Source organism: Metopolophium dirhodum, chromosome 1, assembly GCF_019925205.1.
Source record: "Metopolophium dirhodum isolate CAU chromosome 1, ASM1992520v1, whole genome shotgun sequence".
NCBI classification, from domain to species: domain Eukaryota; kingdom Metazoa; phylum Arthropoda; class Insecta; order Hemiptera; family Aphididae; genus Metopolophium; species Metopolophium dirhodum.
Window position 1 is genome coordinate 110340220 of NC_083560.1, and position 63954 is coordinate 110404173.

A 63954-nucleotide genomic window follows, 5' to 3' on the forward strand; every position below is an offset into this window, starting at 1 on the left:
GTGATTCACTAAGCATGCTTACCCCCTTTTTTCTTTAATACAATGGTTATTAAAAATCTGATTTTTGAAATTTAAATTTACCTAAAGAGTAAAGACTATATTTGTAAGATATTAATATTATTTTACTACTTAAGGAGTGTCCTGTGGATATACAAACTTCTTTTTTTCAAATGAGAATCCATCTTTTCTACTGTAAATTACTTATCAAATAAGTTTTCGTGCCAGAATAAAATTTGAACGAGCCGTTTTTGAGTTATTAACCAAAGATAATAGGTCAATGATAATGGGGGCTATGGTGATTTGAAAATATTAGTGATTTATAATTTACTATAATCTATCAACAATCAACATTAATCATTTGTATAAATGGTATAATAAATAATAGAATCAATATTACATCTATTTTATATAATAAATATTCAAGGGCACCCATAGGGGGGGTGGGATGGCCATGCCCCCCTCTTTTTTTACTAATGTTTGTATATTAAGTATTTAAATGTATATATATATATATGTATAATATACACCTAGCCCCACCCCCCGTCCGGTGAAAATTTCTGTGGTCGGTAAATTTATCCATATTAGGTATAAACATTTTAATAACTAATAATTATTCACTTGGATTTCGAACTAGGAACATTAACATTTTCGAGTTTAAAAAACAGAAAATTGTATCGCCACTCTTTATGATGTATTTTAGTACAAAAAATTTAAAAGTTTGAAAATGTGCTCTTAAGTAGGTATATATTTAAAAATTCTAAATTTTTAATTCATTATTAAATGAAAAATGAGGGATGAGTATGCTTGATGAATCACCCTGTACAATTCGTACATGTTATTTTGCATTATATTATATAATATTATTATAATCGCACGTAACGGCCACACATAATGGTCGTCGTTTGATAAGTCCGGTCACCTATACCTATACATTATATAATCAGCATCATAAAATATATATAACTATAACAATACAGGTACTTTACAGTTTACGCGTGTCATTATATATATTATATTATATGCATGCAACATTTTGTAAAGCCCAGCTGGAAGCGATACATATTATACTGCTGGCCGCACGCGAGTATATTAATAATAATATAATATAATATAATAATATATGATGTGCCCACCCCGAACCGACTTAGCACCGGCTATCACGGACGGCGACGAAAATACCCCGACTACCGTCTATATATAATATAATATACCTAATATTATGTGCCTACCTATATATATATATATATATATACGGACAGCACGAGAGAAGACGTGCAGAAGTCATTTATAATTTTGGCAGAACACTCTCGCCCGGAGGTATACCACCGAACAATAATGATAATAATATAATACCATAAAACTATATTATGCTATCGTATATTGTATATTATTATTATTATATAATGAACTATATAAGTCCTCGACACGCCGTCCGATACGCGTGGTCTGGTCCGGTCGCTTCTCAATTGTTGCGAGCACACCCCATCCCCCTCTCGACCATATTATCCTATCTGGTCAGTTTAATATTATTATTCGATTCGGTTTTTATTATTATGTGTCGTTGATGTCACCACACGCGATCTACTTTCCAGCCGCGAAATTGCGTCTGCGGTTATTTCCGTGGAGCGAATATATTATCGTCGCCGGAGCCGGACACAATGGACACAACGACAGCCGTTTTTAAGTTATATAAATAATAATATGGTCATTTTATTCCTATACCTAGGAAGCAACGACGGTTTTATTGTGATAATAATATACTCGCGGGCTACTCGCTGCCGTCCTTTATAATTTTTGTTAAGCTTATATTTTATTATAATACGTATTGTTATAAACTTTTATAGTATATATTTGATAAAAGGCAATGTATGTGTGTGTATGTGTGTGTGTGTGTGTGTGTGTGTGTGTGTGTGTGTGTGTGTGTGTGTGTGTGAGTGTGTAAGCGATCCACAGTCTAGAACTCATGGTTTTGAATTTGGTACATAAGTAATAATATAGGTACCCACGAATGTTCACCTCAAAATAATTTTGGTAAGGTTCAGTTAATTTTGCTATGGGTTTCTTTTCACGAAAAACAAAAAAATTTTTGTTTGTATAGCGTTGTCATTGGTTACAAAAAATCAGTGGTGCAACCAGAATTTTCTGAAGGGGGGGGGGGGGAGTCGAACTAAGAAAAAAATCTGGTACCTATAATCTATATAGCCATATTGGTACATACAATACATTTTACATGAAAATATCAATCAATGTTTAATAATATTTCAGAATTTGAGAAAATACATAATATACTTTTATTAATATTTTTGTAATAATTATTTTAAAAAAAGTAAAATAATTCATAGCGTTAAATCTAAACGACGATTCGAATTAGCTAGGTAACTTATTTATAATTACTACCCTATACTACCAACAGAGTACATCTATAGTACTGAATATCTGTCGTGTACAAATGATAATGACAAATTACATTTAAAATGTTTTACATAGATGTAGTATTATGGATATTGGATATTATAAAATATAAATTTATATTGATTGTATATTATATTATAGGTCGCAACACGCACACATTTGACAACGAACTGGTCGGTGCCCGGTGGGATTGTACTATAATATAAAAATATATTATTATTATTATTATGTATAACTCAGTATAAGTAACTACGTTTTTCGTCGTCGATAATAATAATGCAATGACATTATTAATTTTATATTTTATACCCGCTGAAATGGTCAAAAAAAGAATCTAAAAATACCACTGAAAAGTACCTGTAGATTTTAATATTCCATAGAATAATGTCATACAAAAATATCGAAAATGAAACGATTTTATTATAAAATAAATCTCAAAGTTTTTAAATTGACAGTAAGTTTCAAAACGGGATTAATACGGGACAGACTTATTGATAAACGGGACAAAATGTGTCCCGCATAACTTTTGACGGGACAACGGGACAAGAAAATTACGAAACATTTTTCTATTTAACACTATTTGTACCTATAATCAACTGTCATAAATGTTGTTATCTTAATACGAAACTATCACAAAATTATTATTTTTGTTGCCAATAACAGTTTGTGTAGAATTTTCTTATTCTAAATTAAATAAATTAAATAAATAAAAAAAGATTTCTTATATAGCCCATTTTAGGTATGTTCCAAGGGCGGGGGTTGGCCCGGACCAGGACCCCCCTGGTTGCGCCACTTCATTAAATACAACGTTTATGATTGGATATATTTTTAGACTGTTTTTTGTATTTGTTCAAAACAACCCAAAATATCTGTGCAGTTTACATTTAACCCAGTTTAAGGTGGATTAAATCCATGGGCATTTCATTTGTCACGGGTCATGCAGGATCAGCTAGTATTATATTATTATATACCTACGTATAAATCATTGGTGGAATGAGTAAAAGAAAGAGGCTTATTTAATTGTATAAAAAAACAATTGATGTTTTAAAAACATAAAAATAACTGATGTATGACTTATATTTATTTTTAACACTTTTCTTAAGTTTGGTTTCACGTCTGTCTGTGATCAAATCTTGCGCGCTCGATTTGAGGCACTTTTTGAAGATGAAAAATTCTGAAAATTGGTATAGACCTTGGTCTTGGATGACAATACAATAATCCGTTGTCATTTTGGGACATGGACCAAAAAAAAAAAAAAGGATTGTCCCCACGACGTCGCCGTAATATCTCTCGCAGATATTGAACTTTCTCTCTTCCCCAAAAATAACCGCAACCTCTTACGAAGCAAGTATAGGCGTGTCCTATCCATTATTATAATATCTATGGTAACAACGGTAATTATTACCAAATAACATTATACCGGTATTCTGATATAGGTACCGAAAACACCGGATACCGATATTCTTTAAACACTACAGTCAGCAGTGAAAATAAGAGCAACAGACTGTTCGTAACTTCATGTTCTTAATTATTTACTTTCAACTAAAAAGTAGAAAATAAAAAATAAAAAAAAAATTTTTAAAAACACACTTTTCCATAAAAACATTTAAAAAAAAATTTTAAAAATTGCACTAAAAAGACAAAAATAATTCTCTGTACTTAAAAATAATGAAAAATTTATTGATGAAAAATTTAAAAGTGTGTGGTGCATCATACAAAACATTAAAAGCCGAGCTAAGTCTCACATACACTTCTTTGTTCAATCCTGTTTATAAGATAGTGACTGGCAGTATATGTCAAGTATAAGAGCAAAATAATGAAAAATTTACTGATGAAAAATTTAAAAGCCAAGGAAAGTCTCACATACACTTCTTTGTTCAATCATGTTTATAAGATAGTGACTGGGAATATATGTCAAGTGTATGAGCACCACACACTTTTAAATTTTTCATCAATAAATTTTTCATTATTTTTAAGTACAGAGAATTATTTTTGTCTTTTTAGTGCAATTTTTAAAATTTTTTTTTTAAATGTTTTTATGGAAAAGTGTGTTTTTAAAAATTTTTTTTTTATTTTTTTTTTATTATAATACTAAATTAATTTTTTTTTGTATTACTATTACATAAAAAAAAACAAAATCATAATGATCGCAAAATGTTTTGTTTTTTGTTATGAATTTATGATGTATAAATTCGGTTTTAACTTACTAAATGACTGTAACGTCTGTACTTTAAGATAATAAGATTCATAACTGGTTCAAACCGTTTTTCCTTATATTCTCGTAATGAGGCAACAAGTAACAACCAACAATAATGGTACTGACATGGAACCACTTGTGAATAACTTTGAATTAGTATTCAAATATATTTAATATTTAAAATACATTTTTTTTTAAATTGTATTAAAACTGCCTACATCAAACCCCTTAAAAAGCAGGTGAGTGGCGTTCTCGAAGAGAACGGTACCTACATGCACACGCACGTATTATTTACTGGACGTAGGTACCAACGCATTTTCAATTCAATTTTATTTTTATTAATAAATAATATTAGAGTACATTTAAATTTTCCCAAACAAAATAGTAATAATATAATCCGTGCTCGTTTGTCGGTTTTTTTTTTATATTTTAATTTTGAAACAAATTATAATTTATAAGTATACATATTTAAACTGTTATATTGTATCTACATATATATATTACGTATAATATATACTATATAGCTCGCTTTAAAATATTAACGAAATAAAACGATAGAACACGAATTATTTATTAGTTTTTAAGTATGGTTAATACATCAATATACTGTGTAAAATAAAAATAACAAAACTGTATCGGAAATGCAAAACATAAATTTAGTAGCTACCTACATAACATAGTGCTACTAAAGAGGAGGCCAATTTTGATACATAAAATTTTAATGACATCTTTTAAAAAAAATTAAATAATATGTTTAAATATTAATTCAAAGTATCTTAACAGTCCCAAATAAGAACTATTAATGATTTCTGCATAAGTCATTAAATAATAACGTGATTATGTAGAAAAAAAAAATTTGCGTAAAAATGAACCACTATGTCCGGTAAAGTGTCGGTTAACGCTAACCGACTGATAACAGATTTTATTACTGGTGGAATTTGGCCGGTTAACTTTGACCGGACATTGTAAGAACGGCCCTTAAGCTATAGTCATTGTTACAAGAAACCAATTAATATATATTACACAATTAAAAATACAATATTTGTGTTGTCATAAGGTTTTTTTATTTTATTGAAATTATTAATACAATAAAAGTTATTATTGCATTAAAATTCGTTATTTTGATGTTTTTAAACTTGAATAATAAAATCTTATTTCGTATTGATGATTTAACCATAGATTATATTATATTATATCTATGATTTAATAAAAAATAAAACCAAATGGACAAGGCCACACAGAAAATAGTGTCAATTTTATCGTGTAAACATTTTATTGTTTCCTAACCATCTAGCGTCTATAATTTAAGACGCTAAGTTCTTTTTAGCACGAAACCATTATTCTATATTGTAGATTGTAATCTCGTAGGTAATATTGTTAATGAAGATGTCATTAAAGTTGCCTAGACAAAACCCCTTAAAAAGTGTTGAGTGGCGTTCTCTTGTAAGACAGGGATAAAAATACATGTGTAGCAGTTAAATATTACGTAGGTACATATTAATAATATAATAACGATAATAATTAATAATATATATCATTATAATGTACCTAGTATTATATATATATTTATACAAGTAACAAATTCAAAATATTAAAATGTATATTATATTATATTTATTATATTATATTTTATTGGCGTTTCCACAAAATATTCCATCCAGCCACTACATACCTCAATTTATCACTTTATATATTGATATATACCTACCTATACGTTATATTATATGAATAATAATTTAGTATTCGGAATACTTTGTTATTAAAATATATACCACTATATTATAAGATTAATATAAATCAAATGTAGGTACATTTTGATTATAAATCTTATAATTTAATCACTTTGTAAAAATAATTTTTAGTGAAAAAACTAATCTGATTAAACTGATTTTAAATACAGTTATATAAGTTTAGAACATTATTTAAATGAGCGTTTGAGTAAACTAATATTATTATTCAAAAAATGTAATAATTTGGTAAAAATGTGTAACACATTATTGTTTTTAATGGTATCTGTTAATGGTATCTGGTAATGAGATTACCAGTGTACCGTGATATATAATGACCCGAGAATCAACTCATTCATACCTAATAATGACCCGGGAATCAACTAATACATAAAATAGGTCTCGAGAATCAAATCACCTACTGCGTCGAGTTGCCCTATAAAACTTTGAGTACTGAAAATATATTAATACGATATTATTCTTATAAACCAATTTTAAATGTAACGGTTTTCAAAATATCATGATGTATTTAAAATTTAAATGAATAATATAATATTAATTATTAATTATTTACCTAGTAAACATTTTTTTTAAATCTATTGTAAATCTAATTGAATTTTTTTTATTCTGCAACGTTTTAGAACAGAAATATAAATTCAATCTACGACTTTGAGGGGTGTTTCTAGTAGAAAATTATATCTAGTTTGGGTACTTTAGGTCAAAATGAATCAGTAATTTCCAAAATCAAAATATCCCCGCAAAAATATTCCATGACAAAATATCCCGCGTAAATAAAAATTCAAAATTTTAACCTATTTTATAAAAGTTGTATACATATTAATACAATAAATTTATTATTTACATTTATGAAACACAAAAAAAAGAGCGGGTAAGTGGATTTCAATCTGCTGTACAGTAGGTTACAATTGGGTCAATGTATAATGAATTGTATTAAACTTGAATTCAATTATATAAATATCACTGTATAAGAAAAACGATTCTGAGCAGAGACGGTTAGTCAGTCTGGATTTTTTATATTGTTATTATTTATTATGTGTTAGAAATTAAAATCCCATTTTTAGGGGTTTTTCGTAATTTGTCGTAGTTTTTCCCGTGGCATTAAATTATTATTGAGAAAATCGAAAAATGTCCTTTTTAAAGTACCTACCATCTTGATCCAATTTGCTAAAATATAAGGTACTATACGTTGAAATCGACATATAGTAGAACCCTTTCTGGTAGACAAATTTAATAAAAGATAAAAATAAATAAAAATAAATAAACAACACTGTAAAACCACTAGCTTCCTAGCTCCACTCAGAATTTAAAACAATTAAAAAATGTTTAAATAAATATTAAAAATATTGGTGTACACTGAATTATCTGCCTTTAACTATAAGTAATTTATTGCCATTTTTGCGGTGGATAAATTCAAGCATTTTTTTCTTTTAAAATTATAAAATAGTTAATTAAATAATATAATTTAAGACTTTTAGCTAACACACATTGTAGGTAATGATATAAAATGTCAAACGACACACTATACCATTAATAAAATAACGAATAACAGACAATGAATTTAGATAGGTATAAATGCGATTATTGTTGTGCGCAGGAACTGATCCGGGAGGGGGGGGAGGGGGGTAGGGCCCCCCCAGACATATTTTTTTATGAATATAAAATATATTATATATTAAATAACAAATAAACAAAATCTGGATCCGTGCCTGGTTGTGCGATTATTAGGTACTTCTAATTTAATCGCAACTTTTATAATGAAGGTTAAATTTTGAATTAATATTTACGCGGGATATTTTGGCGGGAATATTTTGGTTTTAAAATATTTTGTCGTGGAACCATTATTTTTAATACCTTTAACAAGAACTTATGAAGAACCTTATACCCATTACATCTTCAAGATTTTTAACCAAGGAAAGATTTTTCTTTCAAAAATTATTGACAAAAACTAAAACAACAATTTAAAAACTCTAATGTCTATAAATTTTACCTCCTACTATGTGATCAAACGACAAAATATTCTAAAATTCACCCAAATGCAAAAACTACCACAAATCAAAAGAGTATACAGCGACAGTGCGGCATCATATCAATTGGGACGTCGGAAAACGGTACAGGGAAAACGTTTTTGTAGCGATATGTTTATATATAAACGCAATATATATATATATATATATATATATATACACGCAATACAGCTACAATATGCTATACCTATATAGTATATATTATGTGCTTGGAATTTTACGACCGTGGAATAAAAACATCGGACCGTTTTAAATCGGTCCGCGTTTATTAGCCGAATTATCCGCGTCACAGCCGGCGGCGGTGGCCCCGCGGCCCGGCTGACGGATCTCGGCGGAAAAACGCTAAATCAGTGCCCGCGCGGCACGAATCGGCCGAGGGGATCGGGATGATATTAGAATTATGTACGCGAGATAAAACTCTCGCGCGTTTTTCGACGCAGTGAGCGGCGGTTTTTTTTTCACAGTTTAATTTAAACGTCACGACGCTGCCGCTACAAATCAACCCCCGAGACCGACCGAGAGATAGTGTTGAAGAGGAGAGACGGAGACCGGCGGCGGAGAGAGATAGCGAGAGAGTGCGAGTAGAGCAGCGCAGTATAATATACATGTAGTCATCGTAATCGGCAAACGGCGTTCGTAGTCTTCGTCGTCGTCGTCGTATTCGTCGTAGTCGTGTAGTCGCAGTCGTCGTCGCACCGAAACGGATCCAATTACACGGTACGCTACATCCGATCGCGTTAAGCCTCTCGCTAGGCCCTCCACCGCTCCCGAGCCCCCCTCTACACCGCTGTTTATATATGCCCTCCAGTCGAACTCACCGCGCTCACTAGGCTTACGCGAGAGCTCCAGTCGTACACAGACACATGCGCGAGTCTAATATAATATGCACGTATATATTATGTATGTATATGTATGCTAGACGCCAGTATTATAATTGTACGCTTACACACACTTATATATACGACTCGAGTGCGATGTGTATGTTTCGACGCAGATTCATCCCTTTCGCCCCCAAGGGAAGGGTTTATAATATACCGCGCCACTTCTCTCGTCTACTAAAAAGCTCGCGTCGTAAACCCAACCCCAACCCCCGCCGCCGAGGTCTAGCCGACCGTTTCGCAGTCGCGTACGAAACGTATATGGTCACGTTTCTTCAAATCAACAACGACGTTAAATACAACTTAATAATTATATAATAAAAAAAACCCATCCTGCAACCTAATTGCTACGAAGGTACTGCATGACACGGAGTGCAGCCACCATTCGGTTGTATAGGATTATATACTGATCCAATTAGTTAAACACACTGCACGTCACACATAATATATTAATAAACAATATACTTATAATCAGGGTTGGGATTTTATAGCATTTACATATTTCTTATGAGATTCTTAAAAAATAGCAGACTAAGCTAAAAATGTGTTTCATGATACAGAGAACTCGGATTAAAAATTGTATTTTGCTCTTTTGGCATATTTTGCAATTTTTAGTTTTTAGTGCTTTTTTGGACTTTTTGAGACTTTTCTGCATTTTTACCTGTTTTTAAATCAAAATTGGTCATATTTTATGAATTTATATTTTAGTAAAAGTGTTCTTAGATTTTTGTCAATTGAATTATTACGATAATTTCGTATAGGTATTTGCTTCTAATTTTTTTTATCTGCTGATTTTGTTGGGTTATTTTTGTCGATTTCTACTCCAATTATTAATTGCCGATTATAAACGAACGAGCGTTGAATGCGCTGTATAGTCAATTCATTTAGATTATGATCAGCGAGTGACTAAATTATTTTAAATCTTAAGTAACTACCTATAATTATTTGTAAGTGATTAAAAAACTATTAATTAATAAATTTCATTGTTTTGCATATTTTGTTGTTTTTATTGTATATTTTTAGCACATATTTAGCAATATTTAAGGTAATATTAAAGCGCATATTTATGCAATTTGAAGTGCTATAAAATCTCAACCCTGCTTATAACATTTATGTACCTATTTATCCTTATAGGTCTGGTAGACTGGAACATTGTTTTCGGTTGATCACATTCTAATAGCGATTGCAAACTCTCCCGGGTCAACGATAACTTAAATTCACCGCAAGTATTTTTAAAATTAATATGTAGTTACCTAGTACCATTGATTATAAAACGTTTTTTGTTAGTTACTTATTTGCAATGATTGAGAAAAATACCTACCTAGGTAACGAGTTTGAGTACCAGAGTACCTAACTACTTTTACTTATTATAATATAATCTTTAAATAATCCTCTACATCCCTATTTTACGAGTCGTGTGGTACCTGTATAGCAATAATGAAATAAGTCGGAACTCCGTATTAATGTAAACGATTTTTATTAAAATAAATTACAATAATTAAACAGTCTAGCAGTAATTATGTTATTATATGGTATATGAATGAAATAGAGTTCCAATGATCAAATAAAATATTATAAATCTAAATAATAATGTTACTCGAATATTGTAAGTTACAGAATAATAAAATTATTTTAATTTCTATATGTGGGGCATAAATCCAAAACGTAGGTACGTATAAGGTATTATATTTTCAAAATTAGTTATATATTGATTCTTAAAAAAAAACTTTCTTATTTTGCTCTGTTAAAATCAATTCAAAATGCATTAATGACGTCAAGCCGCATTACAAACAAAACAAAAGTAACTATAAAAAAAATTATCTTTAACCTGCACATATATAGGTAATCATAACAATAATCCCTATAATTTATTAATCAGTTTGTAATGCACTAAATGCGGCCAATGAGGTCTATGTAGTCGCGAGGCCTGTTCTTTATAATAAAAAAAAAAATAATATTCGAAAATTTCTTTAAAGTGTGATTATGTACTTTTTAAAAACTTAAAATTACCAGAAATATTATTTTTTTATAAAAACAATAAAAATTTTAAGATATGGACTTGTTGTATTGATAATTTTATTAACTACCTAACTATTTATATTAACATACTTTTTTAATAATAAATAATTAGGTACCGATGACAATAATATTATTATTATTGCATTTCATACACAAATACACTATAAGTAGTTGAAATAATGCTTCGATTTTCAACTTCAGAATCTTTTCTAGTGGGAAAGTGTATCTAGTTGGTAATTTAAAGAATATTTCAGTGTTTTTCAAAAGCTACAAGGAAAACAAAAAAAAAAATTAAGGTAAAACAGAAATTTTTATGTACCTATAGGTAGGATACAAGTTTTTGATAAAATTGATTTTGATTGTTTGGTGCAACTCAGAAAAATAAACTGCTGATACAATATATTTTTTTAAATTATAAATTATTATCATTGGGTCGTTTTCAATAAATATTTATATTGATTTTAACCATGATTTTAATGCAATAAGCCATAAGGTCATAATGTCATATTACATTATGCGGCCATTATCGATGTGTTTTTCAAGAAATATTAATTTTTAATATGTTCACAATTTTATAAATAGATAAAAAAATATCAATACATTTTACAATTTGCTTTAATTATTTCGTTTTATGTTGCTACTGACAGTACCTATATACGTCCTACGATATTCAACATTCTGCGGCACTCAATAGATTTTTATACTGCATAATGATACTATATATTATCATATCACATATTGTTTTGCAAGTTTTTTTTTTATCGGTGAGAAAAATTGCCACTAAAATATAGCATTGGGAGGGGGGGAGGGAGGGCTTTAAAAAAAATGTGTACCCAGGGCCGCAAAATCCTAAATACGCCACTGGTATCTATAAATATTTCATTTTTCATTTGTCAAGTCTATCTGTTATAACTAAAGACCGGATTTATATGATTTTACATTTGGGTCTATGCAGTCTTATGAGAGTAAAAAATGTGGACGATTCGTTCAATTCTGAATGCGTGGAAAAAAGTTTTTTTTTTGCATATTTGAGAATATTTCATGGGTTAGAGAATATTTAACCCATTTAGCATATTTTGGAATATTTTGTAAATTGTGAGAAAAAATTTGTATTCATTTTTAATTTTAATATTACGGTACCCAGAAAAAATATTTTTGAACAAAAAAAAAATTTTAAATATTTACATATTATCATTTCCAACTCTTACTAAAGTGCAATAGTATTCCATAAGAATACGCAACTTTTAATACCTAATATAATACCTCATTATTAAAATAATATTGGAAAAAAAAATTTTTAAATGCATTTTAAAGCAAATAATGATGCTTATTGATTATTTTTGCATATTTTTGCACATTTTAGCATATTTTTTAAATTTTTAAAAGAATATAATGAAAATATTTGAAGGTTTTTCAGAGAATATTAGCATCATATTTTAGGTATTTTAAGAGATTATAAATCCGGTCTTTAGTTATAACATACCTACCTAGCGGCTAGCGCTTTTTAAACCACATAAATTAAGAATTTTCGACTGAAAGTATATTTAAGTACACTTTTACACTAAAGGTACATCCGTACATCGTAGATACCACATATTTTGCAATATTTTAAAATTGTTTCACTTACTGTAAAAAAGAAACCACTTGCGCTTCAATTCGGTAATCGTTATATTATAGTAATATACAACGATAATCCTAGGGAACGGCTTATCTATCATAGATATTAGATCTATAAACTAATGGACAGCGCATAGAGAGAGAAATCACCAGACGGGATCGTTAAGATAGAAAAGAGAGGTTTTGGCCGTTACAGTCATAGATAAGGTCATTATAAATAATTTATATTATCTTTATAGAATAAGAATGTTTATTATCTATGGTTACAGTGTGCCAAAACGTGTTTTTTCTCTCTTATACGCTCACTTGTTAAGTTTTCTCTCTCAGCTATGTCGTCTGGATTAATAACCAATGGCAGTGTGGGAAGCGCTGTCCGTTAGTTTATTATAGGGCTATGCTCTCAATATTACCACGAACTAAGATCTTAGTTCATGATATTACTCGATGGACCGCTGGCGCAGTATCGCTATCGTGTTATCTAACTTTCCCAAACTGATTTCACTGTTATCGACAATATTATTATTGATGATACAGTCTTGAATTTACGAACATTTTAAACCGTCATAAATTATTTAAATAGCATTATAATTTATATTTAAAAGCACAATAGGTAACGACTCGACTTTTGACATGGATCCAGGGAATTTCATGATGAATAAACAAGAAACTCCGGGCGACATTTGCAAATATAAGATTTGGTTTGATGACGAAACATAAAAGTGAGTAAATTATTTGTAAAATATAATTATTATATTATATAGGTTGTTTATTTGTTTCAGGTTTTTAATGTACCTATGTTTAATTGAAGATATTGATGTGAAACTGTAATGATTAGCTAATTCTAGAATGAAAATTTAGAAAAACGGAAAAACTCCTACCCAAAGTACTCAAATGCACATAGTACGAATGTGAACAACACAAATTAAATTGACTGAATTGGTTGACACTGAAAATCTGAGTGATTTCGACGACATTTTGGAAAAAATAAAATCTGAATAATTAAGTATAATACAAACATCTTATTTTGGAAGTACCAAAGTAATGCACATTGTGTTAATTTTGAGGTAGATATAATTTTAACTTTTCGTCAGTGATTTATTCATAATTTTTTTAAGGTGTACGCTCAGCAGTCAGCACATAGGCGTATATGGTGGGCTTTGGGGCCCTACACCCCGTCTCAAAAAAAAAGTCTAACCTAACCTAATTAGTTGTTATGGTTGATTACAATAATTAAAGTACAAAAGTAAAACTGTACAAAAAAAAGTATTTCGGTAAAATTTTCACCAAACTTTTTTTCCAGACTTTTTTTCAGATTATCGTTAATTGATATATTATCTAGCCCCTCGCAGATTATTATCCATATTTACATTTATGCATTATATGGAGTTAAACTTACTTTTTATTGTATAATTCTGTTCTGTGTGCTATTTATGAGGTAAAAAAAAAATGGATCTCTACAGTCTACATACTATACTTGTTAAAATGTTAACTGTTTTATTTTAAAACAATTGGTAATATGATAAAAATCTTAACGTTAAATCAACAAACTAGTGCTATAGGGTACACTGTGTACCCGCATATAAAAACACCACTGCTTTTTGTAGGTTATGAAGTATAACATTATTGGTATAGTGCATAGGTATTGCCAGATTTCATTGCAGGGTATGCAAAACAAAAACAGCTGCTCTTCCCTCCAAAAAAAATGCTGTAATAAAATCGTGAATTTTGTCATTAAAATATGTCTTTTATTTTCATAAAAATATTTATAGCATTTTAAATATGTCTTTAACTTTTTTAATATTAATTTTTGTTTTCAGAGTTAAAAATAAATGTTTAATACATAAATAATGTGCTTGATAAAAATTAAAGCCTAAAGGGCTGTGAAGAGGATATAAATGAGGCCTTTCATGGGGTTACCAAGTACTCCGTGTATACCCAATACGCATGCCTTTGGTAAGGTTTTTACTGTCACACTTGTATAGTTTTGTATAGTTGTTGTTTTTGTATCTATAAATTATTAAATAAGTTATAGAGTAGGTGCTGCAACAAAATATTTTTTATAAAATAAGATTACTTGTAGTCGATATTTTTCTACTTCTTCTATACAAAAAGTTGAAAATATACTTTTGATAGAAAAAAAAAACAAAAATAAAATACAGGACCTATCTATTTTTTTTTTTTTTATTGATCTTTAAAACAACTCGGCAGCAAAGGCCATTAGTTCACAATTCTTAATAACAATTTAGATAATAGGGTTCATAGATACAATTATATTTTGTTAATAAAATTAATTAATTTAAGAAATTTAAGTGTTTTTTTGTTCTGATCAGGTTGTGGTCCGAGAGTTAAGTCAAGGGTTTCGGTCAAGTTGAGGTCCATTTGCTCCTGGTCGTAAACATGACATTCAGTCAAGATGTGTTTGACGGTGAGATGTTGGCCGCAGAATTCACAGAAGGATGGTTCTTCATTGGACATGTAAGTCCTATTCTTAAACGATTTAAGAGGCCAACCTATCTATTTGTATCTGTTTTAATATAATATATTATAATAACAGGTATTTGTTTACAAATTATAATATTCAATTTAGGTAATTAGTTTAGTGTGATCTAGTCCCTAATGTATAATAGGTACGGTAGACTTTGATTGGCCATCATATTCACAAATAAATGTGTTTTTTCAGTTGTTTAAATATACAACAAAATAATAAAACATATATTTAATAAAACAATCTATTCTAATTTTATAAAATGATTAGTTACAAATATAAGTTTAATGATAGAGAAACACTAATATCCATCAACTGGTTAAGATAATTAATAATAATTGTTGTACATGTAATCATATGAAGTTATTAATTTAAATTGACCCATTGGTAATGGTAGAAGAGAGGTAAAACGATAACCAGGACAGGAGAGGTTTACCGATTCCATTGAGGACCTGGATTAGGGCATTGTGATTAACTGAATAAAATGCCTTATTAAAATCAGTGTAAATGGCATCTACCTGTATTTTCAAATTAAAAGATTGGTATACATAGTTGTTAAAGACTAAATTACAGGTAATGGTGGAACGACCAGGGCGAAATTTCTTTTTTTAATGATTCTATATTTATACCTGTACTTAAAATTAAATAAAAAATAAAAAAAATAATTTAAAATAAAGTGAAGAAACTATCTATTTTTGATTGTACTTAAGAATCTTCTTATTTAATTTACATATAGGCCTGAAATTAAAATATATTTTCATGGTATAGGTACAACTAATTTTTAAATTTTTTAAAATTTAATACATAATAATAATGTAAAGCCATATTAATGCTAAATTTATAGATTTCTCTTCTAAAATAGAATTATTGATCAGTACACTTGAATTTCTAGTTTGTTGAAACACTTGAAAACATGTAACATATATTCTTCTACATCGACATTTTGTCCATTTCGTTTCTGTCACCCTGATAAGTTAAAAAAATTAATTCATTCTATAAATTAATAAGTTTGAAATACCGTAAAAATGATAAGAATGTTCATAAAAGTGATTCATTTATCCAGTACATAGTGATTCTTATAAAAGGTCAATTTAACATTAGTAACATAACATTTGGTTTGAGATTTTCTTTTTTGATTTTAATAAACGATAAATTCTATAAACCAGTGATAACATTAAGCATAACTCAATGTAATATATTAAACAATATTAGAATCAATTATTAATATTTAATAACATAAATATCTCTTTTATTTGTCATAAAATGTTTATCTTTATTTATATATAATTAAACCAATTATTATCGTTTTTATTTTTGTTTCAGTTAGATCTAAAGTGCATACAAACATTGACTGCTGAAATAACATTAGATAATGCATTTGAAACAACTATAACAGTTTAATGACACAACATATTTGTAAATTAATTGGGTTGTAAGGACTTTTATTGCTCAATATGTAATATATTTATTCTAATAATTCATCAAAGAGAGATAACAATTTCAATGGATATGATTCGTCAGGCATAGTAATGGTTCAAAATCCAACAATCTAAAAATATTCCATTAAATGGTCCAATACTCCAAGAAAAATCGACTAAATTCAGGAAGCGTTATAATAAGACAGATTTGCAATGTTCTTTTTATTGGATTACCCTTTTTCACCAAAGTCACATCATTTTTGGAAAAGTAAGTGGAGAATCAGCAAGCGTTTCTGCTGTTTTGGAAAATTGGCTGGAGCACGTTTGGTTTAACTTGTGTAAAAATTATACAGATTGTAACATTTATAATGCTGATGAAAATTGATAATTTTTTCGTTTACACCGTCTCAAACATTACATTTTAAAATTGAAACTTGCAGTGGAGGTGAACTATCTAAAGAGCAATTCACAATTCTTGTGGCATCTAATATAAATGGTTCTGACAAAAAAAAAACTGCTGGTAATAGGAAAGTCTAAGACTGCGAAATGTTTTATAAATGTTAAATACTTTACTGTTGACTATAGAAGCAATTAAAAAGCATGGATTACCAAAGACATTTTTTCAAATTTGTTGAATGAATGAGATAAACAATTGGCAATGTAGAAACAGTATATTCTATTGACTGTAGACAATTGTTCAGCCTATCTTCTATACAAAATTTCGATTTTATAGTTTATTTATTTAATTTTTATTTTAAGTTGATTTTTCTCCCTCTAAACAAGAACTTTGTACTTCAGCCTATGGACCATGGTATTATCAAGACACTAAAATTATAATTTCGAAAACAGTTGGTACTCAAAATTATAAATCAAAAGGCACCAGGAAAAGAATCAAAAATGTCCGTATTGGATGCAATTTTAACGGTCTCAGATGCGTGGAATGCTGTTTCTACCACTACAATAAAGAACTGTATCCTTCAAATTGGGTTCCAGGCTGCGGTAAATGTCAAAGCAGAAAAATAATCAATAAACGAAAATTTGGACATAGTGCTTCCCTGAAGTAAACTTACAAAATATTGTTGAGGTTGACGCTGCTCTTATGATCAATAAAGAACCGAATGAAGAATAAATTGTAAATTATATTTTAAATGTAAATAAGGAGCTGACAATTAGACCAAAGAAATTGTATATTATAAGGCCCCATCTTTTTTGGAAGTGTATTTTTAATAGAGCTGGGCCGATACCAATACCCGATATGGTACTATCGGTTTATCGGGTATCAGGTTTTTTTTAAACCGATAATTAAACTGATATAATGCAGTCGCATATCAATTTGTATGTAATGGTGGTGCTTATACCGATAATGTTATTTTTTTACATATTATAATATAAACAATAAATAATTTGGTAAACATATCAAACACAATTTAAATTAAATTTTGTTTATTTAATTATTTTTCCTGCTTACCGCGGTTATGATTTTATTGATTAAGATAATATCCCAAAAATTATTAATTATTATAGTATCATTAAATTCAACTTTTAAACGTATAAATATTTTAATTTTTAATTAATAATGATTTAATATTTATTATTTAGTATAGTGATTTCAAGTTTGATTATTTTAATATTTATAATCTTCTATCACTATTATATTGTTTTATTTTTTTGTCCACTTATTCAACTAAAAAAATATTTAAAGTTATTAATTATTATTTATTAGCTATACACATACAGCTATACATTTATACTATTATATATTATACTATGTACATAGTACTATTACTGATTATTTTTCAAAAAAATTGTAAACATAATTAGGTTAAAATAATATATACATAATCCCGTATTAATACGTACTTATTATTCATAAATATATAATATAGACATGTGTGATAATACATTTGTAATACAAAAACTTTGTTAAATCAAGTTTTTTTATCATCCGGATATAACAGCCTGATTCAGAAGGTCCCTTAAAAATCGGTATAAGTAGATTCTACCGTATTAAAAAAAATATTCAATCTAATTTTGAGGAAGCAACTATTAACATACAGCATCAATGAAGAAGAACCTGCAGTAAATCCATGTTGCAACCCCAAAGAAAAGAGCATTTTTACCAACAAATATACCTGGGAACCCATGCAATTTTGTAATAGATGCCCTAAAATTTAAGTCCCAGATCATAGGGCCCGTATTTTAATTAAGGTTAAGTACTAGAATTAAATGTACATTTTTCTAATATACCTATAAAAAGACATAATAAAACGTACAATATTTTTAATTTGCGCGGAATAACTGCTTATTATGATTTAGTATATTTAAACAATCAATTTTAGATTTATTTGTAGATAAAGCTCAAATAGATGTAATTTATACAGATTTTGAAAAGGCATTCGATAGGGTTAACTATTCATTATTAATTTACAAACTAAAAATTATATGGGCTTAGAGATTCTTTACTTTCTTGGTTTAACTCATTTCTAACAAATTGTTTCCTAGTTATTAAATACAAACAATTTATATCTAATTCAATAAATGTATTATCAGGTGTTGCCCAAGGAGATCACTTATCTCCATTACTTTTTTCATTTTTCATTAACAATATTAATAAAGTTCTAAATTGCTTAAAATAAATAATAAAATAAATTATTTGCTGATGACAGTAAAATATTTAAAAAAATCAATTGTATTGATGTATTTTATTGGAACTTCAAGCCAACTTAGATAATTTATATAAATGGTGCATCAATAATGGAATGTCCTTAAATATTGATAAATGCTCCGTTATATCGTATTCTTTAAAATAAATACTATCTTTTTTAATTATGTTTTACATAATACAAATCTAACACGTAAATATATTATTAAAGATCTAGGAGTTTCATTTGACACAAAATTATCTTTTAGGAATCATGTGGATTTTATTCATAATAAAGCTTTTATGAAGCTGGGATTATAAAAACGTATGTGTTATGATTTCAACGATAGTTCAGCTTTAAAAATATTATATTATTCTCTAGTATATTGCACCCACTGGGATTTTTTTTAATGAACAAAAAATCAGTGTATAATAATGTAAATATGTGACAACTTATGTATGTATAACATAAATTTAATTTTGCACCCACTGAGCTGATTTTCTGCGGGCGTCCCTGGGCACTCAGATAGTATTTGTCAAAACCATAGTCTAATAATATTTAGAATAAAGCATATTATATACCAATTTCATGGATTAAGATCAATATTTGTGCTAATTACTGTCATTCACTGTAGTGGCATAATTGAGAATATTTCATGAGGGGGGGATATCAAAATAAATTTGTATGGCAAATTTCACATATTACCCTTATCATAATTGTATATCTTATCACATGATGTATACATAAAATGTATGTATTTGTTTTAAATTATTATTATTGTTATTATTAATTAATAAATTATATTTTTTTTAGTACCTAGACTCATTCAAATTTTTGATAATAACTAATATAACATAATAGCTACTGAATGAACTGCATAGATTGCAGTAATTTTTAAATACATTTTTAACTGGTGCCTATTTAATTTTGCATAATTTTAATTGTAATGCTAAAGTGTACAATATAGGTAAATGCATATTTTGTACGATCTTAAAACATTTAATTCCGGGCCTAAAAATGTTTGGTATTTTAAATAATTAAAAAATGTAATAATTACGTCAGGACCAGGCTTCTTTTCAAAAAATTCAATTAAGTATTATTAGTAGCAACTTTCCTTTTTTAAAATTATTGTCAACTTTTGAAATGTGTATTCAACAAAGAAATAACAGTCCGGAAAGAGAAACAGATTTTATTAATGATGTATCAACAACTCTAGAACGTTGCAATGAACAAATTTAACATAATAATAAGTTACGTATAAATAAATGTTCTTCAGCTACTAAAAAGCGTAAAACTAAAACACCAGAAGATAATATTGATGAACAAATTTTCAGGAAATCAAAAAAACCAATTGACCAATTTTTAAATATAGGTACATAACCTTTAAAACTAAACTAGGGACTCTAAAAATGCAGATACTATTTGTTTTTATTTTATTGTATGATTTTCATTTTGTTTTTAACTACAGATGTGTTCATTTTCTTTAGACATTGGCCAGAAAAAATAAAAAAAACACTTGTTTGACATTAGTTGTAAACTAAATTTAAAATAAACAATTTTTTAATAACTTACCATTGTTTATTAAAACCTAATAACACTATTCAATTGTACATGTTAGTAACTTCTACATTTAAAAACTTTATCAATTGATTTCGGAATAACCATTGTTGTAGCTTTAGATAATACGTGGCTAATTTCGACATAGTCCCATAATATAATTTTATCGATTATTGTCAAAACGGACAATGTCAAATCCAATTTTGTGATACTGCATCAGAGACAGTAGCTATTCTAACACAAGTAACATAATCATGACATTGGTAAAATATCTCAATTTTGTCAACATGTGATATTGCAATTTTTGCACCAAGCTACAGCTTATATAATATATCAATCATACAATAATAATAATAATAATAATACAATAAATGATTAAACATGTAAATATAATATAATTTTAACGCATTATTTAAATCGATCAATTTGTTATAACTCATAAGTATTTGAAACATGTTTATTACTTCCTAATTTATTACAATTTTAATATTACATTTTTTTATTCGTATCATACAACCACAATAAGACTAGCTAATATAAACAAATGGTGATAACTGATAAATCATAAATACATAAGTAAAATAAATAAGTACATAAATACAATTAACACCATTTGAAACAAAATAACTTTATAGTAACATAATTGTCAAAGTTAGTATCTACTTAGATATTGTGATTATTTTTAGTATGACAATAATAATAGGTATACAATATGTAATATGTATAATATATCAAACATAATGATTCAAGTCAAGTATCTATAATATATATTTATTAATATTAATATCTAAAATAACACATAATATAACATTACAATTTACAATTATGGCATTTGAACAACATTTGACACATGGAAACCAAAATTAAATTTAAATTTAAATCTCCTTCACATCTAAAATATTAAAAATTATACAGTTAAAGCTTGTAATTATAGAAGCATTTAAGTTGACCTGATTATACAATAGATATTTATATTTATTAAAGAATAATACTTTTTATTCACAAATACTTGTCTCAGCTTATTTGCGCGGTTAACTATAAACATATGATTAGACACGATCAAATTAATAAGCTCCTTATACTGACTTATTAAAGAATAATATTTAATAAATTATTTTAAATATATATATAAATGGTTGATAAATACGACACCAGGGACATTATACTATAGATTCCCATACCAAGAGTTGGGAAAAACTACTAATATCCCCACTAACTTTAAAGGAACATTACAAATATATGTAAACATATAAATATAAAAAAAAAAGAATAAACCTAATTACCTAATTAAAAACTAAAAAACAAAACCATAGAAAATAATTATACATTAAAATAAATTACATCAGACGATTTGAGGATTAACATAAATGTGTTTCTAATGATACATTTAGTACCTAATACATTGTAGGTATACTTATGTAACATGCATATACACATGTATAATAATAATAATAAATGTAAATTTAAAGACAATGTGTAAAACATACATACCAGATAATTGAAAAAAAATGTACTTAATAAATTACTTGAATTTTAATGTATGCGTCAAAATTTAAATAAAATGGTTGAAGGTGTGTATTTTGAAACATAATTTTTGTCATTACACTACAATGTACTTAAAAAAGCACGATACAAGCAATTAGTATGTAATTATATGCAAAATAATTGAAAAATTTTTTACTGAAATTATAAATATTTGAATTTTTTTATCGAAAAAGTGTAATAGGAGTAATAAGTGAAGAAAAGTAAGTTATATACAACATATATCCAATGATCAAGCTATCACATAAAAATAAATACGGGTAAAAAGTTAAGTATATAATGAACTAAAATTATAATGTTTTTAAAAACACTGGGGGGCTAAGTGTTAATCTCCTATCATCATTTTAAAACATCTTAAATGGAAACCTGGACTGTCTTCAATATGCACGTTAGCATGGATGATCATAAAATACATGGTTTTTAGTTTAAGAATGAAATACCACTAATAAAAACAATAGCTATGTATAATTAAAACTTGAAATGATTTAATTTAAAGACTTTGGTGAAACTACGAACATAACTGAACCAAAATTAGGAGCTATTCCGTCAGTGTTTGTCCATGGTCAAAGGTCAAAGGTCTAAGGAAATATGTTTGTCTACTAAATGGGAATCTCCTTTTACGACCATTTATAAAAAGTCCACATTTTTAAGAAAAATAAATACAATACAATAATGAAATGAAGTCACCCAATAAAAAAAAAATCGTCCAACAATCAACAACTTTGATAAATCCACTATTCGACAAAAAATACATGGTTTTTGATTTAAAAATGAGATACCACTAATAAAAACAATAGCTATGTATAATTAAAACTTAAAATGATTTAATTTAAAAACTTTGGTGAAACTACGAAACATAACTGAACCAAAATTAGGAGCTATTCCGTCAGTGTTTGTCCATGGTCAAAGGTCAATATTTATAGGTAACCATTACTTCCAAGTGAATAGATAAGAGAGATAGATGTCTGGGATGGCTAGCTTATGTCTAAGATGGCTGGCTTAATGTCTAGAATAACTGGCATAGGCCGGTCCGAAAAGTCTTCAAACACTGTTGTGCTGCAAAATTGCAAAACTGTCCAAATTTTTTCAACCACTTACAATTGCATAAAGCCAATAAAAATATGTAAAAACCTAAAAATCCGCTCCCTAATGATAGGTATCCATTGTACCCATACGAAAATTGTAAAGTAAATGTCGAATTACAAAATAAACTAACACTAATATTATTGAAAACTGTATCATTGCCAAAAACACTAAAACGTCATTACATACATTGGGCATTAAAACTTATTGTAAAAATGAGCAAGCAATAAAAGCTAAAATCATTTGGACAGTAAAAAGTGTGATTTGTAACATGTCTAGTGTCTACTACTTTGCATATTTTACGATTTTTTAGTTTTTATTGCTTTTTTGGGATTTTTTGAGACTTTTTTGCATTTTTACCTGTTTTTGAATCAAAATCTGTCAAAATTTTATGAAATTATATTATAGTAAACGTGTTTTTAGATTTTTGTCAATTGAATTATCAAATAAATTGTAAATGTACCTATAGATTAAGTTAATAGGCCGATTACGATGATGCAACGCCGTACAGCGTTAATATATAGGTTTTATATAATACTACGATAATTTCGTATTAGATATTTGGTTCTAATTTTTGTTATCTACTAATTTTGTTGGGTTTTTTTTGTTGATTTCTACTGCGATTATTAATCGCCGATTATCAACGTTGTATTAGTCGTCTCGTGTGCCTGTACTCGTGTGTTGCGTTGTATTTTCGCCGTTTATGTGTAGTAACTTTGTTTTAAAATGCCAAAAGTTAAATCATCTCTTTCGTGTAAACTCAATAATTTTGTATCAGAGTTCGGCGAAGAAGTGTTTAAGGTAGATGACAATGTATTATTTTGTCAATTATGTGAGTGTAAAGTGAACAGTGAAAAAAAATTTAACATAACTCAGCACTTAAAAACAGATAAACACATTAAAGCAACGAAGCGCCATCAAAATAAAATTGAAAAAAAACAACAGTTTCATACGAGCTACCAAAAAAACTCTTTTAATGTCGATTTATGTAAAGCATTTATAGCGGCAAACATTCCTTTAAATAAATTATCTAATCCAATATTTCGACAATTTCTTGAAACGTACATGAAAAATCCGATTCCAGATCAAACCACGTTAAGAAAGTTATATGTGGATAATATATATAACGAGACTATGGAAAACATTCGTTCTAAATTATCTTCTAAGCGAATATGGGTCAGCATCGATGAAACAACCGATGTCGAAGGACGGTATATAGCAAATGTGATTGTCGGCAGTCTTAAAGCCGACCGTCAAGGTGTCGTATTTTTACTTCATACTGAAGAACTAGGAAAAACAAATTTTTCTTCTATCAGTCAGCTATTCAACAAGTCAATGGGTATATTGTGGCCGAACGGAGTACAACATGAACATGTTCTTTTATTTGTATCAGACGCCGCACCATATATGGTAAAGGCAGGGACGGCTCTCCAAGTTTTCTATTCTAAAATGCTACACGTGACGTGTGCAGCCCATGGTTTGCACAGAGTAGCAGAACAGGTTAGATCTCATTTCAGTACAGTGGATAAGTTAATAGCAAGTGTTAAATAAGTATTTAAAAAAGCTCCGAGTCGGTTACAATTATTTAAAAATGAACTTCCTGGAGTAAAGTTGCCGCCAGAACCAGTTATTACACGTTGGGGAACCTGGCTTAATGCAGCTACCTATTATTGCGAGAATATACAAGCTGTTCGTCATATTATTGGATTACTCGACCAAGAAGATGCGATTAGTATTCAAAAAGCAAAAAAATGTTTAGACAACCCTAATCTTGAAAATAACTTGGCATACATTAAATCAAATTTTTCTATTTTATCTGTAGCCATTGATAAATTGCAAGCGAAAAATATGTCCTTAGCTACATCATTAAATATTATTGAAAATATCGAAGAAACACTGAAAACACTAAATGGTGAACATGGTAAACATATTTCAAATTAAAAAACGTTTTAGAAAAAAATAGTGGTTTGTCTAAATTAAAACATATTTCAAATATCTTGGATGGCGAAGAAAATACAAATATTGGTGAATTACTTGGTGAACTTACATGTAGCGATATTGTATATTTCAAATATGCACCAATTGTATCAGTGGACGTCGAACGTTCATTTTCGACGTACAAGACTTTGTTGGCAGACAACCGCCGTAAATTCAAATTCTCCAATATAAATAATCTGGCCAAGCATTTAATAATTCAATGTAACACTCAAGGTAAACATTTTAAATCGCTTACTTTTTATATAAAATTTTTTAAAATAATTAATAGGGTAATTTTTTTACAGACCTTCAGGATTCTGACCAGAGTGACTAAACCATACGTATACCTAATAATTTCAAATTTGTAAGTGATTACTTAATAAATTTCTTTTTTTCATATTTTGTTGTTTTTATTGCATATTTTTAACGCATATTTAGCGAAAGTTAAGGTCATATTATAGCGCATATTTATGAAATTTTAAGTGCTATAAAATCCCAACCCTGGTCATTACATACATTGGGCATTAAAACTTATTGTAAAAATGAGCAAGCAATAAAAGCTAAAATCATTTGGACAATAAAAAGTGTGATTTGTAACATGTCTAGTGTCTACTACTTCATGTGTTGGTTAAGTGATTTATTTTCGTCCGCATTTGTCAACCACTTAAAATTGCATAAAGCCAATAAAAATATGTAAAAACCTAAAAATCCGCTCCCTAATGATAGGTATCCATTATCCCTATACGAAAATATTACAGTAAATGTCAAATTACAAAAAAAACTAACACTAATACTATTGAAAATGGTATCATTGCGAAAAACACTAAAACGTCATTACATACATTGGGCATTAAAACTTATTGTAAAAATGAGCAAGCAATAAAAGCTAAAATCATTTGGACAATAATAAGTGTGATTTGTAACATGTCTAGTGTCTACTACTTCATGTGATGGTTTAAGTGACATATTTTCGTCCGCATTTGTCAACCACTTAAAATTGCATAAAGCCAATAAAAATATGTAAAAACCTAAAAATCCGCTCTCTAATGATAGGTATCCATTGTCCTTATACGAAAATTGTACAGTAAATGTCAAATTACAAAATAAACTATTGAAAATGGTATCATTGCGAAAAACACTAAAACGTCATTACATACATTGGGCATTAAAACTTATTGTAAAAATGAGCAAGCAATAAAAGCTAAAATCATTTGAACAATAAAAAGTGTGATTTGTAACATGTCTACTACTTCATGTGATGGTTTAAGTGACATATTTTCGTCCACATTTTTTCAACCACTTAAAATTGCATAAAGCCAATAAAAATATGTAAAAACCTAAGAATCCGCTCTCTAATGATAGGTATCCATTGTACCTATACGAAAATTATTTCTATCACGTGAGTCCAAAAAAGAAATTAATAAAAATTGATTTTTACAACATAATGTTAACACCAATAAAAATTGTAAATAATGGTCTGAAAATGGTAAAATTACCAAAAATCAAAAAAATAGCAAGATATAAACTTTGTATTTGAACTCGTTGATGATTAATTTATATATTGTACTAGAAAAGTTATAAGCTATAAACTATAAAAAAAGTTTTTAAATCCTACAAAATCTTAGCCCTGGTTTTGGAATTTATCATATATTATTTAAATTATCTTAGTTACAATTATTAAATGGGTAATTGTTTTAAAATATTGACCACTTACAGCAAGCATATTGTGGACTGTCCATTTGATATGTTGATTGAATTCAAATTTTTGATTGAAGTTGATCAGAAAAAAAGTTCATTTCAAATGTAATTACAGAAGGTTATTTCTCATCGGTAGGTTAGGATTGGTTGTCTCTTCAAAATTGTGTTAAAATTATAGAAAATATTATTGATCTAGAAGTTAATATGGTCCGAATCCAAATTTTTTTTTCATTCTTCAATATTGATGTTGAGATAATTTAAATGAGATGCTTTGTAATTTTTTAATTAATACTTGCAGATACTCTAAAAATAATAATTTGTATAATTAATAAAGTACAAAAGTCATCTTTATGGGAGAAGAGCTTTGTTCGATTTTTACTTACTAAAGATATCTACCAGAAACAAAAAAATCCTAGGTTTTGGTACTAGGATCTATAATGGTAAAGCTACTATTTTATAATTTTGTTGGTTCTGTGAGTCCGCAGCACGAGGAGTGACAAAACCAATTTTGCTAAGACCATCGTGCATGTGCTATATTTTTTGTAGAATTATATACAAAATTACTAGGCAAGTAGCAATCATCATATTCTGAGTGCAAATATATTAGATCCTTGGAGGCGCTCGCAGTAGTCGGTGTCAGACCAGCCGTACGGCAGACCCCTAGCTATAGTAATATGACTAGGGTTAGTGTTCAAATTTACAGTTGAAAAACTTGTAATTTAAAATAAGATATCCTGGAATACCACAACCAACCTTCACTATAATACAATAGAACTCTCCATTGTCTAAAACATACAAATTATACTAAAAATTAATCAGTTATAATAAATATAAAATATAAGATAGATTCCTACCTTCCGAACAAACCATATTAATTAAAGATCTAATCCGTCTTCGGTATGTCATTTTTTGAATAAATCCATTAAATATAGACCAATAACATTAGTCTCCATACTACCCAATTACTTTACCAATAGGTTTTGACATTTCTGCTGTGTAATTGTTTGTAAGTAATTTAATTCCAACTGAAACAAAAATAATAATTGGTTTAAGCCGTCGTTCGCAAAGATACACGTGACGCGACCAGTGGAAGCAAGATGGCGGGAAAGGTGTAGTCACGCAGAGCGTTGTTCCGCGAAACGGAGCGGTGGTGCCAACTAACTGCTGTGCGGCCGATGAGAGGGAGTACTGTGGTGATGGCTCACAACCACGATTTAAGATTATCTTAGGGCCCGTTTTACAATCGTTAAACTAAGGTTAAGCCACTAAATTCAGCTGTAAAATCAGTGGGCTAGGCGTAACCGAGGTTTAAACTATGATTGTAAAACGGGCCCTTAATCGTGCTCACCACATTATTATTATCACTATGTCAGTTTATAGGTTAGGTTAATAATATTGTAATATTGACTATTGCCATTCTCATTGATTTGGTAGCTTTTAAGTATTTATTTGTATACTTCTTATTATTATTGTCGAGGAAAGAGAGAGAGCCGGGTCTGGAGAGCCATGGCTTCAGCGTAAGCGTCGTTCCATGACGACAGCACAGTCGGTAGCAGGCTTGTCCACCAACCCAGAGGGGCTGATGAGGATAGAGTTTTATGGCGGTAAGCCGTCACATTACTCCCCCTCGGAGAAAATAAAAAGTTATAAAATTTTTTTTACAGTACCTTTATGAAGCTTGTTTTGAAATTTGAAGGTCGAGGTGTTGATCGTTCATGGTAGTAAAATGTTGATGGAATTTAATGTTCAAGGAAGAATTAGCGCATTTAAGTAGTCGAATATATTCTTATGTGTACAGATGATGATCGGTCGGTCTGCGTCTCGGTGTAGGTACACGTGGTTGAGATAGTGAGAGGTCCGGGCGCGATTACTAATAACGGTTTTCAATGGACGATTGGGAAAACGTGGCTTCGGAATGATCGGTCGAGCAACGCGTGTCGTGTTAAGACAAAAGAGGGCGCGATGACAACGTAAAGCGTTCGTGAGTAACGGGAACGGCTCAAAAGGGTGTGAACGACGTCCTCGGTTGAGATTTTGAGAAGAGTGGAGAGCGAGCCAGGAACCAGTTTCGGCAAGCCACGGCAATAGTGTTGACGCCGCGCCATGACGGGGCGGTCCATGGTCAGTGTGACCAACCTAAGCAGGAAATGGGAAGAGAATATTATGGTGGTTTGCCGCCACAGTAAATTATTTCAAATAATTACTGAAAATGTTAGAAATACGAAACCTTCCAAACAATTTATTCTATAACTGACTGTACAATCAACAGCATGATTTGATTATGTGCAAACCTCATATTTAAACACTTTGATTCGGCGTAATACAAGGGAGATTAGAAGAAAAGTAAGTTATATACAACGTATATCCGATGATCAAGAAATCACATATACATAAATATAGGAATAACGCTTTGTATAAAAATAAAAAAAATTATAATATGATTAAAAACACTGGGGGGCTACGACTCTATCACCCATTATCAACTTAAAGCGTCCTCATTGGAAATGTTGACTGTCTAAAATATGAGAGGATGCCCATGAAATTCATTGGTCACTTTGTAATGCTGCTAATTTCATTTTACTGCACTCCGACCTCGAAGTCCGGTCTATGGGGTCACAGCTCCATGCCACTTGGCAGAGAGAATGACACGGATGTAAATTATCAACAGAATGATTTAATTAATCTTTGTAATCGGTGTTAAAACAAATCTTACTTTAAAAAAAATATTTAGATTTTAATAAGTAGGTATTAACCTATTTAAAAGTTCTTATAAAATATTTTTAAAAATTTTACTTTTTGAATTCAATGTGTTTTTTCTACTGAATTAACTTCACTTAACAAGTGAAACGTTGAACTGGAGAATTCTATAAATCAAAAATATTAACTAATTATTTACTTAAGTAAAATAAGATTATAGATTTCCTTAGTCCGTTAATAATTCAAGAGTAAATTATTTTAAAGTTTAGGTATTCATGCCATTTTCAATTATAATTTGTAATAATGTATGTAAAATTAAACAATATTAGTATCAGTTAATAATATTTAATAACATAATTATTTGTGTTGTTTTAATTGCCATTAAATATTTATCTTTATAGGATCTTTATATAGAATCTTATAAATTTTAGTTTAATGTCATGTTTTTGCATTAACATATATTGACTGAACATTTACTTTTTAGATGATGAGTTAGATAGGCATTCATTTCAAATTAATAAGTTTTATTTCAAAAAAATTTGACATTTTAAAAAATTATAAAAAATAAAGCACTTGACCTAAATGTTTTTACAATTAAAAGTTAAAAACCAAATTTAGAATTTGGCTATCATAATCAGATTTAAAATATGTATTTCATTTTCAGTATTAAAGAATAAAAATTAGGCATACATAAAATAAAACTAAAATACTTGATTAAAATAAAAGTTATTCCATTTGTCAGGTCTTCCTATTACACTCTGTCTTACTCTAAGTAATATTCAGTAACTGATAACTATTTTATTTATTTAAAATAAAAATAAAAATAATACAAACCCTAGTAACCCTAGTACCTTAGTAATATTGGATTCAAATTATTCAATACAACAATGTTTCTACTTCAGCTTTTTTTCAACAAATAAGTTGAGAATGTAATGATTGATAATTTCATATTTTTTATCGTTTTCATCATTGTAAATATATCACTATTAATAATTAACAAATATTCAAAAATGAATAGTGAGAAAACTTTTATGTGGATTATTTACCAAAATTTAATAATTCGATTAATTGTTGGCCAAAAACTAATAGAAGTTTATTAACAAGTTGTCAGCTCACCCATCACAATTAATGTATAGTTTGTTACCTACTTTAATCTAAAAAAACCATCGTACTTCATAACATAGAAATAGATATAAATAGTATAATACAATCATACACACTTGTTGGTTTTGACTTTTGAAATGTATTTTCAGCAATGATCAGTAAAAACAGCTGAAGTTGTTATAGAACATATTCTAGACCTAAGGTGTATGCATTCTTAAAAGATTGGTGTTTAGTCATGAAAGCATTAGTCCAAAGGTCAGTCTGAATGTGTTGAATGTTTTCTGGAAATGTGCCTCTTCAGTTTACATGGTACCGGTACTTTTATCATTTTGCAAAATACCGCATACAAACTAGAATAAAAATATAAATTAATATTATAAACTAAGTAACGTAGATGACTAAAATTGACAACAATAATAATATTTTACCGTTATATAAAAAGCAACTGATAACTAAAAATTATAGTTTTTTGTAGTCGACAAAATGTATTATTAAAATTGTATGTTTGACGAAATATTATTTTACACTTTTATCAGATATGGAAAGCAGTATATAATTTAATTTTACTACAATGTGCAAAAAATATCAAAATTGATATGATTTCATGAGAATTATACGTTAAAAGGTAATTTAAATTAGGGTGTTGCACTTGTACTCTGTTGTTCAAAAAGTAATCGGGACATTGAAAAATGTGTATAATTATTAATTGGTGAAATAATGATTTCTTCGAGTAATTCAATGGTATCATTAAAAATCGGCAAATGGGCAGTTAAGGAACGCATAAGTCATACATCTTTACACAATTAATTAAAAGTTTTACAAACTCACACATGTCATAGTGATTTGCCTAATGATCCCAGAACATAATTAAACACTCATCGATCAATGCAAATTAAAGAAATCAATTTTGGACATTATTGGCATTACGACCTAAATAAAGGAATAGTTAACATTTTAAATAACTTGGAACAATATCAGATTGATAAAATTGAACTTATGATTGGTTTCTTAATTAAAGGCCAATTTTAGGAAAGATTTTAATAAAGTATTTATTATTGACATATATTATCATAGTCGTTCAAAAAAAGCTGAATATGCTTCAGAGTTTTTAGAAGATTTTGTTAATGAGGCTAAAGAGCTTATTAAAAATGGCTTGGAAAATAATGGTAAAATATATAAGAGCTGTCTTAAAATTATTTGTTCAGATGCTCCTGCGAAATCTTTTATTTTTGGTATAAAAGGACACTCGGGTTACTCGAGTTGTACTAAATGCCCCATGTAGGTAAATATTTTAAAACAAGAATTGGTTTTTCCAATATTCCAAATAGAAAGATGAAGAGTTTATCTGTAAATTGTATGAAGAATATCATTTGAGAACTAGTATATTAGAACAAATACCATAACTTGGGCTTGTTACTAATATTTCATTAGATTAGGTATTTACATTTAGTGTTACTAGAAAATATGAATAAACTTATTATTTTATAGTGTTGTGATGACTTAAAAGTTTGTCTTCCATTCAGTAAAATAGAAAAAGTGTCTGATTTTATAGAAAAACAATTAGGCCATATCACCCATATGAATTTTAAAGAAAACTAAGAGGTATATGACATTATTGTCAATGGAAAAGGACAAAATTTCGCCAATTATTATTGTATATTGGACCAGCTGTGTTTAAAAATATTTTATCTCCAGAAGTATATAATAATTTTCTTTCCCTAAATGTTGCTAAATCAATTTTTGTTTCTAAAAAATCATGTTCTCAAGAATGCTATTTAGTTTATTCACAAGACTTAAAACATTTTGTTTCTACTTTTTAAGTAATTTATGGTGAACATCATGTTTCCCATAATATACATGGCCTATTGCATATCATAGATGATGCTCGACATTTTGGTTGCTTAGATACATATTTTAGCACATTTTTATTTGAAAATTATATGCCAAAATTAAAATTACTGCTAAAAAATTTGATAAACCACTTCAACAAATTGGACGATGTCTTCAGGAAATTGAGACTAATTTTAGAACTGATTTACATAATAATTTTAATGAGAAACAGTCATATTTGTTAAATGTTTATACAAATGGACCACTATTAGGATGAGTAGACCCTCAATATTCAATATTTAAACTTAATAGAATGAAATCAGTAATTCAGAATAAGGCTAATAATTGTTGTGGCTTAGACAGTGGAGAAATTATTCTTATGGAAAATATTTGTTACAACACAAAGTACAAAGACCACGGTGCAATTGGAAATAAGTTTTTAGATAAAAGAGCTCTGTACACTCTACTATGTTTATCAATTCATATTGGTATTTACGAGGTATCAAAATTATCACATATAATATAGAACCAATATGTGGTTATTAAAATGTGTTAATCTAAAATATTTTGGTATTCCAAAGCTAGGAAATTATAACAGTTTTGCAGTTTTCCCTATTTTACATGTAGATAAAGATGAAAGACCACAACTTTGGCTATTAAACAATTAAACATAAAATTAAAATATAAATACATTTCAGTTGATGAAATAACACATCTCCATAACTGTATTGGTACCTAATAGTGTATATTTTAGAACTTTGTTAAGATTATTTGTATATTTTAAATAAACATTAATAATATCATCAATACCTATAAATTTTAATGTTAACAGAAAATATTTTGTGGTTGAATTAAGAGATAGCGTACAACTTGTTCCAAATAATTATTTTCAAATTGTACAGAAATAAACTCAAAAACATACAATAAAATGTTCTTTAACAGTGTACCGTATAAATTCAATTGGAATACATTTGAAATTGTTAAAATTTGGATTTCAATGGTACTTGTTTAGTTTATAGTTCTATAATCTACCTAATACTTGTCAAGACAATTAGATTTCATTAGAGCCAAGCAAAAACTAAAGCTTGCTACTGAATTATTGGAAATTGAATATATAAATTTAGAATATGATGAAAAATTATCTAAAAACAAAAGAAGAATATTAGCTGCAAAAAGAGCTAAACATAAAAGAATTTCTCCTGTAAAAAATATTAAACAAACGATTCCAAAAAAAAAAAAATATATATATAAAAAAATCTGTACTGACAACAACTAAACACTTCATTTGTAGATTGTAACTAAATTGTTATGTATTAATGTATACTTCAGATGATCCTCAATTTGTTCAGCATGACAAAGATAATGCAGTCCCAGCTTGGTCAATGTTGGTTAGCTCCAATTATAAGACTTCTTGAGATAAAAAACCTTACAGATCCTTACAATTATCAAAAATCAAGTTTTTACTTTTAGTAATTATTAATATTTACAATATTTAGGTAATTCATTAATTCATATGCCGCACTCCTACATAATCATTGCTTCATAAAATAGATATCCATAATATGTGTTTTTCTTAATTAACTTCATTAAAATATTATTTTCCTAAGTTAATGCATATGTACAAAGTGAGTACACTGAAAAGGCCGATTTTCAGAGTTCAGTTATGCCTAAAGTGTAAAACAGATTGAAAATGAATGATTAATATATTAGAATCAAGTACCAACACAACATGAAATTTTTTTAAAGAATAGGTATTTCCTTAAAATTACTTCCATCCCTTTTTATTTTTCCTCACATGTTTTCTACTAAACGTACCAACGTTTTAGCTTTGTCTTATTGGGAATTTCTACACAAATTTTTAAAAATGTAATTTATTACATTTTAAATGTTAATTTTTTTTTTTATTTCCATAGTGTTACCACTCTGTTGTTCCATGAACTTATGGCATATTGATTTTAAACTAATGATCTTAAGTGAGTATTTTTATTTTAAACCATTATAGAGAAAACATGTTTTTAATATCAGCTGTTTAACAGCTTCATCCTGTAAATAATATTTACCTAAACATTTAAAAAAAATAATTATATTTTATATTTTTACAACATTAAAAAAGTCACCATTAGAGCCATCAATAAATAATCATATGGCTGAATGTATAATATTATTGATTCGTTTTTATAACTATTGTTTAAGTTTATTATGACTTAAAATATATTTTAAATTTTTTGGGTGCTTCCAAATCTCCTATAAAGTCCAAAAAGATAGTTGTGGACAACTTAAGTATTAATAATAGTCCACTGCATAGTAAGTATAGTGTACATAGTTTTTGTAATTTAATTAATATATTAAATTAATTTTGAAGTTTCTAATAAGATCATTAAATTAGAAAAATTACGAACTTGCATATACTTTAAAGTATAATACAGTTAACTAATTTTTATGAATATTGTTTTTATTGTTTAATTGATGAACTAAAATAAATTTTTAGGTGCTTTAAAATTTCCTATAAAGTCTAAAATTATATGTTAATAACATAGGGCCTCCTAGCCCGCCCTAGTTGCGCCACTGGGTATGAGGGTTCCCCTATTCATAGAGTACCAACCATTATCCATATATGAAACTTTTAGAAAAAAATTGTTATAAATAAATACGTGACCTCAATACCTAGTATACAATATCAATATAATAATCATAAGGGAAACTAGAACATTTTATTAGAACAGACCAAATAATAAATATTAAATATAAAAATAATAATTCTAATTACAAAATAAGTTTTTAATTTTATATCATATCAAGTCAGTATGTTATCCAAATATTTTCGAATTAAATGTATAGTACTGATGAATATATTTTTTCCAATAATTACAAATGGTTACAAATCAAAAAGAAAACAATAAATTTAAATCGATTTGTTTAAAAATAAATACTGATATCCAAAACTCGAAAAATTAAATACTGATATTTGAAACCGAAATAAAAATCGGAAATAATAAATACCAACTGATAATCGAAATCGAAATAGTTTTACTTTTACGCTTTTTTTTTAAATTTCTGATCAAACGCTCCTAATAAATAGATCGATGTTTTCAAAATAATTGGTAATTGGAATATAGTAAGTGTCCTTGGTTGGAATATTCAGTTATGCTAAATCCTAAATGCCGTTTTTTACGTCCCACTAAGTTGCTTATCATAAATGTACAAAAATCATAGACCTTATGCCTACTCTGAGTATAAGGTCTATGATAATTAATAATAATAAATGACCTCGGATGACAATGGCAATATTACTAGATTAATGTAATATGGAAACTAAGGAATATACTAATAATTATATACATGGATATTCACTAACTTACGTCACAATTTATTTTGTATTAATGTCCAAATACGGAGAACCCCTGGTTTTGCGCGGTTATTGCGCCGCCGCCGTGCCTTTGCATTCTATTTGTAAGCGCGTATACTGTAAATGCCTACTAATTAATTGTCTATTATGGCGATAATATTCCTATTAATATAGATCACGGATAACTAAGATAATATAATGGACTGGAAACGAGCAGCTTATCACGGCCTCGAATGTATGTACAAGTGGCAAAGTGCGGGGGGGTCACTATGCGTTCCTGGAGTTCACAGCGCCCTCTGCATTTAACACGAACTAAGATACAAATTGTGTAGCCAAATAAAACCACCGGTAGCGCTGAAAACTTCAAAAACCGTGTTCTCATCAGCCAAGTGACACCTTTTCGTGGCCGTCCCCCGACCCCCGCCGACCATGTCGTTACAAGTCCATTATATCTTAGTCCGTGATATAGATTTAAAAAGTGTTGCCACTTGCCGCAGTCGCCTCGCCCCTCGCCAGCCGCTAATGTTTGTGGTTGTTTTAAAACTTTAAAATTCAGATACATTTTAACATTTATCATAATATTTTTGTCAATTTATTATTTATTTTAATAGAAGCATGAATCTTGGATTCTCTATAAGTTACACGATGCAATATAAATTAAATGAGGACGATATAATATAATGTAATTGAGATTAATCATAATTTAATATTTGAAAATACTTAAAGATAATTACTTACCAAAGTAGGTAGCCCGCCAATAAAGATGTTGGGTATCACTGCATTGTAGGCTCTAGAGCCTTAGACCGAAAATGTGACAAACGTTTAAACAAAACTTAATAGATACAAATAAAATGTGTGTTTATATATATTTGTTTTCAAGGATAATAATAATATTAGGTACATACTTAGCAAAGTAATATTTTGTTTATAGAATATAAGCTGTTATAATATGTAACCTACTGTATTATGACGACTTTCCAACAATATGTGTTAATGTAAAAATAAGTTCACAATTTTGGATTACGGTTATTCGCTGTTCAATTGTGTTAAAACTAAATAAAAATATAGTAAACTGAGGACAAATAATAATATTTATTTTTTATTAGTGGGTAAAAAGCAATAATACTTAAATACAGTGTTAGTGATAAGATTGCAAGCTTTGAGTAGGTACTTATCAACAAATTATAGTACGATTGATGGGTGGGGTAAGTAATAATGACTAAATAATATTTTTCATTAATAAATATATTAAGTAAAATAATTTCAAACTGGTATATTTAAATATTTGGTTATTGGTGGAAAATTACTTTGAAGAAAACATCGTACTTAGAATATTAATTACCATCATACTTGACCATTTTTCACTTAAAAAATATTAAGTTAGCAACTTGCCTAAGAACTGATGTGATACTATTTATCACGTCATTACGAATCACGATCATGAAGACTAGAATAAACTCTAGTCTTCGTGATCACGATAAACTCAAAAATTATTATTATTTAATACTGATAAATAAAACAAAAAATTTCTGTAAAACAGAGAACAATGTTTAATGTTTATGTTCAATATTTAATTGATTATTTTAAATTTTAAAACTGTAATACCTAGGTTTTTTCGAATTATCTATTTAAATTTTTTTGTTGAATCTATTTTATTCACAGTTTAGTACAAAGTATCACTGCAATGAGTGAAACATTAAGAATATTAAAAAAACGATCTAAAAAAAGAAAAAAAATGATTGCAAAAACAGTAAATCAAGTAAAATATATTATCTAAGTTATTTGTAATATATATAGTGTTTTTTTTTTTACAGTTGGGTTTCTCTGATGTACAACAGTTGAGACAAGCATTAAATCCTTATAGGAAGACCAAAATGCGAATGCGTTCAGTTAAAAAATATAATGCAATTGCAAGGAGTCCAGAAAATACTTTTGGAGATTCAACACCATTTCTGAAAGGTACAAAATCGTATAATCCGCACAATGATTACTGTCAACATTTTATTGATACTGGTCAACGTCCACAAAATTTTATTAGAGATGTTCACCTAATTAATAGATTTGAAGAACTTCCTAAGCTAAAAGAATTAGTTCATCTAAAGGTATAGTTTAGATACATGGGTATTTTATAAGTTCTAAAGTATTACATTACTATTTTTTTTATACCTAACACATTTATATTGCTAAATATCTTAAATCATTGGTCTTGTAATCTCTAAACACTTATTCTATATTATTATTAAATTCTGCTATACACAGAAAAAACATATTTTTTTTAAATTTGAACAATGCAATTTTCTTTAAATTATTTATTAATTATTGGATGTTATAATAGGATGAACTTGTATTGCAAACTGCTACTCCGCCAATGTTTCTAAAGTGTGATCTGAGCACATATAATTTAGAAAATTTAAATGTAAAATTTGATGTGATACTTGTTGAACCACCTCTAGAAGAATATCAACAAACATTAGGGACAACCAGAAAAAATCTATGGAATTGGAAACAAGTAAGCTTTTTCAATATTTATAATAATTAATAATATGCTTATGCAAATATACTAAAAGCATCGCTAAAAATGTTATGAATTAATAATGATGGTCCCTTAAACATGATTTAGTGGTCTCTGTTTGATCCTTTAAATTTTAGTGAACCATCAAATGAATCAATATTTTGTACAGCCCGGTAATAGTGCATATTTTGTAAAAAGTTATTTAATTTAATATGGTCAGTGCAAATCTTGAAATTTTAATAACAATTGTACCTACAAATTAAAATGAGTATACATTTTATAAACTGTCACCATCATGACACACAGACACAGTCCAACTGTATTACAAATGCCTTTTGGTGGGAAGTGGCTTGGGGTGTGCTTAGATACCTAGGGTTTAAACTTACAGTACAAAAATCATTATGTAATGATGCCCATTGTGTAATCAGTGATGTTTTATGTATTGTCTCGTTGATACTTGTTAAAAATACCTAATAATAAATCAATATTAATTTTTATAATTATTAATGTCCTCATAATAGGTAATGGACTTGAAATTGAATGAAATAGCAGCTCACCGTAGTTTTATTTTTCTCTGGTGTGGTTCATCTGATGGTTTGGAAAATGGCCGTGATTGTTTACGTCACTGGGGTTTTAGACGTTGTGAAGATATTTGTTGGATTCAAACAAATATTAAAAAAGTTAACCATTTAAAATACTTAGAACCAAATGCTCTCTTCCAGCGTACCAAGGTAAAGTATCATAACATAACACAACAATTTAATTTTACCTCATGTTATAACTCTAGGAACATTGCTTAATGGGTATCAAAGGAACAGTTCGTCGATCTACAGACGGTGATTTTATTCACTCAAACATTGATACTGATTTAATTGTTAGTGAAAAAAATGAACACGGATCAACAGAAAAACCAGCAGAAATATTCAATATTATCGAACACTTTTGTCTTGGAAGAAGAAGGTATAATAATAGTCTGTATGAATATGTTTTTAACATTTGACTCAATTTTTTTGTTTTAAGATTACATCTGTTTGGTTGTGATGGTACTATACGTCCAGGATGGCTAACTCTGGGACAAGAATTGACTAGTTCCAATTTCAACATTGATTTGTATAAAAGTTATTTCATCAATGGTCAATTAACAACTGGATGTACTGATCGTATTGAAGAATTAAGACCAAAATCTCCACCTTCTTTTAATAAAGTGCCAAAATAAATGAAAAATATATTCCTTATAAGAATAAAGAATAAGGGTACAAAAATAATATAGTTATTATTTATTTAATGTTTTATCTATGCACTAATAACAAATATATATATTGAAATCTTGTTTTATAAATATAATTTATTCATTTTACAGGTGTGCAGTACTGCAGTAATATAGTCCAAGAAGTGGTCTGAATTGCCAGGTGAAACTTCAATAATAAAATATAGTCTAGAATGTTGAATTCTTCAACAGTCTTGTATGTAGTTAAATCATTACACAAATTAAACATTAATTTGGACATTATATACATTCAATACTAAACATTTTTTAAGTGTTTAATATAGTTAATTTTAGATTCTGAGCGGTGCAAAAAAGCTATTGGTTTTACAATGGTTTATTTATTTTTTTTTTTTAATCTTTATGCAACAATTTCTACCCGAAGGAGTGATTTGATTTCAACATATAGAACCTTATCTTTTAGAAAATTGGATCAAGATGGTACTTTAGAGAGGTCATTTTCTGATTTTCTCAATAGTTATTTAATGCCACAGGAAAAACTACCAAAAAATTACGAAAAACCGCTTAAAATTGGTTTTTAATTTCTAAATCTTTGTTTATTACCGTAGCAATGAATAAAAAATTATAATATAATATCAATTCAACTTAAAGGCTATAATAAATAATAAAAATATAAAAAATCCAGACTGATAAACCGTTTCCACTCAAAATCGTTTTTTTTATACAATGATATTATATCATTGGATTCAAGTTTAATACAATCCATTATACATTGACCCACTTGTAACCTACTGTAAAGCAGATCGACATACACTTATCAGCTTTTTTTAAATATGTGGTCAAAAGAAATGGAAAGAATATACAAAATATATTTATATATTATATGTTTTTCTAATTCAATAATAAATCTAGTTATACAATTAGAAATCTGAAAACATATTTAAATTTGTTATAAAGTTTCTTTAGTGATATCCCCTTAATTAAAGAAATTGTTTTTATAACTTTATCAATCAAAATTACATAGAAATTCATCAAAAGGCATTTTAAAAATATCATTTAAGTACAAAATATGTATTTTACATAATAAGTTGTTTAGTATGCTAAAACTGAATTTTATGTTCTAAACTATATTACTATAATATAATAATAAATAGTACAATTAGTTTAAGTTTATAAGATTATACTTTATACTGTACAACTATTGACTTAATAGATAGACAATATTATTTTATCTATAAAATAAGTAACTAAATTTAATAAAAAAAATAATTTAGTATAGTACAATATTATATACATATTTTAAATATATTATACATATATTTAATATATAAAATATGTTTTTGTTAAACTGTTTAAAGAAAACAATTTAATATATTTCAATAATTTTAGTTATATTTTTTATTTACAATAATATATTGTTAAAATTAATGAAAATGGTGTGGCACATGTTTAAGCAATTATATCAATCACTACATTTTTAATTCAAATTTTTATTTTGCTGTTTAATTTTTTAATATATTGTTTAATTTACTTTACAACTTTAAGCAAAAGTTAATAGATTTTATTCGTTTAGTAAATGACCCAGGGCTTTACTATTTAAACAACCAAAAGATATTTATGTTTAACAAGTGTATACATTTTGTATACTATACATTAATTATAAAGTAAATCAAAAACTAATATAATTATAAGAATAAATAGTACAAATTATAATTAAAATAAAAAGCAGCCATTTATTAGTTTAATTTAAAAATCTTCACGATTATTATATTGAAAATGTTCAAATTCCTAAGTGATAAATCTTTTACCAGACTAACAGTTTAACCAATAACAATTAATAAAGCTGATTACATTTAGAAGAAAAAATGTTTCTTAAATTATATAGATTTAATACAATTACACTCGAGTGAGTATTAAACAAGATGAATGCATGTTCAGAAAAATATTTTATTTGAGAATTTAAAAACCATAAATTGATACTATTTGTTTTATTTGTGTGAAGTTTTGGGAAGAATAAATATTATTTTATTTGTGAAAAAATACACAATTTAAGTTGAAAGGTGAAGGTTAAAATTAAATATAAGTAAAATTTTGTAATTATAAATAAAAGTAATCAATGGGACAAATCAAGTGAAACACTTGTATATGTTTTGTATACAAAATGCTATTAATACCGGATGATTCATTTAACATTAGATACTCATTATTTAAAAAGTATTAATATTTCATTCAAATTTTTAGAATTAAGACAATTTTAATTTGATCTTTAAATGCAGAATATTTTTCTGAGTATTTTGATACATAAAAATCGGATTTAAGATGAGTAGTTTATGAGTAATAAGTATTTAAAGTTTTGACGAGTGGAGTAATGGACCAGCATTTAGCAGGGTACGTATAAGCTATAAATTTTAAACTGCTTGTCCTAAATTTGATTTATATGTATCAAAATCTCCTTTGGAATATGAAATTAAAACTGTATGTTCTCAATCAAAAAAGTAAAAACTTAAAAATGTTGATGAAAAAAATAAAAAAATATTAAAAAATGTATAGTTTTTTAACATGTTTTTTAACAAATAGAAACCATGTAAACATTTTTTTTTTTTCAAGAAAATTTATACTTTTTGAAATAATGAGTGTTTAATGAAAAGGCATACCTAAAATTAATTACAAGTTGCAACATATTTATTTACAATTGAATATAAATCAAATATAAAGACAAATTTTGTTAGTTCAGAAATTCTTGTTTTTAATGACATACTAGATTGTAAACAAATGTTTATTTCCATTGAGTATCTATAACCAAATTTTACCACAGTTCAAAAACAAACAAAATTGTGTAAGGAAAAAATAAACATTTGTTATTCAAATTTAATTATTTTTCATTAAAATAAGGTCGATTTTAGATTTATAACATCTGGTTGTTCATGTTGATATTTATTTTCATTATTGCAAAATTTTAACAAAATAACTAATGAATTCAATCGTCTAAATCGTCAATCTAATACAGTTACAATTTACAGACCATGTCTATTGATAATAGAAATATGAATTCCAAAAATGTTTACTATGTTTATACTTATGATAATTTATTAGGTTACTAATTAACAGAAAAGTAAAATAACAATATTATTATTTATGGTTTTAATAGAAAAACTGAGGTATTCAATTTTGATATGCTCTTTAAGACATAAAATTAGAAATAACTTAATTTACATTTGGCTATTACTGGAAAGAGTAATATAAAGTTATAAATTAGACATTGCAAAGGACATTTTTTTTATAATTATATAGTAGTTTAGGGTTAGTAGACATTAATTAGTTAGTTATTAATATTTTACTGTATTAAACAAAATATAACAAGAAGTAATACACATTGTGTCATCACTTAACTTATGTTTTAATATTATTAAGTTGTATGTCAATATATTAGATAACTATACTAGAATTTATTGTAGGTAAACAAACACAAACAATAAGTATATATTATATTCTGGTCTCAAAAAGATAGTTGAATAATGATGCATTTTTTTTATATTTTTCATGAATATAATATTATTATAAGCTGATAATAAATATTGTTAAATACACATATACAAAACAAAACTGTTTTTGAAATTTAAGTTATAAAATTAAGGATTTTCTGTCATTAACAGTTCACAGTCATGGAATATGTTTTTGTTTTATACTATTCATGTTGATGTAATTAAAATATAATTGACAAAATATTTTTGTTTAAATAAATTTGGAAGTAAATTGTCTTAATACCTACTCATAATAAATCCTTAATTGTCTTGCGCACATCCTTCAATATTTCTTTTAACTTTTTAAATGTCCCTACAGCATTTGGTAAGTTATCATGTTCTACCATATCAGACATTCCTTTAGCAAAATGTTCATGTGCTGGTCGATTTCCATATGAAGAAAAGTTTTTGAGGACCGGAGTGCCTAGTGTTTCAGATTTCACATCACCGAATTTCCTTTTTAATGTTGGTGTCACGACTAATTCATTGTCCATCGTTTTTGAATTGGAGACATTTGATTGAGAATCATTTTGAGTATCTGCACTACTCTCAAACGACATTGATACATTTTTCACATCAATTCCTGGCACTATTGCATTAGAAAGACACTGAAAAATACAATTTTATATTAACAAATTAGTTAAATCACATTTTCTACTAATTATCACAATAAATACAATTTACAAGAATAGAATATAAAGTAAAATAACAATGTTTTTTTATTTTAAATAAATAAATTACCTAAATAAAATTTACTAAGTCCCAATTATATTTTGCTTTGCCTCAATATAATAAAATGTAGCCTTGATTTAATGAACTATAATTATTATTTGAACAATCCTAACTTCAACACACTAAAATTCTAATAAGTCTTACCTCTTCATCATTGTTGTCAGATCTATCTTCATCTTCAGTAATTTCTCCATCTTCGGGTGATGAGGGTGGTTTATCCTTTAATTCTTTTTTGGTTTTTAAATTCATGGTGTTTCCTTCAACTGAGCTTTCTAAATTATTTAAATATATTTATATTTTAAAAATTATAAAGTAGTTTACATAATTTGGTAAAATAAACATAAATATAATATAGTATGTGTGTAGTATATGATAGCCATTTGTGTAAGGAAATCAATGATTTACAACCAGTGCTAGTCTATTTTGTGTTAAACTACTCCTATCAAATTGGGATATGCGTTTTATTACTACTCCTCACTGTATATGGCAAGTAAAATATTCTATATTAGCCATTAATTGTATATACTACAAGACCATTATATATAATATATAAACTAAAGTTTTATTTAGTTTCAAAAGCATGGAATGTTATGATTCTAGAATTATTGTTATTTTTTTCAGTGAACACTTTTTAAACATTTTCAAGCAATTTCAGAAATAAATCAAGTTTAGTTGAGACTAAAAAGAGTTATTTTTATTTAATACCTGTACTGTAAAATAAAATACAGAAAAGTATTGAATAAATGAAGAATTTGAAAGCGTAACTATAAGAACCATTTAAAGTAAATTTTTGAATACAATGTTTTGTTATTTTTTTCAAGTTTAATATTAATACACAAATGTAACTCTACCGGTTTTAGGTAGAAATTTAGTATCAACCTATTTAAATTGTTTATTTATTTAACAAGAATAAAATATAAATATTATAATATTCTGGTTAATATGTAATTCAATTAGATTAATTAAATAACAATACTGAGACTTAAATACCCATAAAACACTTGAAATTTAATTTAGTCAAGTAAAAATAATACCAAAAAAAAACTTATAAATACCGATATATAATTGTTTTTAAAAAAATAAAACGTTGTAGATGTCAGTGCAATATTTATTTTCTCCCTCAGACCCACACACAATATAAATAGAGCGCATTCATGTAAAATACTTTTTACTTGACCTTAAAATGACTTACTACAAATATTATACAAAGCAATATTATTGAGGGTTAGACACATCGGTTTTACATTTTTTTATTTTACTTTAAATAATAAAAATAAAATTGTAAATTTAAATAGATATTAAATTGTTTTGGATCATATTTTGAAAAATCGATATGTCATACCATATCATTGTCTTTATTTTTTGTAATGGGTGATTGTACTCTAAGACTACTCAAAAAAAATAATTTTGAATGTGTGCTGTCCATGTTGTGTATGGGACACAGAGATAAAACAGTCAGTGCACCGACATCCCCATTAATCATTACCATTAGAGATAGATGCAAATGTTGTGTCTTGACTTTGACTACTAGCTCCAGACAATGCAGTACCATTTTTACCAATTGGGCCAACTTTTAATCTTTCATACATATTTTTGAGGTTTTGATCTGGATTATATTCAGGACAACCAAATTTTTTCCCTTCCTAAAACAATAATTCAAATATTACACAACACAAAGTGCCAAAAAATGTTTAAGATAAATAAATTTGATCATTTAAAATATCTAAAAAAAAAAATAAAACATTTAACTAATTAAGTCACGATTTTCTAAATGTTACATTTTACTTAATTATTTATCACATTACAACTTGTTAAAAAAATTTACGTCAACAATATCTGGTGGACAAGGAGCGTTAAATCCAGGATATTCATGTAATTTTCTTTCATTGATATTACAATGGAAGTAATCATTTATTCCATTTTCTCTGCCGGGAAGAGGTAAACCTAAAAAAAAAACCAATATTAATGTTTTATTCAAATATTACAACAATATAATAACAATCAAATTTGACTGATAATTTCAAATTAATAATGGAATCACAGATTATATAAAATCAGATAAGTAGTGCACTTAGTAGATATAAATATAAAAATATAAAAATCTTTTTAGTGCCTTGTACGAGTATGATAGGACAGGAAAAATGTATTTCTAATTAAAATTATTTGACTCAATCTAACTTATTCGTGGTTACCAATAATTTCACCGATATAATTGGTATACAGTATACACTTATTTAAAATGTATATATGCTGACAATGTGGATTTATACCTCTCTGAGCTCGACCAATCAGATCTGATATTTTAAAGTATTTTTAAATGCAGTTCCATCAAATTTTATATAATATTTATTAAAATTAAATATGTTTAATTGTTAGTTTAAAAATTTTAAATATTCACCATTTCTATGAAGGATAAATAATAATTTGAATACTATTATTAAGTAAAAGACACTTATAATTACATTCATTGGGTGTAGTAAATATTGATATCCCGGAATATTCTTCTCTAGCTTCTTCAAGCCATCCACTAGGATAACCATGCTCTCGCATTCTATAAATATGTACTGGGAGTCCATTTTTAGGAACACCCAATGCTTTTAACAAATCATCACTTAATTTACCAGGTGTTAAATCGCTCCATAAAGTTTTAGTCCCTGCTACAAAGTATCGTACATTCTTATGACTGTTAAATCTAAATTACAATAACAAATTTAATCAATAATTAGTTTATTATTCTAAGTTTAAAGACAAAGTACAATTGATTTTTGTCAACCAATATTCTTGTCAATCTACACTTAATAATCTAATAAAATATATATTTGATTAATCAATTATATTATCAAATCTCATTTTCTGACGTATAAACACAACATAAAACTAGATAACTTTTAGATTTTTTTTATAGTTACCGATTTTTATAGTTTCTACCAGCAGAATTTGATTGATATTGTTGATTTTTTTGATTAAGAAAAGCCTGTCGGTTTTTTGAAATTTTCCATTGAACTCTGGGTTCTGGACAACTATGCAATGAATGCTTTAGAGAATTGCAATTCCAACATGAATTTTGTCTTTGTGGCACAAAATTATTTTTTCCATATTTGTTTTTATTTGGTGATGTCTATAACAAAAAAATATGTTTTTTGAAATAAGTAGAATTTTATAATATCTTTATTTTATTATATTGAATGATTATATTTTTGTATTTAAAATAAGATATAAAATATAGATATTATACCGACAAAAAAGTAAAATATATTAATGTTACCAAAAACTGAATTGGGTACTATTATCCTAGAATTGTAATTTCAATTATTATTAAAAATGAATAAGTATATTCCAAATATTATTAAATTCTTAGGGTAGCAATAAATGATATCGATTGATTTAACAAAGATGTGACTTTTTTTCAAGGTACAAAATAATTTGTTTGGAAGCCGTGAGTTCCTTAATTTTATAATTGATTTTTTGAATAATTTTGTGACTAACCAACTAAAAAAACATATTTTTGCGTGCCTTGAAAATTTGGCCATTGTCACAATGTATAATAATAATAATAATATTGGATATATTATGTACTATTAAAATATGTATAATGATAATAAACAAGACAAATATGCTATAGTATTATAAAAATGTATACTGAGCTTCTGCTGTACTACAGTGTGAATATATTACTTATAAACTACGTGATATAGTGTGCTTTTTTTATAATTCGATCAGATCTAATAAAAATACTACTTTAAATTTCAACAAAACTAATTATGTTTTATTGTTTTGTTATGTAATTCGAAAACTAAAAACTATATGGACTTGAAACCTTCTCTTAATATTCATATTAGGATTTTCTAGACATGATTTACCTTTCAAAATATTTTGGGTCATTTTGTGCTATTTATAAATATTTGATATTTTCCACTTTTTTTTCAATCTATTCATGATAATATTTTTGTATGTCGGTAAAAAACATTGAAAATGTAAGACAAGGTACCTCATAACTTGTAAAAATTACAAAAATATGTAATAATTTTGAAGTTTAAAATTTCATACAGGATTAAAAAAAAAAAGGCCACGTCATTTTTATGAACTATGAACAATTGAAGTTTATATATTGACGACATTGGTGTATTCAGACAGTAATAACGATATCTCGTCAAAATATTTTTGCTATTTTGTTTTAATTCAAAAAACTTTAATTGTAGGAACAAGAAAATTCCTCTATTATTTATTTATAATTTTCTAAGCATAATGACATTTTGATAATACATATTTAGATAAATATATTTAACTCTGTCAAACATCTGGTAAATGTTATATATATAATATATAACAAGTTGTTCTTATAGTAATTAAAATATTGAAAATATGTAATCACAATTTTGTAAGCATTTGCAATTTAAATGTTGACAACATTTGTCAAAATCATGACAATTCGCATCTTATTTTATAGTTAAAAATGTATAAAATTTCCAATTTGTATAGGTAAAGCTTGATTAAATTTAATATAAAGCTCCTCATAAGCAGTTCTTACTGAAACTGAAGTATCTAAAAAATATAATGCACGCATAACCAAAATTGATTAAGAGGATGTCAGCACACTGTTTGTTTTCTCTGTGGCCAACGCACAACTAAGACAAAATGGATTTACACATAATAATTTTTTTTTAATCTTAGAGTAAAATCTCCCATTACAAAAATTATAGAGAACAATATTTTTGAAGATATGACATAACAGTTTTTCTAAATATTGTCTAAAAACAATTTTAATTTACAAGCACGTGTTTACTATGAGCCGTTATACTGCATTCATTCCAAAATATTATGATAATTGAAAATGTAAACCAAGTTATTATCTAAAAGTTATATTAAATCTAAAATTCATTTGACTTTAACAACCTACTATAGTTACCTAATAAAAATACTATAAATTACCTTTATATAATTGAAATATGACCCATGTAAATATAAGCCCGTGTTAAAATATATTTTAATTACCTCGTATTGTATTGAACGATTTAGTCTAAAGTTTTTAGTTTTGTCTATAACAAATAAAGGTTCGGTTGTTTCTTTTGGTTCTAAATCATTAGTTTTTGGATAATAATCTTGTCCTGATTCATCTTTTGGTCTATAATCACTGTATAGTTCTGAATGATCATACGGTCTTGGGAAGTCATATTGTTCTGTACCACTGTATCCTGGCTGTAGCTTAAAATCTTCAAAGCCTTCATTTGTAGTATATTCACATTCCATGGTCCCATCGTTTGCATTCATAATGAATTTTGATAGAATACCACTATAACAAATACAAGGTATCATATATGCGAATTAGAGTATCAAATTGGTATATTGTATATTAATTTGTGAAGGTATCATATCAGACAAGTACTTTTGTTACAATACTATATTTTACAAATATCAACAGGGAATAATATGCTAAATCATCGCACAAATCACAATGCATACATACATTGAAGTGCTCAGGACTAAAATGTATTGTTGTATATTGGACACTACGTGTGAAATTGATACAGTGTTGAGTGTTGTAAGTCTCAAGATGTAACTACGAAAAACATTGACGAAAAAAACATTAATCCCATCCCAAACACTTACCATCAAAATATTAAACAAACAGCACTCAGTGATCCGACTGGATTTAATATCCCAACCGTCTGGATTGGACGTCCCAGTTATGAAATATTTAATTATATTATTGCTGTTACAACATTACCGATGAAGAAATAACACGATGTCCATGTTAATTAATAATTAAAAATCAACGCCACGATAGACAAACGAGATGTGTAGATATAACATAATATTATGTGCATCTTAAATCGTGGTTATCACTGGCGAAAAGCGGCGACTGGGCCGCCATGATATCACGACAACAACAACAACAGCAAGAACACCTCGGGTCGGACTGTTCTAATCCTACAATATTATTTGTTACTAAAAAAAATTCGGTAAATTATACATTTTCAACACAATTTTTTCAAACACTTAGGTATCGTTGGCTTTTTGAAGTCCGTTCGTGCCGATGCCACAAACGACGAATTTATGTCTTAAGACATGTATAATATATTTTAATTTTTTCTGTGCCTGGTTTCGGTGCTATCTAGCGGTGATTAATATTAACTAGTTTTATCAAATTGTTCATCAATTATTTAGCTTTAGAATAATAATATTTTAAATTAATTTTTTTTGACTATCATATTCATGTCTAAAATCCGAAGTCGGGTGACATACAGACGTACAGTGGATACAAACTTGTACCTCAAGTTTCCATTGCATAGATAACTTCGGGCAGACTTACACATACAAACACTACACGTCATAATATATTTTATAAACAATATTTATTTTTATAAGTATTCATATTTTTTTCAAAATAAATTAAATAATCTAGAAGGTTTTCCTTACAATAATTGAAGTTGTTGGACGTGTTTGGCTAATTTCTGATTTTTGCCTTCAAAGAAATAATAATGACAACGTCTATACAGTTTGATTCAAATACTATGAGAGGTACCTAATAAATTATTACCTATGTAGCTTACATTGTTAAAAATTAGTAAAGTTTTAATTACCTAAATTTTTTTCTTATGGAAACAAACACAAATAATCTATAATTTTTTTTCAAATTGCATATAAATTATATAGGTAGATGTCATTCATTTTTACAGGTTAATTTACCCTGTTTGAACACACAGACATGTAGACATTTGATTATATACCAGAATTAATAACCAAAAACCCAAGGCAATTTTACACACTTTGAATTGCCTAAAAATTAATAAAGCCTTTTAATTTACTTATTATGTAGAATATAGCTTAAAGGCTTATTGACTATTCTCCTAATTTAATTATTGAGGTTAAACAATACCTATACATACAATTTAATACAGTTCTCAACCTTTTTATATCCCATTAGGTAAAATCAACAAAATTTTAAATGTTCATGTAAGACTTGAAGCCTTGAAATTAGGGAAACGTATAGGTATCCTAACCTAACCTAACCTAAACGTATAGGTATATTGTTTGATACTTATAATAATTTAAATTTTTTCTTAAATGTCGCGTACCATTATTTGAAAATCACTGATTTAATATAAACATTGAAGAATTTATATAAATTGTTAACACATTCATAAATACCTAAATAAACATTTGAATTTAATAACCAATATTTTAGATTTACCTAATTTTTTTATTTAGTTTAATTTAGACTTATATAGTCAATTATATTATGTTTGTATAATTTTGATACTTTTTTAATTGTCTTTTAAACATTTTAGTTATTTTGGCTGAGATTCTGGAATCTCTTACAACCTGTGAAAATGCGTTGAATTTAGAAGATGCTAAGAGTAAAGCTGGTAATGATATGCTAAAAGTTATGCAATATGTTTATCCTATAGTTGTTAGCACTCAGATGGATGTAATAAAAAAATATGGACTTCCTGAAGGACGAGAAGGTAAATAAAAATAATTATGAACAGTGTACACCATACCTCTAATCATGGGCAGATAGGGCTACCCAATGGGCCCCACTCCGTATTGGGGCAATGGGGCCCTTTTATATTGTTTGATGTAATGACTCCTTGACTACTTTTTTTTAAGTATGTGTCCTTATAAAAATTTCCTGGTAGAACAAAAATGGCCATCTGCACATGCCTCTAATGTCATAAACTTATTACAATTTTGTGAACTACAGTTTTTCAAATAACTAATAATATGTTATGCTATGTAACTTTAATGTTTTATTACTCTATTAGGGTAGTGCTGTATTACACTATAACTAACAAATATAAAATTTATTGTCATTGAGAAATGATATTAAAGTATTATCATAGGGTGTGTACTTATAAATTTAACTACCCCCAAACAAATTATTTAATATTTTTTTTGTTTCTATTCAAATTTGTAAAAAGTTGTACTAACTAGTATATAATTTTTATTTTCTGTTCCCTCGCTTACAAAAATTATGTATATGTCGTAGGCATAAAGTCAAATCAGGCATTTTATTAAATGCCTAGACATATAGTCAAAGAATTTAATGTTTATGCAATTTCACTATCGGCCTAGACATTTAGTTAAATGCCTAGTCATTTAACTAAATGTCTATTGCATGTCAGCAAATAATAAAAAAAACCTTTTGTGTTATTTTAAAAATTTAATTATATTTTCTATCAGTTTTGTATTGCTATTTTATATATAAAACAGCTATGTATTATTTATTAATCTGAAAAACACGTTGGTATATGAAATAATATGTTTCATTTCATGTTCATTATTACTATTGTTTTAAAAATGAAATCATAAATATATACATGTAATCACTAATTAAATGTGATAGACGTAGATGATAGTACGAGTATATTGTATACCCTATAGTCAGTATAGAACGAGTAGTGAGTACTATATATTCTTATTAAATAAAAATAAAAGTTCTGTTGGTTTTTACCTTGGTTGTATGAGAACCATATCTATATTGAGTACTGTGGGACAAATTATAATCTTATCAATTATAACGACAAAAATATGACGTTACGGAAAAAGATGCAGAACATGCGATTGAATTGTACAATAATTTAGTTTAGTACGTGTATTATGTTTACGTAAATCGTATGTAGTGTAATCGTGATTGCATGTAATATTGTACAATATAATTACATTGTAATATAAAAAGAATTATTGTACAAATTTTGATTGTTTTTATTTGTATTTTAAAATATAATATAATGTCACACTGTGAATTGTTTTATGAAAAATTAATATTAATTTACGACAACATAAACTTCTTAAACATAAAATTCTTTGACTATATGCTTAGGCATTTAATAAAATGCCTGATTTGACTATATGCCTACGACATATACGCCACTAACCTCAACCTAACCTAATGTATTATAATAAACGTTAATTGTTTTTTGTATGGCAATGACGTCGCTGCCAGATCTGTTTAAGAATTACATTGACAGCGCTGCAATCGCTTATTAATTATTTTTCAATTAATACATATTACAACATTTACACAACATTTATAACAATTTATAAAAAAAAAATCTTAACTTCAATTTATTATTTGATTTCTGTACACTCTGGATGCCAAGGACTACTTTCCATAGCGATTGCTACTTGCTAGTATATATATGTAAATCCGTGAAAGGCTGAATGTATACAGCATTAGTTGTTTTTTTAATTGTCATAAGACATATTTATACCCATTCACACACATAAAGAGTATACTTAAAATTAACAAATAATTTTATCAATATTAATCAAATTTTTAGCCACCCTCACTTATTTTAAACCACTACAACAGCTCAACCTCAAAGTAAAACTAAATTTCAATAAGAAGATTGATATACTGGATGGCTTACAACAAACAAAATATTATTTTATTTTTAACATGGTTCTTAGTGTTTTATTCACTATTATTTTATTTTACATATATGTTTATCTTGAATTAAAAATAGATTAATTAATTAATTTCCTTCTAGGAATAATAAAGTTTACCAGAAGTGTAGTGGCATTTGAAAAAGATGATAGAGTAGTAGCTGATCTTCACCGCCAGATACGATCATTTTATTTACCACCAGTCAATGTTTCAAGTGCTGTGACTTCACATGTGTAGATTAATTATTTTAATTATAAGAAAAACTATACGAACGTTAAAATAAACTATTGAATATGTTATAATAAAAATATTTAAAAGCTTTTAATAATTTAATTTTTTTCTCTTATTAATAACTTAAATGTATGATTAAATTGTTATAACATAAATTCTACTTAGTTTAAATTTCTAAATTAAGTATTAGAATTGACTAATAAAGTAATAACTAATATCCATTAAAATGTATTATACATTTAAAAGATAACATACACTTTATATGGTTTTTTTTTTTTTTTAATGTACCTATTGTTTTATTTTAATTATCTATATTGATTATTAGTTGTGTTATATACAATATACATTTATATTTTTTATACTATTTACAATATATATGAACAATTTTTGGTAAATTATTTTGTTTTTCTCTCATGTAAAATATTGATGTGTTGTGATGGTATATTGTAAATCAATGATAAATCATAAAGTCCCTGGCTGACACCATTTTTCAAATTTATTGACAATTGTCTGTAGTTTTTTTTTACAATTTGTGAAGCTATATTGTAGTTTAAAATATTAAGAAGATGTCAGCGCACTATTTGTGCCACGTCTCTCTCTGTCCCACGCACAACATAGCAAAATGCATTAACGCAGAATCAGTTTTTCTGTTTTTATGTAATCTTAGTGTAAAATCACCCATAACAAAAAAGATAGAAAATAATATTTTTGGGTGATTGACATCGATTTTAAATTTTATTGTTATTTAACTTTGTATTCGATTTTAAGATAAACAAAAAAAATTTTGTAAATTTAAATTATCTTTAATTTGTTTTGAGACAATATTTAAACAAATTGATATGTAATTTCCTCATGAATATTATTCTCTATCTTTTTTTTTAATAAGTGATTTTACTCTAAGATTACTTAAAAAGATAGATAAAATGATTCTGCATAAATGCGTTTTGTCTATATTGCGCGTGTGCCAGAGAGAGAAAACAAATAGTGCACTGACATCCTCTTAACACCTTTCATAACCGCGGTATGTCATAATAATAAATGTGCAAGTATTAGGTGATAAATAATATCAAGGGAACCATTGGAATCACTGTAAATCAAATCTAAATTTTATTTCCTATTTTTAATATTCTACGCACATTTTTGAGCATTCTGCCCGAAATTGAAGTATAAAAAAATTGTTTTCATTATTCATTGTAAAACAGTATTACATTGGTTATGTATTTTTTTCAAGGTTTAATCATAATTTAATTACAATAATAAAAGTTTATATTAGTTAATGTTTGTTTTATTAAGTATAAATAAGTAGTATTGTATCCACAAAATTTATACAGCAGGCAACATTATAATTTATAATTAATTTTATATTACTAAGGTACTAGTTATTACTATGGATGTATACTTCAATTCATATTCTATATTAATTATAATAAAATATTTTAAGTATGAAAAATTTGATAACTGATAAAATAATTTTACGATTTAAATTATTACCCATTGCGACAATTTTATTTTACATGTTACACAAATTTATAAATTGTTTGAAACATGTTCTAATGTTCCACCAGGGCCTATAATTAAGATATTTTGCTGCTGCACACCTAATTCCAAACAAAAATATTTTAAAATAATGAACATAATAGACCTAGTAGTGCACATACAGTGGCGTGCCCGTGAGAGGGAGGTTAGGGGTTATATCCCCTCCAATACATTTTTATTTGTTTGGTCAAAAAGCGTGAAAATATAACACACGGCTCGTAATATATTTTCACAAAAACAGTTGAAAAATATTAAAAATATAATTTTTTTTATAAATATTTAAAGTTTTAATTTTGACAAAATTTATTAAACTTAAAATTTGAAATGCGGGTAAGTGGATGTCATTCTGCTGTAGAGTAGGTTACAAGTGAGTCAATGTATAATGGATTGTATTAAACTTGAATTCAATGATATATGATAATTTGTATCCAGGATAAATAAATAAATAAATAAATAAAAACCATTGTAAAAACAATTGTAAAATGATTTAGTAGTTAAAAATGTATATATATTAATAATAACAATATAAATATAGTATACACTATCCTAGGCTGCCAAACTGTCTCTGTTCAGAACCGTTTTTTGTACACATGATGTATATCATTGAATTTAAATTTACAGTCACCCACTTGTAGCCTACTGTACAGCAGAGCAACTTCCACTGCTTTTTTTGTTTATTTAAAATAAAAATGTTGTCCCCCCCCCCCTTTAAAATTCCTAGGCACGCCACTGTGCACATGCCACTATAACTTCATTGCACAATTGTTTTTGCTATTTATTAATAATTAGGTACTAGGTAGTTTTAATAAATACAATCAAAATATGACTAAACATTTTAAATTAAAAACAAAATAGCTTGGGTTAGTATACTTATTATATTATAAGCCACCTAGAATATAGTGTAGTCGGTATTATTTTTAGTATTAAGGATTTTAAACAAATACAATATGCTAATTAGTAATTTTCAATAATTTAATTGAATATTAATCAAATAAAAATGTATAAAAGCCGAAAATAAGTACTGCACACTTTTAAATTTGCTACTGCATATTTAATATTAGCTACTGCACACAATTTTAGGCCCTGTGTTCCACTGAACAAACATATGTTATTTTAGTAATGTGAATTCTTTTAAAATACAAAATAGATACTATTTCAAAAAAAATTAGACTATAAAACTTCTATGTCAATTGGAAAAGTTTTCCCAATAATAAGTAGGTATATAAAAAAAATAGGTACTTATGCTTTATTTCGTAAAAAACTAAAATGTTTACATAATTCATTAAAACTATGAAAATTTGCAAATTATTTTGTAGTTAAAAATGTATAACATTTTTATTTTAACATCTAAGGAGTATTTACAATACATTTTTATTTCTAAAATGTAAAAAGTTTAGCGTTAAGTCATACATTTAAGATACAAATCTTAATTCAGATCTGAGTGGAGCGATGAATGTATTGATTTTATACAATAATGGGTTATTTATTTTTTTTGTCTGTATGCACGATATACGATAATAACAATTATTATACATACTAAATTGAATATACAATAAAAAAATAACTCAATTTCCAATTTGATAACTATTATTTCTGATTTGTGGTAGAAAATCTAGAGGCCACTTTTAAGAGTTTCTGATAAATTTAAAATAACCAGAAATCCAGTTTTTTTCAAAATAATCGTAAAAAACTAAAAAAAAAATAAGGAAAATTTATTAAGTAATTTATATTATATATTATATTTACGTGGAACCTTGTTTTATATTTTTAATCTATATCTTTAAAAGTTAAATATTTTATATATTTTTAACTACAATATAATCATTAAATTTTCAAATTTGATACATTTTGTCAAAATTCGAGCTTTAAATAGATATAAAAAAAAATTGTGACTTTGTATTTATAATATTTTTCAATTAATATTGTAACAATATATCAGGAGCCTTGTATTAAGTTTTCAAGCCTTTTTTACCCAACGAATAAAATTTTATAGACATTCATAGAAAAAAAACAAAAAAAATTGGAAATTAAAAATGTTCATTAACAGTTCAAATTAAATCAAAATGTTTTCAAAATGTTATCGTGTATAGAAAATGCTTATATAAAAACCAGTGAAAATTTCATGTCATTTATTTTAGAGTTCATAATCTAAAATTGAAAATTTTAAACGTCTATATATAGGTATTACAAATGGATCAAAAAGCGTCAAAATATTTTGAAAATTATATCGTGTATCTATATAAAATGGTAGGTAATAAAACATTTATAAAAAAATTCCAAGAATAAATCTATATAGTATATAATATGGTTATTTGTTTTTGAGTTAGGTAGGTATACCTAACTCAAAAACAATATTAATTGAAAAATATTATAAATACAAAGTCACAATTTTTTTTTATAACCATTTAAAGCTCGAATTTTGACAAAATGTATCAAATTTGAAAATTTAATAATTATATTGTAGTTAAAAATATATAAAATATTCAACTTTTATAGATATAGATTAAAAATATAAAACAAGGTTCCACGTAAATATAATATATAATATAAATTACTTAATTTACAATAATATCATCAAATATACTTAGGTAGTATTGTAGCAATATCCACGGTTATCTACACGATGAGATGTAATGTAATAACCGTGGTAATATCATAGGCCGACTGACCGTCTTCGGTCAGAATCGTTTTTCTTATATACAATGATATTATATCATTGAATTCAAATTCAACACTATCCATTATAGTGACCCACTAGTAACCTTCTGTACAGCAGAGCGACACCCACTAGCCCACCTTTTTTAGTTTTATTTTCTATAAAAGTCAATAAAAAAATTTTCGTTTAGAAAATACTTTTCTTGGGAATTTGAAACTTTTACTTATGTATTATTGTATATTGTATTATTGTATTTTATTGTATATATAGGTACTCTTATCTACACAATGATTTAGATTAACTTTATGCTATATTGCTATTGCATACTTATTTGTTATTATGTCTACTATTGTGAATTGTGATAGGTAAATCCAGCGAATCAATTGTTCCCCACCTCCCATAAATTTGATTTAAATTTTTTTAAATTTTTTAAATTTTAAATGTTGATTATTCGGAATTGAAATTAATGATATTCAAATTTGTGGCCTGATCGATCTCAATGTCCATTTTCAGAAGTAGGTAGGTATGATCAAATTATTAGGCCCATCCTTAGAATTTAAAAAAGTAGACATAAGTAACTACAAAGTACCTACAAACAAATAGAAAGCCTACATTCTTTACCTCTCAAGGTAGTTTTAACAAACAATATAACCTTAAATTGCTAAGATAGTATTTAAAACATATATAATAGATATCGATGAATATTCAAGGGCACTTAGATACTATGGGCGCAATTTAGAAACCAAAAAATGCCGGGCGAAATTTAGTATAGTATTTTTACTACCTAGGTACCCTAATGTGCAGGGAGCAATTTACAATCGCCCAACAATGTAACGCATTTACGCCTAGGTAGAGGATAAATGTATTATAATATACTAATAATTTAATAATACTATCATATTTTAGTCTGCGTGGTGGGATACAGCGTAACAATAACAGTACGTTAGGTATCTGTGTCAGTATTTTGTTCATAATATGTAGTACGGTACCTACATCATGTTATTATTCACACCATTAATTGAAACGCAAATTTTCCGATGAAGGTCGGACGCATCGCACACGTCTATTTTAGTTTATACAGAGTGATTCTTTTAACAGTATTAAGTAAACACTCATCGACTTGAAATAATTAACGTTTTTGGAAATAATTTTCAGATAACTACATAATAAAATAAAATAAAATCATAGTCACAACTAGGGGGGACTGGGCTAAGCCCCCCTTCCCAAACTTCTCATAGTTCCATCAAGAAAAATTAGTTTTTGAACTCATATATATATAATATAAATAATAATAAAGTACTTAGCATATTGCTCAATAAAATATTGTAGGTACCTACATGACATGTACATATTCAACGCCAATGCCGACGGAATCATCGCGCAATAGACGTAAATTCATGACATAAGATTATAAGAATGGTACTTTGTAATTTTTATATAAACTGTTTTGTTAAGACGTGTACCTATGCAAGTTTTATATTTGACCACCGTGGATAACTCTAATTATTATACAGTTCATATTATAAGTACCTTTTTAAAAACTTGGTAAATAATAATATATCCAACTTTAATTTTTTTAAGTAAGACTTGAAACAAGTCGTAACACTTTCATTGGGTAGTAATAATAATAAAGGTAAAAATGAAACTAGAGTAAAGATAATTATTATGTTATTTATTATTCTTATAATAAAAATAGGCAGTGAAAAGAGGGGTAGAGACAAAGCTCCATCGCGGTACTTTGTAGGCTTCAACCCATCCAAAATGTTAGTAGTTGAGCCACTGTACAGTCGTTATACGAAACAACATTTTATTAATAAAAAATGATACCTGTATATTATAGGTAGACTTTTATTGTCATTGTGCAAATTTTTAAGTTTTGTAGGTACTTTTATGAATGACATTGTGAAAAATTTTTAATTTTCAAAGCTTTAGGTGCTTTTGAGAATTGTAATTTATATAATTTAAATTTCAAACAAATAGTTATTAGTTGGGTACCTAATTAGTTACAAGCTTACAACATATACAACTTATAACTTATAAGTATTTTAAGTTTAACAAAATTTTAAAAGAAATTATTCTGCTTAGGAGTATAAAATTAATAGTGTGGGTATATTATTTATATTAATATATATTATATTATGTTGTCATTTTAAAAAGTAAAAAAGGTTAAAAATGGAATAAAAATATGATTAAACAAACATTAGGTTGGTATTATAAATATGTATTACCTACATTTTCAAACATTTTGTTTTTTAATGACTTAAAATTATCAAAATAAAAATACTGTCCAAAAACGCCTACTATCACTCTGTATAGTGTACTTGTATAAATTAATATAAAATATGTATATATATAAAAAATTAAAAAAATTAAAAACATTCTTACTATCATCATTATTACACAATAGAAATATATAATAGGTAAGTATTATATTGTGTACATATATAATAGGAGTATGGTATATTCGTGTGCCTGGTGAGTATAATAATCGTGTGTTCGAAAGTGTTCGCGATCCGGTGTTCGTAAATAGTAGGTAAATACTATAATAATAGAATATAATAATATGATGTTATAGTTAATAAAATTATAAATTCAATTATAGTTATAGTCCATAATAATATAGCTACCACACGTACCGCGGTTGCGTGTTACATTACATTATTATACCAGCTACTATATTGCAGTTATGCCGTATGTGTAGGTACACGTACACTTACATATTTAAGTTAATATACGTTCTATTACTATATTAACTATAACTTATTGTTATACACTATGTAGGTAGGTATATATATATATTATATGATTATGTATATTAAACTATATGGGAAACATAATATAAACATATGACAGATCTATTAACGCGTATTTAGGCATATCGTGCAGGTGCGTTTAGATATGGTAGGTAGTGAAATAGCGAATATTTTAATAATGACTATAATATTTTATATTTAAAATTGTAATATGTAGGTACCTACGTGTACGGTGCCACGGTGGTGCACTGATTAAAAAAAACATTCATATTATGGGCGATAAAATTTCCAGATTAGACTCTCACAAACTATCTATAAAATTTTATTTTACTTTTCACCTCAAATCAAAGGTGGGCATTATTCAGTATTAACTAGTTAGCTCAATTTCTTATTAACTTATGACCTTATGACCTGTTTGATTGACAGTTGAAATAACCTAGCGTTTCTCGGTTGATATAAAAATAGTCCATCAAGTTAGAAAAAATTATTCGTCTTTATGGTTTTTTGTACGTAAATATTAATATTAAAATAAAAACATTTTTGTTTTTTTTCTTGATATAATAATTTTGTATATAGATATATTTTAGTAGATTAGATAGGCATAATATTAAATACCTTCAATTGCTATTTGATATAAAAAAAATTAATATTTGTTAGATTATTCATTGGATATGTGTATAGTTTAAATATTCAATAATCATGTAATGTAAAATAGGTATTTATACATTCTATCTACAATACGATAACAGTTCAATAAAATTGTTCATTATAATTTAGGAAGTTCAAAACAACGCATTTGATATTTATGTGATCCACATAAAAAAGTAGATTAACTTTTTTAAACTTAGTTAAGTTAATATTTTTTTTCGTAACAACTTTTAACTTATCGAGTTAAATTTATAAATGTTGACTTCTAACTTATTGATCTTTTGTTCTCTTAACCTAACCAAACTTGAGTTATAGTTATTTTAATTAACTTTCCCACTTTTGCCACAAATTAGCTATGATTTTCAAACACTGAAAAGTCAATAAAATCAATAATTTGTCTATATTTTCTTCTTAAATTTTGCAGTATTTTTTACTACATAACTATATTGTTGAAAACCGAAAAAGTATCAGTTCTTAATTTTTTTAGTCATTCCGACATTTTTGATGAATAATAATACTAGTAATAAGTTATATGAAAATGAAAATATTTATACCCAATTGTTTAGTTATTAATAACTATTTTTGAAAAATAACCTACTCGTAGATGTTATATCAATAAAATACCTCATTAAAAATATACGGTTGGCCAATACCCAATTTATTGGCGCAACTAGGGAAATGCAAAAGGAGCTTTAGCACCCTCGAGTTCTAATTTACCACACCTTGTTTTTTAGGTCAAACTATCATTATTATAGTAAAATAGGTATCATCAATTTTATGTTTTTAAAATATGAAATACTTACTAAAAAAAATCAAAACTATTTTGGTAATTCTGTTAATTTGTTATAAATGATTACATATTCCTATAATGGGTGGATGATTACTTATTACGATACATATTATGGAAAAATGGATTGCTCACGAGCAATTTTTAGCTAATAGGTGATATCAACAAGCTCTAAATATATGGTAGACTAAGTATAACTGCAGGTAACTCACCATAAGTTATAACGGTAAAATCTTAATATATTAATAAAAATAGTACTATACATATATATTTTGTCTTTATTATTAATATGAAGTGTGTTAAATTGTGTTAAAAGTTTTCAAGTATTGATTATTATAGATTTATAACTTTCAAAATTATGTAATTTTTGTAATAGGGGGTATGTGGGGGCAAAGCCCCAAACAGATCTGTGAGGCATTTACAATTATAGCACCCCACGTTTTAGAAGTCTAGTCGCCTATGACCCAATTCTAGTAAAAATTACAATTTATTATAACATAGCATAATTACAGATACGGAGTGCTTGTTAATTTAACTGTTCACTGTTTTAACTAATTAAATTATTGGGAGTGGTTGCGTACTTGCGTTAACAAATTGATGTGAAATTCAAATAATAAAAACACATTTATATTATCCGTTGACGATATAATAATATTTGATAATATGTACCTACCTATCACAAAAATAAACAATATGATTAGTATACAACTAGTGTGTACTTACTACTTATAGTATACTGTGTACACAATATAAATACATTTACGTGAAAATATAAATAAACTAACATCGCATATTCGCATATAATGCATAGGTATATAAATTTAATAGCGATATATATAATAGGTATATATATCATATATCTAGGCGTTAACCCTTAAGTATATATGTATTTTATTACTGTAATATAATAAATTAATAACATCCATTCTCATATTTCACACAAGACAAAAAAGTTGACACAATCATGTTTTAATATTATAAAGTACCTATAAATATACCTACTGGATACGTAGGTACACTGCTCCCTTTAAAATTAAACTTGTGCTAATAATGTTAACTGGTCACTGTAATATATTATAATTTATAATAATATAATACCTATAGGTACCTAATAGTTAATACTCTAATAATTTATACTGCCATAAGAGCATAAGGTCATTGTATCTAAAGTTGCGTAGCAGCAATCCGGTAGCATTATTAGAACATAATAGTATATTGAACTACTTTATTATAATAGGTAATACAATTATTTCAACTGGGTACCTACCTTCCACCTTATTTTATATTGTATAATTTACACTAGTTAAGTAAGGTGGAGTTCTCGCATAAATATTTAATTCAATATTATTTTTATTTATCATTTGCATAAAACATTTAATACTAGGTTTATAAAACTTGCCCATTCGTAAGTTCAAGAATTAACATCAGCATTTTATTTTAGGCAAAAAAAATCTAACTCGCAAAACGCAAACAACTTTTTTAATGTCAGTTATTATTTATTATAAAGTACACCGTGCGCCGCTTAGAATCCATTTTTTATACTATACAATATAGTATACTTGACATAGGTACCTATGTCCTATGCTCTATATGAATATAATTATATTTATATCCATACAACCAATATTAATATTAATATATGGTACGGGAGTTATTGTTGTATAATATAGATTATAAAAATACGCATG

General features: G+C 27.1%; 3 protein-coding genes and 2 long non-coding RNA genes across 9 annotated transcripts; 3 read left to right on the forward strand and 2 right to left on the reverse strand.

Moving 5' to 3' along the window:
- The first annotated feature begins 13304 nt into the window (after positions 1 to 13304).
- Positions 13305 to 20887, forward strand: LOC132936576 (uncharacterized). Of its 2 annotated transcripts, none has more exons than XR_009663486.1 (5): positions 13305 to 13614; positions 13675 to 13898; positions 14713 to 14848; positions 15226 to 15370; positions 16704 to 20887. It is a non-coding gene; the product is annotated as an uncharacterized LOC132936576 (long non-coding RNA). The 2 variants fall into 2 exon arrangements; XR_009663485.1 differs by having other exon boundaries at positions 13307 to 13614; positions 13675 to 13959; positions 16704 to 20885.
- Positions 20888 to 21379: 492 nt separating this feature from the next.
- LOC132936365 (uncharacterized) lies at positions 21380 to 37388 on the reverse strand. 3 transcript variants are annotated; one of them, XR_009663448.1, is made up of 8 exons: positions 37180 to 37388; positions 37013 to 37106; positions 31215 to 31448; positions 28965 to 29433; positions 28152 to 28322; positions 27681 to 28082; positions 27314 to 27600; positions 21380 to 22032 (listed from the first exon to the last, which is right to left on the reverse strand). It is a non-coding gene; the product is annotated as an uncharacterized LOC132936365 (long non-coding RNA). The 3 variants fall into 3 exon arrangements; XR_009663447.1 differs by having other exon boundaries at positions 21382 to 22032; positions 27681 to 27961; positions 28051 to 28082; positions 37013 to 37388; XR_009663446.1 differs by having other exon boundaries at positions 21381 to 22032; positions 37013 to 37388.
- A 337-nt stretch (positions 37389 to 37725) lies between these two features.
- LOC132934232 (N6-adenosine-methyltransferase non-catalytic subunit-like) lies at positions 37726 to 40296 on the forward strand. Of its 2 annotated transcripts, none has more exons than XM_061000513.1 (7): positions 37726 to 38033; positions 38089 to 38376; positions 38610 to 38783; positions 39308 to 39517; positions 39574 to 39746; positions 39807 to 40039; positions 40147 to 40296. In XM_061000513.1, the coding sequence occupies exons 1-6, from the start codon at positions 37959 to 37961 to the stop codon at positions 40000 to 40002; spliced, it is 1116 nt and encodes a 371-aa protein (XP_060856496.1). In that variant the 5' UTR covers positions 37726 to 37958; the 3' UTR covers positions 40003 to 40039; positions 40147 to 40296. The 2 variants fall into 2 exon arrangements, with proteins under 2 accessions (XP_060856496.1, XP_060856497.1); XM_061000514.1 differs by having other exon boundaries at positions 37726 to 38024.
- A 2998-nt stretch (positions 40297 to 43294) lies between these two features.
- Positions 43295 to 50280, reverse strand: LOC132934231 (zinc finger CCHC domain-containing protein 8 homolog). The gene is made up of 8 exons (XM_061000512.1): positions 49872 to 50280; positions 49257 to 49554; positions 47174 to 47382; positions 46727 to 46956; positions 46090 to 46208; positions 45751 to 45907; positions 44409 to 44536; positions 43295 to 44140 (listed from the first exon to the last, which is right to left on the reverse strand). Exons 2-8 carry the CDS (start codon positions 49530 to 49532, stop codon positions 43781 to 43783), a joined length of 1479 nt encoding a protein of 492 aa, XP_060856495.1. The 5' UTR covers positions 49533 to 49554; positions 49872 to 50280; the 3' UTR covers positions 43295 to 43780.
- A 165-nt stretch (positions 50281 to 50445) lies between these two features.
- Positions 50446 to 54281, forward strand: LOC132934233 (protein C10). Its single transcript, XM_061000515.1, has 3 exons — positions 50446 to 50783; positions 51554 to 51730; positions 53759 to 54281. Exons 1-3 carry the CDS (start codon positions 50744 to 50746, stop codon positions 53890 to 53892), a joined length of 351 nt encoding a protein of 116 aa, XP_060856498.1. The 5' UTR covers positions 50446 to 50743; the 3' UTR covers positions 53893 to 54281.
- Positions 54282 to 63954: the final 9673 nt, after the last annotated feature.

What these genes read in the sequence shown, in the direction of transcription:
- LOC132934232 (XM_061000513.1), top strand. Translation starts at nt 37,959, where the DNA reads ATGAGTGAAACATTAAGAATATTAAAAAAACGATCTAAAAAAAGAAAA. An exon ending in TTGCAAAAACAGTAAATCAA is followed by an intron (nt 38,034 to 38,088) that starts GTAAAATATATT and finishes TTTTTTTTACAG; the next exon opens with TTGGGTTTCTCTGATGTACA. An exon ending in AAGAATTAGTTCATCTAAAG is followed by an intron (nt 38,377 to 38,609) that starts GTATAGTTTAGA and finishes ATGTTATAATAG; the next exon opens with GATGAACTTGTATTGCAAAC.
- LOC132934231 (XM_061000512.1), bottom strand. Translation starts at nt 49,532, where the DNA reads ATGAATGCAAACGATGGGACCATGGAATGTGAATATACTACAAATGAA. An exon ending in ATCGTTCAATACAATACGAG is followed by an intron (nt 47,383 to 49,256) that starts GTAATTAAAATA and finishes TTTTTGTTATAG; the next exon opens with ACATCACCAAATAAAAACAA. An exon ending in GGTAGAAACTATAAAAATCG is followed by an intron (nt 46,957 to 47,173) that starts GTAACTATAAAA and finishes ATTGTAATTTAG; the next exon opens with ATTTAACAGTCATAAGAATG.
- LOC132934233 (XM_061000515.1), top strand. Translation starts at nt 50,744, where the DNA reads ATGACAACGTCTATACAGTTTGATTCAAATACTATGAGAG. An exon ending in TGATTCAAATACTATGAGAG is followed by an intron (nt 50,784 to 51,553) that starts GTACCTAATAAA and finishes TAAACATTTTAG; the next exon opens with TTATTTTGGCTGAGATTCTG. An exon ending in ACTTCCTGAAGGACGAGAAG is followed by an intron (nt 51,731 to 53,758) that starts GTAAATAAAAAT and finishes ATTTCCTTCTAG; the next exon opens with GAATAATAAAGTTTACCAGA.